Source organism: Ascaphus truei, chromosome 6, assembly GCF_040206685.1.
Source record: "Ascaphus truei isolate aAscTru1 chromosome 6, aAscTru1.hap1, whole genome shotgun sequence".
NCBI lineage: Eukaryota > Metazoa > Chordata > Amphibia > Anura > Ascaphidae > Ascaphus > Ascaphus truei.
Genome location: NC_134488.1, coordinates 108459469 through 108531557, shown reverse-complemented (window position 1 = coordinate 108531557; position 72089 = coordinate 108459469). Strand labels below are relative to the sequence as shown.

At 42.4% G+C, this 72089-nt stretch overlaps 2 protein-coding genes across 3 annotated transcripts; one reads left to right on the top strand and one right to left on the bottom strand.

Annotated features, from left to right (window-relative positions):
- Positions 1-7158: 7158 nt before the first annotated feature.
- Positions 7159-8170, bottom strand: LOC142496542 (galactoside alpha-(1,2)-fucosyltransferase 2-like). The gene has a single exon (XM_075603209.1). It carries the CDS (start codon positions 8164-8166, stop codon positions 7159-7161), a length of 1008 nt encoding a protein of 335 aa, XP_075459324.1. The 5' UTR covers positions 8167-8170.
- A 16594-nt stretch (positions 8171-24764) lies between these two features.
- FUZ (fuzzy planar cell polarity protein) lies at positions 24765-50008 on the top strand. Of its 2 annotated transcripts, XM_075605700.1 has the most exons (11): positions 24765-24938; positions 29506-29627; positions 34542-34626; positions 35846-35914; positions 37090-37194; positions 38533-38730; positions 39299-39394; positions 39654-39760; positions 42190-42269; positions 43909-44010; positions 49034-50008. In XM_075605700.1, exons 1-11 carry the CDS (start codon positions 24852-24854, stop codon positions 49234-49236), a joined length of 1254 nt encoding a protein of 417 aa, XP_075461815.1. In that variant the 5' UTR covers positions 24765-24851; the 3' UTR covers positions 49237-50008. The 2 variants fall into 2 exon arrangements, with proteins under 2 accessions (XP_075461815.1, XP_075461816.1); XM_075605701.1 differs by lacking the exon at positions 39299-39394.
- The last annotated feature ends 22081 nt before the right edge of the window (positions 50009-72089 follow it).

Here is a 72089-nt window from a genome sequence, read left to right as displayed (position 1 = left end):
CGGGATTTGATAGGAAGCCAGGAGAGTGATTTCAGCAGGGGAGACGCTGAGACAGACTTAGGAAAGAGTAGAGTGATTCTGGCAGCAGCGTTTAGGATAGATTGTAGGGGAGACAGGTGAGAGGAAGGAAGGCTGGACAGCAGGAGGTTACAGTAGTCGAGACGGGAGAGAATGAGGACCCGAGTCTGAGTTTTAGCAGTCGAGCAACAGAGGAAATGGCGTATCTTTGTAATATTGCGGTGGAAAAAGCGACAGGTTTTACTGTAGATACATTTTTAATGTGAGAGGAGAATGTGAGAGAGGAGTCAAGTGTGATCCTTAGGCAGCGTGCTTGGGCTACTTGGTGAATGATGGTACTTCCAACAGTAATGTGGAAGTAAGGCCAGATTTGGGAGGAAGTATGAGGAGCTCTGTTTTTGTCATGTTAAGTTTAAGTTGGCGGAGGGCCATCTAGGATATCGCAGAGAGACATTCTGAGACTTTGGTCTGTACAGCAGGTGTAAGGTCAGGGGTTGAACAGTACATTTGTGTGTCGTCAGCATAGAGGTGATATTTAAACCCAAGGGATGTGATTAGGTCACCTAGAGAAAGTGTGTACAGAGAAAAGAGAAGAGGTCCCAGGACAGAACCCTGCGGCACCCCCACATAGAGATCTATGGAGGAGGAGGTGTTAGCAGAAGAGACACTGAAAGTACGATGGGAGAGGTAAGAGGAGATCCAGGATAGAGCTTTGTTACGAATACCAAGAGTATGGAGAATGTGGAGGAGAAGAGGGTGGTCCACGGTGTCAAATGCTGCAGAGAGATCGAGTAATATGAGCAGAGTGTAATGACCTCTGTCTTTGGCAGCATGGAGGTCATTAGTTATTTTAGTGAGGGCTCTTTCAGTCGAGTGAGCAGTGAGGAAGCCAGATTGTAGAGGGTCTAGGAGAGAATGGGTGTTGAGAAGGTGGAGCAAGCGAAAGAATACAAGCGTTCAAGGAGTTTGGAGGCAAAAGGCAGGAGGGAGACAGGTCGATAGTTAGAAAGACAGGTAGGGTCAAGCTTGCTGTTTTTGAGTAATGGTATAACGGTTGCATGTTTGAAGGAGGAAGAAAAGGTACCAGAATAGAGGGAGGTGTTAAATATGTGTGTGAGCATAGGGGTTATAGTAGGAACAAGATGTTTTAGGAGATGGGAGGGAATGGGGTCAAGAGGGCAAGTGGTAGAGAGAGAAGAGGACATCAGTAGTGATACATCCTCCTCTGTGATAGCGGAAAAAGTCAAGAAAAGCAGGAGGAGAGTTAGGAAGCAGTGTAGGATGGGAGGAGGAAACAGAGGGGATGTTCTGACGAATGGAGTCCACCTTTTCCTTGAAATAGTCAGCAAAGTCCTGAGGTGAAATGGAGGAAGAAGAGACAACTGGGGGTAGTTTGAGTAGAGAGTCAAAGACAGAGAAGAGTCAGCGTGGGTTAGTCTTGTGTGTGTTGATTAGTGACGAAAAGTAGGTTTGTTTAGCCTGGGAGAGGGCAAAGTTGAAACAGTTCAGAGGAACGAGTGGATGAACGCAGCATGCGCGTGTGGGAATTTAGCCAGGGTCTGGGGTTAGAAAGGTGAGGGCGACAGACAGAGAGAAAGCGGGGCATGTATATCAAGAGAGGAGGATAAGGCAGAGTTGTAGTTCCAGACCAGGTTGTCAGGGTCTGTAGCAGAACTGAGAGAAAAGAAGGAGGAGCGTAAAGCGGAAACAAAGGCTGGTAGGTTAATAAAGCGCAGGTTTCTGCAGAAGAGAGGGGTAGAATGGAGATGGAGAAGGGGACAAACGAGAGAGAGAAAATGAGATGAGGTGATGTCAGAGAGAGGAAAGGGGGAAATGGAGAAATCAGAGAGAGAAAAGTTTTTTGTGAAAACTAGGTCTAGGTAGTGGCCATCCTTGTGGGTGTTAGCTGCAGTCCACTGTTGAAGGCCAAAGGAAGAGGTTAGAGAGAGAAAGCCAGAAGCCCAAGGGAGAAAGCAGTCATCAATGTGGCAGTTGAGTCCCCAAGGAGGAGAACAGGGGAGTCTGAGGAGAGAAAGAAAGAGAGCCAGGATTCAAAGTGAGAGAGAAAGGCAGAAGGGGGATGAGTAGAGGTAGGTGGGCGATAGATGACCGCCACATGGACAGGAAGAAGAGAGAAGATCTGGACAGTGTGAACCTCAAAGGAGGGAAAAGCAAGCAAGGGAGGAATAGGAAGGATTCGGTAATGTCAGAGAGAGGAGAGGAGTAGCCCCACGCCTCCACCCCTGCCATCAGGTCGCGGAGTGTGGGAGAAGGAAAAGCCACCATAGGAGAGGGCAGCTTCCAGAGCAGAGTCAGACTGAGTGAGCCCGGTCTCAGTTACAGGCATACCCCGCATTAACATACGCAATGGGACCGGAGCATGTATGTAAAGCGAAAATGTACTTAAAATGAAGCAGTACCTTTTTTCCACTTATTGATGCATGTACTGTACTGCAATCGTCATATACGTGCATAACTGATGTAAATAACACATTTGTAACATGCTCTATAGTCTCCTCGCTTGCGCACAGCTTCGGTACAGGTAGGGAGCCGGTATTCCTGTTCAGGACGTGCTGACAGGCGCATGCGTGAGCTGCCGTTTGCCTATTGGGCGACATGTACTTACTCGCGAGTGTACTTAAAGTGAGTATCCTTAAAGCGGGGTATGCCTGTATAGCAAAGAGAAGCAGGGAGTGAGAGCGAAAGAAGTCATGCACAGAGGCACTTGTTAGAAAGGGAGCTAGCAATCCAAAGGGCACAGGAGAATGGGAGAGAGGAGGGTGGCAGGGGATGGGTATGAGTTTGGAGGGGATGACACCAGAGGGAGTAGAAGTTGCATTTGACAGGCGAGGGCGAGAGCAAGTAGAAATAAGGCAGGGACCAGGATTGGGAGAGATATCCCCAGAAGCGAGGAGGAGAAGCATGGAAAGAAAGAGAATGTGTGAGGATGATTTGTAGGGTTGTGTTTTAGTGCAGGGGGTATAGCTGTGTGGTGTCAGAGGGCGCAGGTAAGAAAGGAGTTCATGTGAACTGAGAAGCGGTGAAGAAAGGAGAGATGGCGAAATATGAATAGAGATAGAGACATGGGGCTGGTAGAAAGAAGTGCGTATTTTGAAAAGAAGCGAGGTCAGAGCAAATATAAATAGTAGCAGCGGCATGGCAGCAATAGTTTAGTGCTGAGATGTTTGGTCTGCGATAGAAAATGTCCACCTTTCCAGCGTATCTTTTGTGTTTACCATAATTATTATGGTTGTTATGGTTATTATCAGGGTGTGTTTGGTGACTTTGTCACAGCTATACGTAAGTAGATTAAAAAGAAAACTCCACCCACCCTATGAAAAGAAAATTACATTTATATGAAAAATACCATTTATTCTCAGTGCCATACCAATTACAGGCAGTCCTCGGTTATCCGACACAATGCGTTACTCAAAATGGCGTTGTAAAGCGAAACGTTGTAAAGCGAAACACGTTTTCCCATAGGAACACTGTTTAAATGAAAGGTTCCGTTCCTGAAGGCATTTTTAACACTAAAATACACCAAATATTTTATGCAGGCAATAAGATATGCAGCACACACATAAATTATATAGTGTATATACTGTATTATATATATAATATAACATAATAAATAATATATTATATAGTATAATATAATATTATATAGTACAATATTATATATATACGCTCTTACGACGTTTTGCAACATTGTTTATGTGAATGTGTATATACATATACACACATACACAACGTTGCAAAGCGTCGTAAGAGCGTTGGATAAGCCATTTTGGCGTTGTAAAATTGAACATAGGTATGCATTGCATAGCGTTGGATAAGCCATTCGTTGTAAAGCGAAGCGTTGTAAAACGAGGACTGCCTGTACTGTAAAATGAAGTATAATCACAAACCTAAATATGCAGCAGGAGTTTCAATAAGTTTCTTCTGTTACCATGACAACAGATGCTGTAGAAGGCCGCTCCGCATAAGTTATAACCTCCTCCCTCACCTGCTACACACACCTTCCCCCTCCAGCAGCTGCCCCCACCTCCCCCTCCTGTAGCTACACACACCTCCCCCTCCCGCAACTGCACACACCTCCCCCTCCCACAGCTGCACACACCTCCCCCAGCTGCACACACGTCCCCCTCCCCCAGCTGCACACACCTCCCTCCTCCCCCAGCTGCACACACCTCCCCTCTCCCACAGCTGCACACACCTCCCACAGCTGCACACACCTCCCCCTTCCCGCAGCTGCACACACCTCCCCCCTCCCGCAGCTGCACACACATCCCCCTCCCACAGCTGCACACACCTCCCCCCTCCCACAGCTACACACACCTCCCACCTCCCGCAGCTGCACACACCTCCCCCTCCTGCACACACCTCTCCCCTCCCACAGCTGCACACACCTCCCCCTCCTGCACACACCTCTCCCCTCCCACAGCTGCACACACCTCCCCCCTCCCGCAGCTACACACACCTCCCCCCTCCCACAGCTGCAAACACCTCCCCCTCTCGCAGCTGCACACACCTCCCCCCTCCCGCAGCTGCACACACATCCCCCTCCCACAGCTGCACACACCTCCGCCCTCCCACAGCTACACACACCTCCCACCTCCCGCAGCTGCACACACCTCCCCCTCCTGCACACACCTCTCCCCTCCCACAGCTGCACACACCTCCCCCCTCCCGCAGCTACACACACCTCCCCCCTCCCACAGCTGCAAACACCTCCCCCTCTCGCAGCTGCACACACCTCCCCCCTCTCGCAGCTGCACACACCTCTCCCCTCCCATAGCTGCACACACCTCCCCCCTCCCGCAGCTGCGCACACCTCCCCCTCTCGCAGCTGCACACACCTCCCCCCTCTCGCAGCTGCACACACCTCCCCCCTCCCCCAGCTACACACACATCCCGCAGCTGCACACACTTCTCCCTCCTGCAGCTGCACACACCTCCCCCCTCCCCCAGCTACACACATCCCGCAGCTGCACACACCTCCCCCTCCCCCAGCTGCACACACCTCCCACCCTATGTCCTTGCTACCTTGGGCTGAGCAGCGGTGCGGTCTTGCACCATTCTGGCACACCCCAGCTCCCCCTTCTTACAGCTCTCCCCTCTCCTGTTGAGCGGAATTTTTGATCCCGGTGTCACGGGAGACAGTACTTTTAACACCTTTAAACCTTCTGGGATCAATTCACTAGGCAAAAAAACAAGGTAGTGGAATAAAATGAGGTTTATTCGGGTAAACCTGCGTACACACAAATGAAATACACAATACAGTTGAAATACACACTTACTGGGGGTGAAAACTAGCCTCAAATAGGTGCAGGCGCCTGCTTCAGGAAGGCTTACCCTGTCCACTCCACGTCCAGGAACATACGGTACTCTTTTCGGGAGAGCCACCACACTCTCCCCGCTGGTCTCTGCTCCGTACAATTCTCAGAACTTGGACGCGAGAACGTGCTCCCAGCGCTTATCCTCCGCTTGGCCAGGCTACCCCGGCGCCTCTAAGCCGAGCACCCGACGGTCGTTTCACTGGACTAAGCCTGGAGCAAGTCACTTTATTTATAAATTCTCAGACCCGTTACGTAATGTTTTTTCTAAATTTCACTCCACAAATGCACTAATTTACACTATTTCATGTTCTATTTCGTAAAAAAAAAATCTGAGTGGTTCGGGGATTGAGCGCCCTCCCAGCATTTTTTACGAAGTAGAATATGAAAGGGTGCAAATTGGTGCATACGTGGAGGGAAATTTAGAAAAAAAATTACATAACGGTCACATGATTTATAAGGTCTGTTACGTTCTGCAGCATTGCGGTGTCACATGGCAACGCTGTGTTATGGAAACGCGTCGGAACATTGCAAGAGGAAGAGGCCCGGGCGGCAAAAAGGTAAGTGTCTATGGGCGGTAAATTTGTACTGTAAATCTGCCACTGCTCATAAAGCACTGTTTTTACCTCACCCCAGACCAACAAATGTTTTCACCCTATAAGTACACAATACACCTCTATTTTCAGACAAGAACAAAAAAAGTTGAAGCTACTGTAGAGGGAGATGGACGTACAGATGTCGCAGATGTTGTTAACCCCTGTTAAAACAAAATAATGAGTTAGATAACGTGTGCCTTATCCCTTTAACCAATAGTGTTAATGTTAAATAACGTGCCAGCATCAACACAATAATCCTTCGTGAAGATTTGCTTCATTAGATGGGTACAAATAAATGTCCCACCTTTCAGTGATATACAGTATCCAATAGTCCACGGTTCCGGTTCTTTTTTCAAGTTCTTCAGAGACAAATAGAACACATATTTACCAGCACCATATCAGTCCGTTACATCAGGTTTTCAGGCATATAGAATTTGGTTATAGAGTGGATAATCTTCAGTTTGGTTGATGTTAAATGATTCAACTTGGTGTTAATATAATTTCTGACGCTCGCTTATATGCCATTTTACTGGCTTTAGGCTACATATGTCTTCCGTCAACCGTTAATGTTTAAACCAAAAGTCCTTCACGTCCTTGTCTATCCACTGATCTTTAAAGACTATTTCTCAAGATACCTATCTTTACTTTGTTTACCAAACTCCCTTGTTCTGTCACTGAGTAACTATAGTATTAACTGTGTTCCTAATCTTTAAACCCGATCTCTATCATATTGTTTTACTAACTAACAATTTCTAACTACCCCAATATAATTTCTATTGTAATACTATATTCCTTATTTTAACTAGTTACATGCTGAATATATATATGTGTAATTACAGTATTATTCAGGCTTGAAATCGTCCTATCATCATTCCCCCCCTTAGTTGAACTATTACTAGCGGGTGGCTTTCAAAACAAGAGATCCGTGGGTCTCTTGAGCCTCGGCGATTAAACTTGACTTCACAAGGTAATGGTAATGTCTGCCACATATGTAAGGCAGGGAAATTGTACCTCTAGAGAAAACATGATAAGGGATTAAGTAGTGTTTGTTGTATTATAGTATATACTGTATGAACAATACATTGATTAGGAAGATCAAGTGGTTTCCATATGGTGTCACTTCTTACAACTCGTCCCATTGACTTGTAGACAACTATGCATGATACCGTATGTGTCCTAAAGATGAACTCTAAAGGGCCCTCTGACCATTAATGCGGATTCTCCTTTTTCAGAAGAGGAGAGAGGTCAGCAGGGATACCAATCCATTCAGGTAGAAAAGCTGCTTCATACTTGAAAACTCTGAGGAATGGAGACTCGGGCAAAGTGAAATTTGTGAGGTATATGGTCTCACCTCTCACCATGTATCCAGCCCAGAACCCAAATGTCCCTATGGTCATGATTGTATGGTTACAGTGGGCCAAGAGGGCAAAGTCTCGACCAGGAGAACCTTCCTTTCCATCTCCAGCAAAGTGAATATCCCCCAATGAGTTGTTCATATTCTCCTTGCACCAATCCATGCCATTGCTGGACACCACAAAGAGAGGGTTTTCATACTTGTCTCTGAAGTAGTCCATGGCTTTGCGCATGTATTTCTTGTCAGCTATCACCCCTTTCCATGCATTAGGCATAACATGGACATAGTCCCCCCTGCGGACATGCACCCCAACAAAGGTGACATTTTTCCGGTCACCCCGTATTCTGGTGAGGTAGGCATTGGTCTCCTCTTTAATAAAGTCATGGAAGGTAAACTCCTGGAGAATCTCCTCCCTTATGTGGTGATAAAAAGTCCATGAGCAGGGGGTACTTCCAAGTTTAACATACTCTCCTTGGATGTTATTGTATTCTGGAGACATCCAGTCATGAAGTGCATAGTTCCTCCACTTTATGCGATCAACAACCTCCTGGTGAATCACAGGCAATTTAATCTTAAAGATCTTGGCCAGTTGATTGTGGGTTCCTGGCAAGACATAGGCTTGGTGGCCATTCAGCTTTGCAAGGGAATACAGGGTGGCGTACTCCCCCATTAGGTTGCCCATACGTCCAGTAGTATCTATGGTCCACATACCCGTGGGAGCTTGGGTGGCGATCGGTAGTTTCGCCTCAATTAATTTTGTATTAAATGAGTCCTCTGAGTTACTGTTTCCATGGAATGTTGTAGAAGGTCTTCGTTTCATTTTGCAATAGTAACAGTAGGACATACTCATGACAAAGAGCATTACTATGCAGGTAATGAGAGTCCAAATCACACGGCCGTTCATTTTCCGAGACGCTCCTACCTAATTAACAAAACAGGGAAAATAAATTTTAAAAAAGACTTCTAAAGAAAATTACAAAAAAATGGACTGAATGTCCCATCTAGATGTGCAAACTTTTTGCACACTTAACTGAACTTTGTGAATTTAATCATACAAGTTTGTTTAACGCTAAACATCAAAGGGCATTGCGTTTTTAAAAAATGTATTTCAATTGCTTTTATTTTTGAACTTCTATAAAATGTAAAGCATTTTAAAAAGTGGCAGTGTTGCTATTTTACACAATAAAATCGCACATTTTGAACAATTTGGGCCATTTCTCTAGACATTTTGGCGCCAAAAAGTTAAATCAACATTGTCTCTTTTTTTTTTAACCTTTTGGAAAGTTTGATAGAAACACTGACAAAGCAAATCTCCTCTAGTCCCATGTCCATTTTTTGTGAAAGCTTTTTTACTTAAAGTTCAGTAAGGTGACTCTTTGGGAGAGATGCAAATTACAGGGGCAACTACTTGCATCCCCCCCCCTCCTTCTTCAAACAAAACAACCCCTACCATAGTAATGAGCAATAGCCCTATAAGCTAAATGGGACTAATAGGGATATTCCCAATAGAAAAGCACTAAACAATACATTTAACAAAGTATACATTACAATAAAATAGAACATAATAAAACCCTAGCCTTTTAATCCATTGAATGTCGCTCACCGGGGGCCTAGATACCCACCAATCATTAATGCTCCCCTGAGCAGCCTTTACTTACACTAACCTTGCTCCTAAGGACACCTTTCATTCAAGATTTCATGCTGATCACAATATAATGTAATAAAATAATATTGAGCTGTGCATGCTAACAAGACCTATTAAAGTGTGTTTAATCTTACCTTATTAATATGTCTTTTTTTCTACTTAATTGAGGTTTTCTGCCTTCTGAGATTTAACTTTTCCTGCTTCACAAATCTCTAACTTCAATGCAGCACCTGTACCATGGACATCTCTTTACCTGTTCACTGCTTGTTTAAACCAAGGAAAAGAAGTGAAGAAGTGACAGGTAGGAGGGGCCAGGTGAAGCAGGGAGGGAAGCATATAGGGAATGGTTACTGTACACTGCTGTTCTTCCAGATGATGAACAAGAACAAGGAAATTGGCTGCATGTATATTTATTCGTGGATAACTTTTAAATAGCCCCCTTATTTAATGCATCCATACCTGTAACGCAAATCCGCAAGGGTGATTTGCATTACGATGCCCTTGCATTAACACAAAATATATTACAGTGCGTCAACAAATTGTAACAGCCGTTAGGCTTACAATTGTATGCTAATGAGCCATGTAGCCAACATGGCATATCCTCAAACCTCCGTTCATGCTAGCGTATGGAAATAATGCTACGATAATTAGCTCAAACCGAACACCTGCCGTTACTGCCACTGGGACCATGATTATCATTGCGTTACTTCGGAGAAAACAAAAACAGCCAACAGCACTAATATGTTCAACAATAGGAAAAACTCACATTTATTCCGCCAGAAGGGCAGCAGGAAACACAATGTAAAACAAGCAACGTTTCAGGTCACAATGACCCTTTAGCAAGCTCTAAATAGAGCTGTGGCCTGTTTTCTATGTTATTATATTGGAGAATGGATGGCACTTCCTAGTCTAATGCTCACCTAGATGCTGCTTCTATCAGTTATTCTTTTTGAACATTCCTGTGTGTTTTATATAGCATGTGAGTGTGTACTATGTAACTATGGAAATCCATATATATATACATATGAAACTCACTGACGTCACCGAATTCTCGCGAGATTTGGATCAGAGAACTCACTGTGTGACGCCGGAGCAAGGGGAAGGCAGCGTCCCTCGTGCATTTCGGTCCCTGCAAGGACACAGAGGGGCTACTGCAGTAGGACATACCACGGACATCACAGCGAAGTCCTCCCTACCGGGTTCCTGCGTCTGACGGGCTGAGTTTTACTCAAAAATGCTTTATATTCAGCTATGTTTGTGAGTGTGTATTTTTAAATCCTTCATTCCATAAACTTTATTGTTATACTATTTTATGCTATGAGTGCGCCTGTTTTTTCTGTGTTTTTATATATATATATATATATATATATATATATATATATATATATATATATATATATATATATATATATAGAACACACAAATGAAAAGGACAAAGACAACCCCCTTGTTAGCACTCTAAATTACACCTAAAGAAAATCTACTAATAAAGATTATATTGCAAGAACCAGATGCACTGCAGAGTCAGAAAAATGAACACGATTTTATTGGAATAACAGCAAGACACACTAACTTAAAAACATGAATATACTAAAGACAGCCTAACAAAATATATGTATCAAAAATATATTGGATAAAAGGGGGACTGTTAATCTAGTGAATGAATTCTATTTTGCCTCAAAAAAACTAAAATGTGTCTAAGTGAATATACATTGTAACACAAAAGTAGTTTAATATAACCCTTGAAGGTAATACAAAATATTATAAATCCCTACTGGCATGAATGCCTAATAGAGAGATATATGATGGTTTGTGGCATGGAGGAAAAGTATATAATCAATGACCCAGTATACAGCCTGGAAAAATAATATATTACCAAAAATAAAGGGGGGAGAGAAAGGCAAACAGGGAAAAAAATGATATGAAAATAATAATCATACCCTGCCTAGCAATTCCCCCAAAAAAGAAAACAATGAGAACTGATGCAGCAAACAAAAACAAAAAAAAAATATACCTATTAATGACATGCTAACAAACAGAGTCATACAAATGGAAAATACAGCAGTGCATAGCACTGCAAGGACAAGTAATGCCCAGACAGCAAAGAGAGTTAATACTCAGCTGTAGCAGGGTTGCGTGAGGCATGTGTCCATCAGATTGTAGAAGGTTTGTTCCAATGTTTGTGCATAGCAGAAATAAAGAGAATCAAAAAATGCTGCAACAGATCCTTCACAAGTCCATCCAAATAAAGATTACATGGGGGCTGTCAGAGAGTAAACACTGAGTGTTTTTTTTTTTTTCCATATATCTCTCTATTAGGCATTCATGCCAGTAGGGATTTATAATATTTTGTATTACCTTCAAGGGTTATATTAAACTACTTTTGTGTTACAATTTATATTCACTTAGACACATTTTAGTTTTTTTGAGGCAAAATAGAATTCATTCACTAGATTAACAGTCCCCCTTTTATCCGATATATTTTTGATACATATATTTTGTTAGGCTGTCTTTAGTATATTCATGTTTTTAAGTTAGTGTGTCTTGCTGTTATTCCAATAAAATCTTGTTCATTTTTCTGACTCTGCAGTGCATCTGGTTCTTGCAATATAATCTTTATTAGTAGATTTTCTTTAGGTGTAATTTAGAGTGCTAACAAGGGGGTTGTCTTTGTCCTTTTCATTTGTGTGTTCTATATAGTTGTTATTATCCCCTAGCACCAACAAGCTCTATAACTTTTCTAACTGATTTAATTTGGGGTTTATATTTTATTTTACCCCTATAGTCAGTATTAATCTGGGGGCTTGATTTAACCTTTAATATTAGGTGTTGAGCAACTTTCCTTTTTTGTGTGTTTTATATATATATATATATATATATATATATAAATATTTAAATATATACAGTATATATATATATATATATATATATATATATATATATATATATATATATATATATATATATATATATATATATATATATATACTGTACACACACACAGTCATGTGAAAAAGAAAGTACACCCTCTTTTAATTCCATAGTTTCAGTACATAATAACAATCATCTGTTCCTTAGCAGGTCTTAAAATTAGGTAAATACAACCTCAGATGAACAACACCACATGACATATTACACCGTCTCATGATTTATTTAACAAAAATGAAGCCAAAATGGAGAAGCCATGTGTGAGAAACTAAGTATACCTTATGATTCAATAGCTTGTAGAACCACCTTTAGCAGCAATAACTTGAAGTAATCGTTTTCTGTATGACTTTATCAGTCTCTTACATCGTTGTGGAGGAATTTTGGCCCACTCTTCTTTACAACATAGCTTCAGTTCATTGAGGTTTGTGGGCATTTGTTTATGCACAGCTCCCATAAAGGTCCTGCCACAGCATTTCAATCGGGTTGAGGTCTGGACTTTGACTGGGCCATTGCAACACCTTGATTCTTTTCTTTTTCAGCCATTCTGTTGTAGATTTGTTGGTGTGCTTGGGATCATTGTCCTGTTGCATGACCCAATTTCGGCCAAGCTTTAGCTGGTCGGACAGATGGCCTCACATTTAACTCTAGAATACGTTGGTATACAGAGGAGTTCATGGTCGACTCAGTGACTGCAAGGTTCCCAGGTCCTGTGCTGCAAAATAAGCCCAAATCATCACCTCTCCACCACCGTGCTTGACAGTTGGTATGAGGTGTTTGTGCGGATATGCTATGTTTGGTTTTCGCCAAACGTGGTGTTGTGCATTATGGCCAAACATCCCCACTTTGGTCTCGTCTGTCCAAAGGACATTGTTCCAGAAGTCTTGTGGTTTGTTCAGATGCAACTTTGCAAACTTAAGCAGTGCTGCCAAGTTCTTTATAGAGAGAAGAGGCTTTCTCCTCGCAACCCTTCCAAAAAAAACATACTTGTTCAGTCTTTTTCTAATTGTACCGTCATGAACTTTAACATTTAACATGCTAACTGAGGCCTGTAGAGTCTGAGATGTAACTCAGGTCTGACCTTGGGGGGAATTTGCTGGGACGTCCACTCATGGGAAGATTGGTAACTGGCTTGAATGTTTTCCACTTTTGAATAATCTTTCTCACTGTAGAATGATGGACTTTACATTGTTTGGAAATTGCCTTATAACCCTTCCCAGATTGATGGGCAGCAACAATTGCTTCTCTAAGATCATTGCTGATATCTTTCCTCCTTGGCATTGTGTTAACACACCTGAATGCTCCAGACCAGCAAGCTCCTAAAACTTCGGCTTTTATAGAGGTGGTCACACTTGCTGATGATCTATTAATCAAGGGCATTTGATTAGCAGCACCTGTCTGCTACTTAGCATCTTAATTCCTATGGAAGCAGTAAGGGTGTACTTAGTTTTTCACACATAGCTTCTCCATTTTGTCTTTATTTTTGTTAAATAAATCATGACACGGTGTAATATGTCATGTGTTGTTGTTCATCTGAGGTTGTATTTACCTAATTTTAAAAGCTGCTAAGGAACCTTATTATGCTGCTAAGCTAAGCTGCTAAGGATTGTTATTATGTCCTGATATTTGAAACCATGGAATTCAAAGACGGTGTACTTTCTTTTTCACATGACTGTTAGTGTGTGTGTGTGTGTGTGTGTGTGTGTGTGTGTGTGTGTGTGTGTGTGTGTGTGTGTGTGTGTGTGTGTGTGTGTGTGTGTGTGTGTGTGTGTATGAGAAGGGGGAGAGGGGGGGCTCCTGCACAGCTGTGAATAATTACTACATAGAGAGGTGCTATCAGGGATAACAACGTATGTATATAAATCGGAGGGGAGAGATCCCTTAATGATGCACTCTACTCTACTAATCAAAACAATACATTTTTATTAAAAAAATGGGTAAACATTAGATATAATTAAAACCTAAAGGAATGCGCTATGAGAAACCAGATATATAGGCTTCCCTGTTGTCAAATGGCCTGGGTATATTAACCCCAGAAAGCCAAGTATGCTGGGTGTGACTTGCAATAAATGCAAGGTATAATCATTACACCCAAACGTTAGTGCAGTGTATGTTATGTCGCTGAGATAAACCCCATTAGGGGCTGAGGTATGGTAGAGGATAATCCTGCCTAATGTGGCATTTAGAACTTGATTGTGCTGTGTGATATCATATGCCTAATGTTCAGGTATATCACTGCACAAATTATGGTCCAGAGGTTAACTAGTTGGCAGGGATACAGTAAATGACACCCTAGCATAAATTCATGAGCTATCAGTGATGTCCCTACAGTAGAGCATAGTAGTCATATATCAATTAATCCTTGGGTAGGATATAAAATGTGGGATCTACTCACAGAGCCATGTTGTGTAATCAGACCTGGGTTCACTCGATGTTGCTAACACTCATAGCAGGACAAATGCAACCCTCATACACCTCTCTCTAGCTAGTGGGATCCACGTTTGTGGCCCACATCAAGGTTAAATCTATGCAGACAACTGTACTATGGCAGACAAAGATCAAACACCTATGTGTTTGTCGCGCAACAGACATCACTGTGACGCCATCCCAACCCACGTTTCGTTCCTAAGGGACGGAACTTCTTCGGGGAACCCGAGACTGAGTGAAACCTATAAGTGAGAAAGATAGCTAAATATGGTGAAGTATGTTTTAGTGACACACAGCGCAAGAACAGATTTTACTTACAAAGTGGAAGATAAAAATGGGCATGTCGGGATAAAATCCTAGTCTTTAACTGCAATAGAGGAACAGGTAACCGCAGGATCCATTGCACAATCGCGAAGAAACGCCGTCTGCTATCCGACGCTTGTGCACCAGGTCTCTTCCACTTCGGTAGCAAAGTCTTGAGGTATTTGCGCGATTATGGTCTACTCCCACCTATAGTATCCGGAGGTGCCTCCGTTGGTGAAGTCGGCCCGAGAGTGCGGATTAGAGTCCCAATTGCCTTGAATAAAGCATGCAGTCAAAGAAGGCTAGTAAAATTTTGGCGACAAGACTACCGTAGCCCTACGCGTTTCGTCTAAACAGACTTTGTTTGAAGTTACACCTGTATGGGGGATCTTAAGTAGATTGAAATCCGCTGTGATGCTGTAGGTCACAATCTGGGCCATCTATATACCAACCAGGTGAGAGCCTCTTACAGGGGACAAGTGCAGACAATATGAGATTAAGAACCCATAACATATACAATTAAAAATATCAGAACATTTAAAAAAATAACATATGTAAAAATAATTAATTATATAGAAAATATACTTCTTCATAGAACACAGCAGAGAAACAATATAAAAGTAGCAAAATGAGATGAACGAACAGGAATCATGGAAATAGATACAAAATGGATACTGTGTCAAAAATGCACCCAGATCTATATCCACATTGAGACCCAGTGGAACAAGTGTTTTGACAGCATGTACACTTTGTCTCTAATCTGGAAATAGCATTTGTAGTATCCCCCCTTTCTAATTGTGGGGTAATTTATCTATTCCCACACAGAGAATACCTGCAGGATTACAATTATGAAATTCGGAAAAATGTTTGGACAAATTATGCTGTGGAAACCCTTTTGTATATTATTAATTTGTTCAGCAAAACGGAGTTTTCATTTCCTTTGTAGTGCGCCCTATATATAGCCCCTTGCAGGGGCACTGAACAAAGTATATAATGTTTGTAGACTCGCAAGTAATGAAATGACATATATTATAAATATTACCCGTATGTTGGGATTTGAAAGATTTAACATTTTTAGCCCCTTATAAATCTATTTTACACGTTTTACATTTTAGGCGTCTATAAAAGCCCTTAGTATCCAAAAATTTGGTATTGGAGACTTTTTGATGTGTCGGTTCAAGACAACTTGGTGCCAATTTATTTTTATTTTTTTATTACTTTAATTTTTAATGAGCATTTTCAAACATACAAAATGAGGTGAACATAACATACTACACAAAAAAAGGGGGATACAGTAATACAGATAAACTGGTTGTGGAACAGTGGAGAAGAGGGAAATCGGGGAGGGGGGGAAGGGGTACCATTTGTACCAATATCGTACTGTATTCAACAAATTAAATACCACATGTATCACTCTGTTCAAAGTATTCTAGTCTATATATGGGGATATACCTGAATGGCGGAACCAAGGAGCCCAAATATCAGAGAATTGCGAGGTAGAGCCGTTCAGATAGGCTGAGAGTTTTTCCATATAGACTATATGCCAAATTTTGTTGTTTATTTGATTTAAGGATGGGGGGGCCGGTTGTTTCCAGTTTTTGGCAATTGTACACCGTGTAGCGTTTAAAATTTGGGATATTACTCTAGCTTTTTTTTTGGAGATATTAGCCATTGGTTTTCCTAGTAATATAGATACTGGGTCGTGTGGGACAGAGATTTCTAGTATCTTGTGTATTAAGGTGAACACTTCCGTCCATGTTTGTTGGATTTTGGGGCATGACCAGAATATGTGCAGTATATTCCCCACTTCACCACAACCGCGCCAGCACAGAGGGGAAACGCCTGGGAGAAAAGTGTGCAGCCTGGCAGGAGTCATATACAGTACCATCTGAATATTAACTTGTAAATATTCTCCTTAATTACAACGCATGATGAATTTTTGGAAACAGATTCCCAGATGTCTGTCCAGGTATCGAGATCTATACAGATGTTAAGATCCTTTTCCCAGGAAACCATATATTTATCGAGGGTTTGGTTGTTCTTGATAGAGGATAAACTGTGATATATTCTGGAGATGATGCCCTTTGTGTGGGGTTGGTGTAGACACCAGTCCTCATACAAAGTTAAAGCATGGGGTTGACTTGGCTTATATACTGATTGGATATAGTGCCTAACCTGGAGAAATCTGAAGAATTCAGAGGAGGGGATATCATGGTTTGTTTGTAGCAAAGCGAATGGGGAGACTTTCCCTTGGGTGAGGATATCCTTGACTCTTGTGAGTCCTTTTTGAATCCAGGTATGGGAGTGCGGGTTTCCTGTGTAAAAAGGAAGGGAGGGGTCCGAGAATAGTGGTTGCATAAGGGAAGGGGAATCGGTTAGTTGGAACTTGGTTTTGAGGGAGTCCCAGAGATTACAGGCAAAGGATATCACAGGGTTCTTGTAGATCTCAGGTGGTCTAGACTTTTTGTTGAGCAGAGAAGATTTTTTATTTTACATGGGGAACAAACTAGGTCCTCTATCTCAACCCACCTCCTCTCGGTTGGGTTTGAGTGCCAGCTAATGAGTTGGGTGCCAATTTATTATTAAGTGTATCAGATTTTGTAAATAAAACATGTGGGTTCTTAGGAAGGTGTGATTGCAGAATGGTATCTTTTAAAACTAAGTGCCAATGTTTATGAATGACTTTTTTAATGTCTTTAGCTAAGGGATTAAACTGTGTAATAAACGGAATATCAATTTTACCATCAATATTTGTTGTATTTTGAATTTTATTAGAATTATATTTGAGAAGGTCTTTTCTATCAATATTATGAATTTTGAAATAGGCTTGTTCCAATGTGGCTTTTTTTTTATAGTTCTTAGATTCAAATTTGGACAACATAAATGATGTTACTAGAGCAGTTTCTTTTGACTCTTCTTAGCTCTCCTTGTGGATTATTTTCAATCCAGGGTTTCTGATGATTGCTATCAGCCTCAATATAATTAAGACAACTGACAGGTTTGTGATCAGTTTTGTCTGAATTTGACCTACATCAATATAGATAAGGAGGTCAAGAAACTCCAAATCAGTAGTGCTATAATTGAGTAAATTTAGGATTAATATGATTTTGATTTAAATAATCAAAAAATAATAGAGTTTCGTGATCACCATCCCAAATAAAAAAAATATCATCCACAAATCTGGTCCAGAGCACTAGGTATGCACCGAATTCATGCTGAGACCAGATTTTTATGGTCTTCCCACATCCCCATAAAGGGATTATCATAACTCGGTGAAAACCTGGTGCCCATTGCCGTGCCCTTAATTTATAAAAAAAAATTCTGCATTAAACCAAAAAAAATTATGTGTTAAAGTAAATTGTATTAATGTAATAATAAAATCAATATGTGTTGTTGAGTAAGTGCATTCTAATATGTGTGTGTGTGTGTGTGTATATGTGTGTGTGTGTGTGTGTGTGTATTGTGACATGGTCCCAGGATAATGGGCAGCTTTCTGTATATAGAGACATAGTAAGTGTATGTATATATATATATATATATATATATATATATATATATATATATATATATATATATATATATATATATATATATATATATTGTGACAGAGTCACTGACTCAGTAGGCTGTGACAGTGAATGGAGAGATGCTGCAGCCAGTTCACAGAGTGTTAATTTCCTCAGACAGAGAAAGCACAGCTGAAGACTAATTAAACAGGGGCTGAACTCATCAGTGAAACAAGTGCTTTAAAAAGCAGGAAGTTGCTCACAGAAGGTGAGCTTGTTTTTTCCACGTGAGGGTGGAGAGACTTCTCCCGGCTGGGAAGCCGTAGCTGTTGCTCTGGTTCCCCAGTCTTGCGAGGAGCTTTGCTGCTGGGACCAGCTGGGACCCCAAGCCAGGATAAAGATACAGATTGCTGCGAGGCTGGACACAGCCTGCTCCCCGGAACCGTGTTCCTGTTTGCTGTTGGAGCTACATTACAGATAAGACTTTGTTATGATACTTATTGGTTATACTTTGTTGAGCACATGTTTTGGGCATAACCAGATTCTCTGGCTGCCCTGTTAGTAAGGGCTCAAGAAGTGAGTTAGTTTCCCTAACGGGAACAGGCTTTATTTTCTAGAAAGTAGTTTCTTAAAGGGACAGTGCACCCATACTTTATTTTGGTTGTGGCTAATAAACCACTATAGTTTAAAGTTTCCCACCGTGTCTAGCGTCTTACTGACCCCGCCGCTAGGCAGTCCTGCCACAATATATATATGTTTCCCTTGTACCCAAATGGTGAGATTGGGGTCATCTGTTTATCTAGCTAATTCATTTATGTGATGTGCTGTACCTGTTTGGCAACAGGAGGGCTGAGTGCTCCGCGGTGTTGTGGGGAGAACAGGACAGGTTTACAGGTTACCTTAGTTCTTTGGTGCAGCGCCTCCAGTCAGCATGGATCCTCTGGATAGCAGCAGGATGGCTCATACTGACACCTTTCTTTCAGCAGCAAGACATTGAAACACACTGGGGATGGTTCCATGGTATTTATTGCAACCAGAGCAGATGTACAAAGCAGGTGCATTCTTCTTCCAGCTTCCCCTATTGAAGGCACTCTGGTTAAGGCTTGAGGCCCAGACCAGGCCTTCCGGACTCCTTTTCACATCTCCTAGTGAGATGGAGGGTAGATGGTGCTCTCTCCACAAGGGGAGGAAAGAGAGACCACCACTTTAGGAAAGTGCCAGTATTTATAGCCTAGGGCTTGACTGTAGCTCTGACTCATAAACTAGATCTGGATACTGATTGGACCACACACTGGATGTGGGGGCCTATCAGTACCCACCCCTCAGGCTGGCACTCTCTGGCTGTTGCTAAGGCCTGCCCTTGGATACATCGAATGAATCCAAGGCTGCAAAAGCACACAGGACCTTTAAGAAGGAATTATCCCATCCACTGCCTGCACCTAACAGGTCTTACACTGGTAGTTCCCAGGAAAAGAAGTAGCGGCCGGAGGCTAGGCTACGTGTGTGTGTGTAAAAATAGAGAAAAGAGTCCCTAGAGTTTCTAGTGACACTTTTCTCTATTTTTACACATATTTCTCTTGCCCAGGAGCACTGCCGGCAATTAGTATTTTACTGGTATCAGCTGGCTTAATTGGGGTACCTTTATGGGGATACGGTATCAAACTTAATTTTTTCCAAGTATATGTGTGTGTGTGTGTGTGTATATGTGTGTGTGTGTGTGTGTGTGTGTGTGTGTGTGTGTGTGTGTGTGTGTGTGTGTGTGTGTGTGTGTGTGTGTGTGTGTGTGTGTGTGTGTGTGTGTGTGTGTGTGTGTGTATTGTGACATAGTACCAGGAGAATGGGCAGCTTTCTGTCTAATTTATAGAAGAAAGTGCAGACTTAGTTTGGAAGTGATCTACTCCACAGATTCACAGTCACAAAGGCTGGAGGATAGGACATCCATACCAGACTTTACAATGGTGCTGGTTTTCACTCACCTGCTCACCTAATTACTAGAACAGGTATTTAGAGCAGAGAGGGTTGCTTTTTCAGTCTCTCTCTTAGAGAAAACTGCTGCTCCCCAGTATCCAGTTCGGAGTAGACCCCCCCCACACACACACACACACACACGTTGCAGCATCTGAGGATCTAATGGGATGCTGTCCCTATCTCACAGTTAAGGACTCAATATTATCTCTGTGTGTTATTTTAAGTTGGTAACTGGCTTAGCCAGCCAGTATTGCAGATAGGGATATGCATGTGAGTTAGACTCCTGACAGGAGTAGATGTTTCATTTTATGATTTCTTTTGTTCTTAAAGTGACAGTGTTTAAAATGTTTCGTGTCACTAATGGAGAAATAAACTGCTGAAGGTTGAGGGCTGAGTACCCCTTGTGTGTATACAAGTGTTTGTCCCCCTTTTATACAAACCAAACCTTAGGAGACTGTGTCGGGAAGAGCCTGAGCAAGCGGCAGGCTACCTAAAGGGAGGCATTGCGCATATATATATATATATATATATATATATATATATATTTAGGGATGTACAGGGAGATACAGAGATAGAGAGATAGATATACACACGCATGAGCAGCGGCCGTTATTCGAACATTTCACGGAGCCGATTTTGTGAACTCTGCTGTATTACAGAGATTAAACTGTGAATATATTTGTTTATAGTAAGAATCAATATAATTATGACTTATCAGGATTTTTAAGTTCTTAAAAGCAGTCACATACATTATATTATAATATGATGCGCTATATACAATTGAACACATCGTATCCAACATCTATTACCAGTTATGATTTATGAATTAAGTTAGACAAGAATCTTGTTTCTTTTTTATATATATTTTTTTTTAATTAGTTTTTATTGGTTAGTGTTGTTGTATTTTCATTATATCTTTCTCAACAGCTGATTTAGTTTAAACCTGTCGGTTACATATATACCTTTTTGGGCTGATCACTTATGATCCAACAATCACTACCTTCAATATGTTATATTTTACATATTTTCGTTCATTGTGTGGAGTATATATGCTCTTGTTTATTATTGTATTCGTTGGTGCCTTCTATTATTGGCTGGCTGTTGCCGGTTGAACTGTCACTCAGGCTGCATTTTCCACCATAGGCTCCTGTCCTTCTGGACGGGGACCTATTGCGGGTCTGGGGGGCGGGACTTCCAGTAACGGCTTGCATAAAGAGCCGGCACCTTGAAGGGAACATTACTCTTTGACAAAGTGCATATACTGTACTGCATGAAACGCAGCAGAGGTTCCCTTCAAGACTCTTGTTTTTACCCAGTATGTTGCTAAACATTCAATAAACTCTTTTTGATATCGTGAACCAGCATCCAACGCACTTCTTTCATTTTTGTAACGCGTAGCTCACCACAAACGAAGCGCGACCATGGTGCTGAGGTAGGGAATTGGTTAACGCCAATCCACAGCCACACGGGCGCGCCTAGGATGTAAAGTAGTCGTTCATGTCAGGTCAGGGTTATAGATTTGAGAGAAGTGTAAGTACTTGCCAGGTCTGGAGTGGAGAGTTGCGGATCGTCGGAGTGCGTAGCCAAGTTCGGGATTGGAGAGTAGCGGATAGTCGGGGTATGTAGCCAGGTTCAGGATCGGAGAGTATTGGATCATTGGAGTACTTAGCCAAGGTCAGGACTGGAGACAGGAGAATAGTCGTTCGTAGCCGGATCAGGAGAGGAGAGGTGCGGAATACAAGAGACAAGCAAGGTAGGCACCAAGAGGTTAATCAGCAAGGCAAGGTTACAGGAACTGTAATGCAGCAAGGCACGGCATCACACTAGACTATGCTCAACAAGGAATGAGAGCAGACTAAAGGTATATAAAGGCAGAGCCTCCAATAGCCAGCCAGGGCGGAACCAGGAAGTAAGCACCGATAGGCTGCTGGTGCACACAGATGTGCCCTATAATGCAGCCTACTCGGGGATGGGGGCAGAACCACTCGCGCACTGACCCGCACACGTCACGGAGGTCAGGGGGCAGAGCCTAGAGCGCGCGTCACTCCCACGCTGGTTCTGAATGTCCTTGGAGCAATAGAGGGCGGGAACAATTGTGCGCTGACCCGTACGTGTCACGGAGGTCAGGGGGCGGAGCCTGGAGCGCGCGTCAGTCCCACGCTGGTTCTGAATGTCCTTGGAGCAAGAGAGGGCGGGAACAATTGTGCGCTGACCCGCACGTATCACGGAGGTCAGGGGACGGAGCCCAATGTGCGTGTCACTCCCACGCCGGTCCTGTCCATCACCAGAGCGGGGGCGGGGCTTGGACCGCGCGTCAGTAGGGAGGCTGGACAAGCGCACCCGTCGTGCATCAGAGAGGGAGGCGGGGACTGAATCCGCGGACAGGGAATCAGGCTGCGCAAGATGTGCACGTGTACTGGGTCCATGAGACCGCGCATCCTGAGTGTCCGTCACGGAAGGTTTGTTGAGGTGAGAAGACGGTCTGCGGCCGCCAGGATGGCGAATCCTCACAATTTGTAACGCATTACCCATCGTTTGACACGCTGTGCACCGCCATTACCCTTCCCACGCTGGGAGGAATCTCTCTACACCTGTGTTTACCGCTGTTGATTTCTTTGAATTATCTGGATTCTGATTTCTTTGGGTGCAATTTTTGGTGTATCCACCAGGTGGCAGAAATGAATGAATTGTAATGTGTATAGTAATGTAGTACTGTACAGTACTGTGTGTACGCACTGTGCTACTGTGTCAATTTGCAGGTGTTTAAAAACCAAGTCTTCCAGAGTGGTCCATTGTGAATCGACCTTGATCCTTGAAGACGCTGAAGACATTATCAAATTTAGGGGTTTCATAATAAAAAACCTCTAAAACACAATGCTGTGGGCTTTTTTCTACATTGTTATCCCTGCACAATTGCTGAATGGACACCATGTCAACTCCATACATGTATACAAAACCTGACTGTAGTTATGCAATTTTAATATTTTCTGCAATTAATGCTGGAACAGATAAGAAGGGGACTGTATCAGAAATATATCAATATTTCATTTCGAATTATGATTTTTTTCAAAATTTCACCTGACTCTCGTGGGTGGAAGCGTTCAGTAAGGCAAACCTGTAACGCTCGCGCTGCCCACAAACAAGACAAGACCCCGGCACTGAGGTGGGAACGTATGACACCACACACCCGCAGCAGCGGAGGCGTGCCTGGAAGGCAGATAGTTTAGTGTAGCCGGGTCTGGGTTGGAGAGTGTAGAAGATGCAGTATACTTGTCGAGTTCCGGGATTGGAGAAGACAGGATAGTAGGGGTTCGTAAGCCGTGATCTGGGATTGGAGAGAGCAGCGTAGTCCGAATGCCGTGTTCAAGGGCAGGAGAGATTGCCGAAGTCGAGAGTATGCCAAAGTCCAAAATCCAGAAGGGTCAACAAACAAGCTGAGTCGGTACACAAGAGGTTAACTGCAAAGGAGAGAGCACTACACAAACGGCGTGGGCTACATAGGGTTATGCTGAGCAAAGCATATCAGACTTGCCACGCAGCTGGGGTCATCGCACATCATCGCATGTGCTCGCGCTCTCTGTAATGAGAGCGGGAAGCGCGCTTGGGTAGGAACAGTGGCCGTGGCGGCAGCGTCAGGTAAGGAGGTAACACGCCGCAAAGGACGTGTTCCCCGATTCCTTAGAGGCCGTAAACCCTGGTACAATCAGGTTGCCAGTAGTTGGTATGGTTTTCCCCCTCCCATTTGGTACTGCACTTAAGTGACAGCAGGGGGTGGTACATCCTGTTGTAGCTGGGACAATGGGGTGTCCGCCTTCTGGCTGTACTTAAGGGCAGGACCGCCCTAAAGTTAGTAGTGTCCTTCCCCTCTGAGGAAGGCAGATCACACAACTGGGAGCCTGAGATTGGAGCCTTCCCATGTGCTCTTCCCATGTGCTCTTCCCTCCGGGGGGAGAGTGAGTGTGCCTCTGATAGGGAGGTGGGGAAGAGCTAGGAAGGTTGCGGGTGCCCTTGGCCTGTAGTGACGGTCCAAGGACCATCATTCAGTGAGAGCTGAGAGTACTGCATAGGGCAGAAGCCTGCCGTGTAACTGTGCTGTACAGAGTGAATAAACCGTTCCTGTTGTTATATACCTCCTGCCTTGTGCGTGACCTTACTGGGGGGGAGAATTAATAAGTTCTACCGTGGGAGATCACCTCCAGGTCCTGGAGCCTACGGCAGATGGAGGCGCTGCAGTGCTAAGGAGATATGTGGGGTATGAACCCCAGAAGCCTGTTCCTGTGTCCCCACTACCATCTGCGGACGACTCAGCCCTCCTGTTGCCAGCAGGTATATGCACCATACACCCTGTAATGGCCCCTATCTGCAACAGGTTAAGAAAAAAAAAAGTCATATACATCCATTCTTCTTACAGGTTTATTGCAGGCAGGTTTTATACCTCTCACTACAATACTTTGTATTTTCCATATTGAAAATAGAAATCCCAAGATGTATAGTAGTGGGACCAATTATCAACTGCAACATAAATGATTCTTATGATTGTAATTAACTCCCTCACAGCCAGAGAGCTTTGTAACCCGAGAATCCCCTGCTCTAAATGGGCTGATCGCTAGCTCAGTGTGACATCATCAAGCAGCAAATCCCATCGGTAACCTAGCAACGGCGTCTTGTTACGTTGGCTTCCTTTCCCATCATGCCTCAGGAGCGCAAGATGGCAGCTGCCAGCTGGTTTGTTGTCTAAGAGGAAAGTGCTGTTTCTCTGTGCCTGTGAGAGGAATGGAAGAGTCGTCTGTGTTCCTCCTGTGTCTGACGGCCAGCAGCGGGGTGCCCCTGTACTGCAGGAGCAAGGGCAGTACCAGGCAGGTGAGGGGAAGCAGACAGAGCACAGTGGAATATATATATTAATATATATATTAATCCTTTCCTGAAAAGATATGTATTTTAAAGTTATATAATCAACAGAGATATGCAGGTGGGTATAAAATTAGGGGAAATATGTATTAAGTGTTGTCTGGTGCAAATTGTTTACTGTGTATCAGGGTGTTTTGCACCATTTTTTAGCCCAATTTGCTGCACGGGCATTGTGAGCGTTTTGGGGAGTGATTTATAGGCGGAGGAGAGAGCAATATTATAATGAGATGGATGAAACGTTCCGCCTGTAAGTGGTGCAGCTTTCCTCTGTCTATGCACCGAATCAATCCACCAGGTTTAGGTGACGTTACTTCTGTACCAAATGTAAGAAGAAAGATTCCTACATATGTTGCTGCTCCCAAATTAATGAAGATTCTCCGTTTTTGGTACATGTTTGTTGCAAATTACTAAAGTTTGATACTTATCCTCTTATATGTCTTTGCTTTTTGAAACACAGTAATTGATTTGTGTGTGGGTTTAAGCTTTTATATTAGCTTTTCCCCAATTATTAATTGTGATATGCTAATTTAATTTTATCAGTTTTGATTTTATGCAGTCATTACTTACATTGTTATTATCTTCTTGGTTTTGTTGATGCCTGCAACATCAATAATAATCCAAATTTAAAAAAAATGGCATAATAATTGTAATTTAAATATAAATTTCATCAATCAGTAATACAGTATACATATTCTAAAACAAAAATCCAAGTGGATTCGTTTGTATTTTAGGAGGGGAATTTTATACATTAATAAATTATGATTGTAAAAGCTTTAGAAAATGATTGAAAACGTCTGTTGCAAATACAGCATGTACTGTATTAGTCATGTTGTGTATGCATACATTGCTCCACCTAATCTGTTACTCTGTGCTGTCAAGGACACATTTGTGTATGTCCCATGTCTTTGTCGGCTGCACACCACAAACACTCAGCCAAGGGTGATCTTGACCCAAAATGTTGGCAACGAACAAACGTTAGTCCTATGCCCAACTTCTTTAAAATACTTAAGAAGAGAGTCTGGTTTCTGGGGAAAGAAATGGTAATGCACATCCATGGAGAATCTGCTTTATTAGCGGAGCACAGTCTAAATCACTGTTAATTGTCCTTCTAGGGATTAACTTTTAAGTTTTGTTTCTATTCGCCTCATAATGTAGGCATAAATAGATTAAAGTAAATAAGCCTACAGAACAATGCAGTGACTGCCACTTCAGGAAAATCCATCTATGTCTGGACTTGTTTCTCCCGTCTATTAATAGAATAAGAATTAGATCTAAACTGCACAGTTATGCATATTTCACCTGGAACATTATCATAATACTTCACTCCCTTTTTCCAAATATATACAAATATAGATATAAAACCTGGCGCATATGTGAATGGTGTATATAGTCCAAAATGAAGGATATAGTGAACAATTGTCCTAGTTCTGCAACCTTGAACAGCCGGTGAGAATTGAACTCAGTTCAAAGTTCATAAGGACAAAGACCAGTTCTCTTCACGGGGTAAAAATTATCAGAAAAGGCTCCTGTGTGCTTCCTCCAGCACTTTATTTCTTCGTGAATGCGCCAGGTTTTATATCTATATTTGTATATATTTGTTATGTTTTGAGACATATGAGATGTCTCAGTAGGTTACCAGGCTGCTTAGTTATTTGTGCACTGCACTGTATTATTCAGGTTAAGCGCTTGTCACAGTATATTTGTATTTATCACCCTTTTTCCAAATGTTGCTCTGGAATTGATTCTTTCTCTCTAAGATACTTTGTTGGCTTCTTCAAGGCCGTGTTTATACTGAAACCGCACCCAAACAAGTATCATACATACAATTAAAGTGCTCATGGCGATGGTCGCAGGGCGCCGTACTGCAATGCGAACGGCTGGGGAAGAGACTTAAAAACAAATTTTTATCTGCCGACGGCCATGTCACATGAGCGGTTCAGTCAATGATGGCGAACCACTCATGGCCACGCCTCCGCAACGCCTCTAAACCTCCTCTGCTTTGTCTCCCCGGTATAATCAAGATGCCGCTCGGCGGCAGCACAGGGTGACGTCACAGAATAGCGCTACCGCCCTGCAGCTCTTGGTATAATCTCACCCTTAGGCCTCGTCCAGGGCGGCGCTGAGCGGGCTGGCCGCGATGAAACACATTGTGGCAATGTGTGTGGCCAGCGTGAGCGGGCACGCCTGCTCGGTGTTTAACTGCTGTCCGAGCATGCAAATTTGAATTTGCTGCTCGCAAGTGCGTCACGTGAGCGGTTCGCCCAAGAACCAGCTCCGTTAAGTCGCGACCGGGCCACGAATCGCCCGGCCAAGCAGGGCGCAGCGCACGAGCGCCAGCGTGCCCGTTCCCTGCCTGGCCGAGGCCTTACTGTAAAAAGGAAGGCACATTTGTTTAAATACCATAACATACATTCTCCAGCAGATGTCGCTGTTGAGATTCACAGGCTTTTTCTCTGTTACTTCTCTACTTGAGCATTCGTTAATGATTTTATATCGTTTTAAAATGAACATTATATAAAAATAAAAAGTAATATCTGGTGTATGATCTAAAAGTACCAGTGCAGCTACACCCACATAGCTGAGTAATTAGTAGTGCTTGGTACAGCACATCATTTTGTACCTGAGATTCGTGGTAAAGTTTGTTAACTGCCCAGAACTAGTGTCATCTACTATAGGTCTTTGTGAGCGATTTCTGTTACAGGCGTGCTAGCAAGAGAGAGGTTTGCTGAGAAGTAGACAAGAAATGCACTCCATAAAAAGGAAAAAATCCAAAACGACGTTAGGTGCTGCCAACTGTGGGTTGTCCACTCCACTAATGATCAATAAACAAAGGTCTCTGAAACGTGGAACAAGGATAATAATTATTGAATATTAATAAGGAGTCGCCCAGCACTTTTCATGTTTTATTAAAGCAGCAGTCCAAGCTGCCGTTTAAAAAAAAAAAAATCCCTTTAATATGTGCAACAATACAATTCATACAATAAGTCATTAGCTACGTTGCCAATCGATACGTTCTCCTGTGATCAATAGGCGAATGATTTGGGGTTCAGTTAATGGTTCAGTAAATGGCCGTCAGTGCAGTAGAAGAGGACCAAAGATGTAAAGTTCTGTGTGGAAGATCGTGTGAACAGGCAGTCACTAGATACGATTGGTGCACTGCTAGAGCGAAGGCAGGTGTGCCAGAGCCTGTTTCAGAAGAGGATGGGGATGTGACTTTGTAAATGGTTGCTATAGAAACAAATGCTTGTTAATTTATAATACATTTAAAATGGCAGTTGTTGTAGCATTTAAAAAAAAAAAAAAAAAAGAGAACTGATTTATTTTTAAAAAGCACACACGTAGGATATTGTTTGGTCTGCTGCCTTAAGAGAGAATTTTGTAACATGCAATTAGGGGTTCCGGTTTTCTGTGTTTATTTTTTTGTGTCTTTCATTTTATTTAAAAAAAAAAAAAATCTGTAACAATGCATTTGAATTTGATGCTTTGATGAATTTGATTGGTGCACTTTTTTATTTTATTTTTTTTAAAAACTTTTTATGATCCCCGTGATGCACAAGAGGTGGAATTTAATATGAAAAGATTTCTGGTGTTTTATTGTTTTTAACCGAAAGAGCAAGATAGTCCGCTGTATTCAGTTAAAATCGGAATCCATTCATATAATCCACACAATTTAAAGAGCTTTACCTATTAATCCTCAAAGTAGTGAAACTGGTCTGATGGGGCTGAGGTGACCCGGGCTGTTACTACTTAACTAGAAACCTATTTTAAGTTGTTTTTTTTTTCCAGGTGGTTTTGCCACTTAAATATATATAGAAGTTCACCCAAAAAATGAAAATGGGATAACTGAAAGTAATTGGCTAACCATTAGTTTGTGGTGCACAGATCTACTTCTTGTGGGTGGGGTTTTGTTTTTTGTTTTTTCCCTACATCTCTATTTTTTGCTGAGGTTTCACTTGGTTAATATTTCACTGCCAACATCTAGTGTGTGTGTGAGATGCGTGTGTGTGTGTGAGATGCGTGTGTGTGTGTGAGAGATGTGAGATGCGTGTGTGCGTGTGTGCGTGTGTGTGCGTGTGTGTGCGTGTGCGCGTGTGTGTGTGTGTGTGTGATGCCAGTGGCCGTATTAACTTCCCCAGGAGTCACATTTTTAGCAATTAATGCAGCTGCAGAAAGTAAAAAAGGCAGAATTGGTCAACACTTCAACAAAAGCACTAATGGTAAAGAGAGAGGAAATATTTATTATGGTTAGTAGCAGGGATTGCTGCTTAAAACTTACATGTTGAAATATCTGTTCTCTGCACTCTGATTTGAATGAAATCAAGAATTAATATATGTACAAAGACAAGCAATCACTATGAAGTGTTGTATAACTTTTCCAGCCGTTACAGTAAATGCATCGTATTCTGGCTAAGCAGAACAAATACACTTTCAGCAGCTAGGTCTAATCCTCCCCTCTGCAGGCCATGGCAGAGCACTGTATTGCAGGCTCTACAGTGACATTTCCTTCTGTTTATTCCAGCTAACATTTTCTGTTATTGGATCGCTAAATGGCGTGCACATGTTCGCTAGTAACCAGGGTGTGCTCCTGACATCCACCTGCACTGAAAACACCAGAGTGGTGTGGAGAGCATTTCATGACAGGTGAGTGAAAAATGCGACCGTCACTGATGATGTACTGTAGGGCGCTTTCCTGGCCTTCCCTTTATTTCCCAGTATTAAGCCCTGTACTCACCGCAGTCCCCCAAAGTGAGCAAAATTTCATGGTTTAGAGTCCAGAGTCAAAAATGGTGCTCAGCTAAAGGGTAGTAATAAGCATAAAATGCAGATAATAATAAGAGCTTATATATGCAATCTGGGCAGCTTTTAATTGGGTTGTGAGGCTTATGTAGAGAAACTTTCATGCGTTGACTCAATGAAAGAGATTTCTTAGCCTAGTGAGACAACCACAGTACTCGCAATAATGGCTTTCATAAAGTAGTTCAAGATTTGGAATAGAGCGGGACAAGATGATATTAAATGCCGAAAGCCAGTACCTTTTTCCTTCCTTGGTTAAGCCTTCCGTCCTCCATGAGTCTCAGCCCGTCCCAGGTGTGCTGGTCTGTAGCAAAGAAGAACCAGAATAAAGGGTGAAAAACGGGGCACTATCCAAAACAAAACATCACCACCTTGTGATGTTTTGCTTTGGATAGTGCTCCGTTTTTTACCCTTTATTCTGGATCATCGCGGTTTAGACCTTGAAATAAATGGTGCATGGACTCAGTATGTTTCACCCCCCGTTAGGGGGGGGCGATAGGTTAAACATGCTCAACAGACGTGAGATGTTCTGGATATATAGCATGGATTCATTATTTCCTGCTGGAATCAATCAAGATTGGGAGCTCATTCATTTTTTGTAAAGTGGTTGTATTTTTGCAATTATTACAATATTTCATATATTGAGCTTCTTTATTGCTTTGATTTTCTTTGTATTGATTTTCTTTTCCTTATTTGTCATATACCATCATTTCTCTATATTATTAAGCATTTATTAGTGTATTTATATGTTATATTATATCTCATAGAGTTTTGCACAGTGTGGTTAAATATCTTTTCATAATATCCATGTTTGCACATTATTTATTCTTATCTTTATCTTTATATTTGTTTATGCATATATATATATTTTCATACAACTATTTAGAATTAGTTATGGTTTAGATATACATGTGCATATCTCCATACAGTAGGAGTTTCTCTATAGCAGCGTTTCCCAAAAGGTGGGTCGGGACCCGGCACCGGGCCACGGCACCAAAATTGCCGGGTCGCGGCGAGGCTGGCCGCGCGGTGTCTCCCGTCCCCCCTGCTCAATTTAAAAAAAATGGCGGCGATTTCCCCCTGCGGTCCCGCGCGCTTGCGCAGGGCAAGCAGGGCCTGCTCCGTTCCTCCCCCCCGCTCCCAACGTGGGACGGAGGAGGAAGTACCAGCTCCTCTGCGGCCCGCACGTTACGTGGGACGGAGGGGGAAGTTCAAGCTCCTACTGCGGCGTGCTTCCCCCCGCAGCCAGCTTCCCCCCGCAGCCAGCTTCCCCCCGCAGCCAGCTTCCCGAGCTCACCTCCCATGGCACCCCCTCCCGAGCCCACCTCCCGTCCCGGGCAGCAGGGGATATCGGGGGCAGCAGGGGAAAGCGTCCGGCGGCAAGGTAAGTCACCCCACCCAGTCACTGCCTCCCACCCAAGTGCCCCTGGTCCCCCTCCCACCCACCCAAGTGCCCCTGGTCCCCCTCCCACCCACCCAAGTGCCCCATGTCCCCCTCCCACCCACCCAAGTGCCCCAGGTCCCCCTCCCACCCACCCAAGTGCCCCTGGTCCCCCTCCCACCCACCCAAGTGCCCCTGGTTCCCCTCCCACCCACCCAAGTGCCCCAGGTCCCCCTCCCACCCACCCAAGTGCCACTGGTCCCCCTCCCACCCACCCAAGTGCCCCTGGTCCCCCTCCCACCCACCCAAGTGCCCCTGGTCCAAAAGTGACCCTGGTCCCCTCCCACCAACCCACCCACCCAAGTGCCCCTGGTCCCCTCCCACCCACCCACCCAAGTGCCCCTGGTCCCCCTCCCACCCAACCAAGTGCCCCTGGTCCCCCTCCCACCCACCCAAGTGCCCCTGGTCCCCAAAGTGCCCCTGGTCCCCTCCCACCCACCCAAGTGCCCCTGGTCCCCCTCCCACCCACCCAAGTGCCCCTGGTCCAAAAGTGCCCCTGGTCCCCCTCCCACCCACCAAAGTGCCCCTGGTCCCCAAGTGCCCCTGGTCCCCAAGTGCCCCATGTCCCCTCCCTCCCTCCCACCCACCCACCCACCCACCCAAGTGCCCCTGGTCCCCTCCCACCCACCCACTCAAGTGCCCCTGGTCCCCTCCCTCCCACCCACCCACCCAAGTGCCCCATGTCCCAACCCACCCAAGTGCCCCTGGTCTCCTCCCTCCCACCCACCCACCCAAGTGCCCCATGTCTCCTCCCTAAAAGTGCCCCTGGTCTCCTCCGACCCACCCACCCAAGTGCCCCTGGTCCCCTCCCTCCCACCCACCCAAGTGCCCCTGGTCACCTCCCTCCCACCCAAGTGCCCCTGGCCCCCTCTCCAGTCACTCACATCCGTCGTTGCCTGTAATTCACTGTTTGTGTCTGTGTGGGTATAGGGGAGAGCGGGTGTGTGTGGGTATAGGGGAGAGCGAGTGTGTGTGTGTGTGTGTGTGTGTATCTGTATCAGTGTGTGTGTGTATCTGTGTGGCTGCGTGTGTGTGTGTCAGTGGCTGCGTGTGTGTGTGTCAGTGGCTGCGTGTGTGTGTGTCAGTGGCTGCGTGTGTGTGTGTCAGTGGCTGCGTGTGTGTGTCAGTGGCTGCGTGTGTGTGTGTGTGTCAGTGGCTGCGTGTGTGTGTGTGTGTGTCAGTGGCTGCGTGTGTGTGTATCAGTGGCTGCGTGTGTGTGTGTATCAGTGGCTGCGTGTGTGTGTATCAGAGGCTGTGTGTATGTATCAGTGTGTGTGTCAGTGGCTGCGTGTCTGTCAGTGGCTGCGTGTCTGTCAGTGGCTGTGTGTGTGTGTATCAGTGGCTGTGTGTGTGTGTGTGTGTGTGTGTGTGTGTGTGTGTGTGTGTGTGTGTGTGTGTGTGTGTGTGTGTCTGTGCAGGCCCTATAGGCCAGTATAGGCGATAAAAATTTTAGTGGGTCACGAAGGAGAAGTTCAAAAATAACCGGGTCACGGAAAAAAAAGTTTGGGAAACCCTGCTCTATAGGATAAACTTTATTTGTTATGTCTGCATAAAGTTGTTGTTTTAACCTTTTTTTATTTGTGTACTATTGGTCACCATGGTAACTAGAGGTTCCGTTTTTTTATGTTTTTTTTTTTTTTGTAAACTTATTCTTTATTTGTTTTTTTTTGTTTTGTTAAGAAAAGTGGGGAGTGGGGTACAAAACACAAAAAGGGGAACATGTTACTTGCGAGTCACATACAGTTGTATCATATGGATAACACATTCAATGGGGAGACAATAATGACATCACTGTTATTACAGTGTTTAAAGTAGTGAATACAGAAAATTAACTCAAAAGACTTAAAAGGGGAAAAAGAAAAAGAAGGAATTGTCATTGCTTTTATAATATTCATTTCTTTTGTTGTCATACCAGCTTAACCTCCATGCATTTGTAGAGTATCCGACACTGGATACTGGATACTGGATACTGGATACCCTCCAGGCCCACCACTGCAATTTATACCATTACGATTCCCATCACACCAAGGTTGTCTCAGTAGCGAAGCTCTTGATTCTTTTTTTTTTTTTTTTTAATTTCCCTAGCTAGTGTGTTTTTGCCTCACCCATTTCTTGATTTTCAGGACTGGAGAGTAGCCCTTGAAAGATATCTATTTCCTATATAGGTTCTCCACGGTTCCCAGACATCTATGTATTTCTGTACTGTGTCGTTTTGTATCCCCGTCAGTTTTTCCATAAGACAGATCCTCCATAATCTTGCTTTTACAGCGTGTATTTTTTTGTTTCACATTATTCTTGTTTAGGATCTTTTATTATTTTTTTGTTTGATCATTCTTTCTTTTTCTTGTTTTAACATATGATGTTTTGCTCCTTTAGATTATTTTATAGCCAACTGTATTGGGTATGTTTATGACTTCCTTGTTTTGCACTCGAACATGGAAGTATTTTTACCCTTTAGAGCTTCCATAGCTCCTCCACCATAGTCTCCTACCATCTGACGTCATGATGGTTTTGGCGCGAATTTACTTCCGTGTTCGAGTGGCTACATAAGGTGAGCACTTACTAACGGATAATACCTTTTGATAAAGCGCCCCTATGGTGTGAAACGCGTTAGGGATACCTTTTTCTTTTTTGTTCTCCTTAGCTTAGGCTATCATGCATCTTAATTAAAGCATTTTTATATTTTTCTACTTTTTGCCTCCAGTCCCTCATTATTTTGCAGTGCGCTATCTTTTTTCTCCCATTTGAATTCACTAATGACTGAACAATTACAGCTCAACCCCCTTGTAACGCTTTGCTTGAGGTCCAAAAAATCACATCGCATTATAAGCGGATCGCGTTAGAAATAATGCACAATTGTATGCATTGTACAATAAAGTATTTAAGATACCAATAATCGTGTTGTAAAGTATTCATAAATACGAAAATTGGGAGCCACACTTGCATCGCGCTATAAGCGGATTCGCGTTGTAACGGGGTTGAGCTGTATTAAGTGTTTTTATTGTTCATCACTCATTAATTTTCAAATAGTTTCTCACTTCGTTCAGCATGTGGGCTGCAAGCAACAGTGGTGAAGGTATGAAAAATCACAGAAAACGTCTTTCATAAGAGTTTATTATACAGTAAGGTATTTCATTTATAGGTTGCCAGAGCATAAATTACTGAGGCGCTGGTACTTTGATGCTGTGGAACATGTGCATTTAAATTTTAAATTTCAAGTTGCCGGTGGCTTTAAATGAATCAATTCCCAGGCTTGGTTTAATCAGCAATGCCGCACCTTTCTCTGACCCTCCTTCATATACTATTCCTTTTTTCTTAAGCATCAACTTAATTGTGATGTCATCTGAAAGCAGTGCCAGTGACTTCTCGTTAAACAGACTTCTGGAAAATGTTTTCAGTGCCATGGTAAGTCTCTTCCTGCATTACCCTGCATCCCCAATCAGTGAGGATTTGAAAGCAGTAACAAAACTGCAGTCATCTTACTGTATCACTAATGCTTTGGCACCTCTGGTTGAGGCTGCGCTTATAGTGCTGGCGACAGCGACGCGATAAACCAAATGCATTTCCGCCTACGCGTGAGCTTATAGTAAGCGCGACGGAGCGACAGATTGGTCGCGATCGCTGGAAGTCATCTCTATTTGATTTTCCAGCGACCGTAGCCTGTCCGTCGCCGGCACTATAAGCGTAGCCTTAGAAGTACTCAGTTACAATCTCAATTCTCTTTACTCACCAGCCAGGATTCCCTGTTGGTAGTTGGGTTGCCTTCCTTTCTATTTTATGTGATTTCCAGTAACTATCGTTTTCAGTGTTTATAATGAAATCAATCTACTTAGGGAACATAGCTCTTAAATTCAGTGACTGTACAACTTTAAATCAAAGTGGAAAAATAAAAGCAATATCTTAACCTTAAATAGTGTTCATTTTAAAATACTCCAATTTACGCTGTATTTTTGTAAAACATTTGCACGTAGCAGGAATAGAGTCTAACGATACTTGCATTGTAAACTCTCATACGAGTGCATTTCTTGAACATTCATTTAGGAATCTTGTTAGGGAGCCTCTCCACTACCTCTTTATTGACTTTCAAATATTGGATTGGGGAGATAATGCAACACTAATAATAATAATGGACTAGGAGAAGCAGACATTACACATTCCAATGTGACGATGAATATATTATTATTTAGTATGGTTTAGCGCAGCAATACCCCCTCCCCCCCCCCCCGACTGCTGAGATATTATTTATTTAAACTTTTGCCAGCACATACCATGTAAGAAAAAAGCAAAGGTGGATGCCAGGCCACCTAATCAAATGCTGCGATACCATCTCCCGATGATGTCACAGCGCTTTTATTGGCCGCCAGAGTGAGTCTGACCCCAGTGGGGTGGGGGGGGGGAGGGGGGGAGAGGTTGTTTCCCATTGCTTGGAGTGCAGTGATTCAGTTCAAATAACATATTTTACTGAATAGTGCTATGCAATAAGACACCTGGTCTCCACAAGTGAACAGAAGTCAATATATTGTTCACTGCACGTTATCTGGTTCTCGCCATATAAATTTGGTTGGATAGTGATTTTGTTTGCCAGTCACATTTATAAACCCTTTTTTGTGTATGGCTGTTACAGGTTCTTGTGATTGGTTTGGAGGACCTAGTTAATATTAAAAATGTGGAGCGACTGAAGAAGGATCTGAGGGTAAGTGTTACTGAAGAACTATTCATCCCAAGGGCAGTACAAACGACACAGGGTCACCCCTTAAGGTTGGGGGAAAGGAGATTTCACCAGCAACAAAGGAATGGGTTCTTTACAGTAAGGGCAGTTAAAATGTGGAATTCATTACCCATGGAGACTGTGATGGCAGATACAGTAGGTATCTTCAAAAAAAATGGTTGGACATTTTTATTTTTTTTAAAGGAAAGATATACAAGGATATACCAAATAAGTAAACATAGGAAGGATGTTGATCCAGAGAGAAATTTGATTGTCATTATTGGAGTCACGAAGGAATTTTTTTTTTTTTTCCCCTTATGAGACATCTTTGAATAATGTTTCACTGGGGTTTTTAGTTTGCCTTCCTCTGGATCAAAATACTGTAAATACAAATATAGGATAAGTATCTGTCGTCTAAATTTAACATAGGTTGAATTTGATGGACATCTCTTATTTATTTATTTTTCAACCTGATCTATGTAACCAATTTGTCCTTGAAGTTAAAAGATGTAACTAATTAAAATTTTGTTTGTGCTAGGGGGGGGAGAAAAAGAAACATTTTAAGTCAATATGCTGTACAGAAACGTTGTTATTTCATTGATGTAACTTAACTGCTTCGATTTGGAGTCAAAGCACTGATGCCGCTTAGATGGAAAGATGCCTGTGTATTTTTTACAGTGCTGTATTGCTCTGCATGATGAACACTTGCATTTTAACATCATTGGTCCTTTTCTTGTGTAATTGTGAAAATAAATGCTCACCAGGCATGAGAAGCGGAGAGAGAAGAATTACTGTTCATTTGAATTGGCAGTAAGGTGTTTTCTGACATCGGAAGGCGTGTTATAGAATACCATACTATGGGGCTATAAGTCATTGGGACTGTCCATGTGTTTACTCTTGGTTTTCATTTTTAGTGCTGGGAACATTTGAGTGTTATTTATATATTTATATATGTTCCTCAGTGCCTTATTTTCATAAAGTATGGAATAGACATTTTTGTGACATAAAAACGATACGTAAAGGATTATAGTATAGTGATTTTGAGTACAGAAAACGGCATTGCATATTTAACAGTAGTGAAGCTCAAACGTGTACAAAGTGGAGAACATGGGACATACTGACGACCCGCACACCTGTACTTACTCTGCTGCTTTCCCCAGGCATGCTACAGGTTGATCGACAGTTTCTTAATGGAGAATGAGAAGATGGGAGACTTAACTCAATGTGTTGACTGTATTATTGCTCAGGATGGGGCCATTCTGCAGGTCAGTGTGTGGATTTAGTTTAATAATAATAATCATAATAGCTTCATTTCATATAGCGCTTTGCTCCCAATGGGACCCAAAGCGCTTCACAATTACAGTATAGTGCGTGATATGCAGCACACAGGAATGTTACAGACACAGTCCCTGCCCTGTAGAGATGACAATCTATGATGTTGGTGCCTGAAGCACAGCGAGATAAGGTCAGTGTGTTTTACTCATTGTTGGTGTGAAAAACCGTGATCAGTGTAACAGACTTTCTTAGAAAGATTCATTTGCCCTTAAAGTGACCTTTTTTACATGGTTGTCTTGTGAAAAACAAACTTGTTCAGCCTCCCCTCAGGAACATTAGATTCAAGTATATCAGATTATATGTATGTTTGTCTGTGTGATTAAGCAAGGCACCATAATTATTGTGTAAACAAAAGACATGGGGAAGCTAATAATTTACATTGGATAAAAACATCCAAATCATTTGTTTACAATGGCAATGCTAAAAAGTAAAACAATATTAATAATTTGAACTAGTTTTATACCAAAAACAAATAAATAAATGTGTCAATCCACTCCCGTCTTGCGTTCAGTTTCATCACAAGCAGGCAATACCCTTTTATTCCAATTTAAATCCAGCTGTCATGAAGGAGACGGACTTCCTGATCCCCTTTTTCTGGCAAAACATTGCAGTACAATTTATTCTATACTTGGGCAACTGTTGCTGTTGACAACTTGGTAAATCGTTATTAATAACTGTCTCTGGCTATTACTGGATCTCTACTTATTGCCTTAAAAACTTATTTGCTAAAACAGTATAAATTATAGTGCTCTAAAGCAGGGGTGTGCAAACTGGGGGGGGGGTCGTGGGATTTTCTAGGGGGGCGCGGCAGTTACAGAGGCCCGCGCTCCTTTTCCAAGGCATTTAAATTAAATGCCGGGGGAGGCATGAGGCCTCTGTAACTTCTCTTACCTGCTCTCAGCCGGCTCTTCGGCAACGCGTCGTCAAATGGCGACACGGCGTGACATCATATGATGCCGCTGAGGGGGGAGAGCAGACGGGGGCGTGAACAGAAAAGTTTGCGCATCCTTGTTCTAAAGCTTTCTTCTTCTTTTAGTCAATATTAGTGTTCTCAAATTTTAACAAAGGAGTCCCTGTAGCTGCCTTCCACACACCTCTGCCTGCATAGCTTAATCTCTGGCAAAAAGGTTGGCTCCATTGGTATGGTTTGCACCAACGAGGTAAAGCTATTAACTCACTCATAACTGCCAGAAATTGTACCATTTAAAAAAAAAAATCTATTTGGTCCATAAGAACGAGTGTATCCTCCACTCTGTTTTTGATTACAGGAATGTCTTGACAGCTTCACCCAGGCAGCAGAGAGCAACTTTGGGTGCCTTATGGCAGGAGGGAAAGTAGTGGTGGCCACAGAGAAATGGTGGAGGCTGGCACCCCAGGAGGTGATGTTGCTGGGCTGGTTGGTGGCCTCTCTGGCACCTCACTCATCACGGGACTACCCAGTGTATCTGCCTCAAGGTAGCCCCACGGTAAGGAGTTGGCCAAGGCATGTGGGAGCATTAACATGTGGGAGCCTTAAAAATATACTGTTTATTGCTATTGAATGATGTATGTCTGTGATTTGTGCTTTGTCTTTCTTGTGGTATTTATAAAGATGGAATTCTTTTGGTTATCTTTCTGCTCTACCCCTAATATGAAAAGCATTGGATAATCCTCTGTTTGCTAAATTGATCACTTAAGCATCTGTTAATTCCGTTCCCAACCAGCTCACTAATGCGAACGTCTCCTGTCCAACGAATATAATGAAACTTTTTGCGCGTTTTAACAAACAGAGAATTTTACCCTTTTTGGTTATGGCGAAAAGGTATGCTTTGAAATTTGAACAATTTGGCCTGTTTTGATCCAACTTTTGGCACCAAAAGTTGGATCAAAATTGAGTCCAAGCAAATCTCGGCAGGTTTGCAAATCTCGGCAGGTTTGCAAATCTCGGCAGGTTTGCAAATCTCGGCAGGTTTGCAAATCTCGGCAGGTTTGCAAATCTCGGCAGGTTCGCACAACTTAAGATATGATTATGGTGCAATTTCTTGTCTTTTTAAGGTTCCCCACAGACTGCTCACCTTTCAGCTGGTGCCTGGGGTTGATGTATGTGTTCTTTGCGGGCCAAATCCTTCCCTGCAGAAAGTTGAGACTGAGGTAGATGTACAACTTCAACTGAGAGATTTATTCCTAGCTTTCCATGCCCTTCTGGAGTCTTGTTGCTAGATTGAAATCAGGAAATATTTACAAATAGTAATACAGTATTCTGAAATCAGAGTAGAAGGACTTCCTTTGAATTTCATAATAATTTTTGGTTGTGAATCTCTAGATGTGCTGCTACTGTACATGGTATGAGTTCTCATGCCTCCATTGGAACTTGGGAAACCCCATATTTGTTTTTTTGCTTTCTATGCAGCTAGTGGAAAGGTTTTGGAAGCCTGTTCTGGATCCAATCAAGTCCTGCTTAAGGGTACAGCTGAGATCATTCCCAGCTTCTGTCCCTCTGCATCATGGAATTCTGGGGTAAGCACCATACCATTATATACAAAACAAGTTATGTACCCCTTGTAGCCATAACAGCATGTCAGTCTTTCATAATGAAGCACTGCAATCTCTTCAAAGATCTAATAGCCCTGTTTAAAAAAAAAAAAAAAAAAGCTTTGACTCTCTTGTATTGATGCACCAACATACAAGCCTTTGCAACAGCAATACCACCTGTTCTGCCTTGGCAGATAATTGACTGAGAATGTAGCTTATAGATTTCATTGACAACTTATCGGTAGATATGTGGCTGGTCATAATCCTTTTGTTTTTTCTATCTTTTTATGGGATGGTTACCTACCAGTTTTGACACACTTTGTTCTCTCTTTCAAATGTCTTAGTTTAGTATAATTTTGTCATCCAGCACAACTTTCATTCTGATCCTTTTTTTTACCTTATCAGTCCTTGTGAGTACATTTGCTTGGGAACCAGATTTCTGTGGCATCTACATTCTCCATGTTCTACAGTGCGACTGTTGGTAGATTCCAAGTGGATTGTTTAGTAAGGTTTAAGTACAGAAGTGGCTACAGTTGTGCCAGTTTGGATGCATATTACTTTAATGTAAGTAAGATTCAGTGGTGTAGACTCACAAGTTTCACTAAAAATCACTTTTAAATGTTAATCAATGAAATCTGCTGGAAATTATTCAAAACTGCGTCACTCCCTAAATCTTAAAAAAAGAAAAATAATTTTATTAAGCACAGCATGAGCCTCTTATAAAATGTCGCCCTCTCTTCAATGTCTTGGTACAATCCTAGACTCAGACTTGCCTTTGGGCAGTTATCCCAAACAAGATTCTCCTGGGAAGACTAAAGTCAGATGAGCAGAGCGATGCCTGTAAAGAGCCTGCAAACTGCAAATCTACTATCTATTGTAGAAAATTGTTTGTCTGCTCGCTATGCATTTGGACACTTCTTTAAGGCCGCGAGTATAGTGCCCGGGACCGGCGACGCGACGCCACTAGCGAAAGTTATATTTCTCTTTGCGGTGGCGTCACGGGCTTCCGGGCATTTGATTTGTTCAGGGGCTGTCACATGAGGCGACAGCCCTTGAAAAATCAAATATTCCCAGCTTCCAAAGTCCGCTACACAACGTCGCTCCTTCGCATTGTCGCCGTCGCGCTTACATTGCCGCCGCCGCGTTTGCTTATAGTATTTGTTTTTGGGCGGCGGTGCCGCCGTCGCCCGTCGCGGGCACTATACGCACGGCCTAAGATATCGTGACCAAATTTAGCATGATGTTTACATTCTAGTTTTAATTCTATGACTTAAAGAAAGAGGAAGTCAGTTGACACGTGAGAAGAATATAAGAATACTTGGAAAAGGAGGGAGAGGCGGAAAGTATTGGGGACTTCATAATGTATTAAAAGAAGGTGGGATGAAGGGGAATGGGGGTCGGGCGGTGAGAGGAGGGGAGCGAAGGTTGGTTTCTTAGAATTCCTGAACAACACCGGGTATTTTGAGCTAGTAAATAAATAAATGATTGGATATATATATATATTTATCCGAATAAATTAATTAAACTGTTTGAATGAAGGAAGGTACTTTATTATTATTGCTACTTTTATAGAGTTCTTTTAAGGTGTTTTCACTGAGATAGTAGATTATTGCACCTTGTATTGCAGAATTTAGTTTTTTGTTTTAATGATTTGTGTTTTATTTAATATTTCTAAAGACAGACAATGCTCCTTTAGTGTGTGTGTGTGTGTGTGTGTGTGTGTGTGTGTGTGTCTTGGGAACCCTATATAACAGGGCTGTCTAAACAGCATGCCTCAAGCCACATGCAACCCCATGCGGCTCAGGGGAGAACATCACAAGAACAATGTGCAGTAAAGAGAGAAATTGTAAAGTAGGGTTCAGAACAAATGCAAAACAGAATGAGAGGTGCACTAGTAAGGCGAAGGAACAAGCTAAATACCGTATACAGTACACTTGCTTTGAACGCCCACACCATATCCTGTGTAAATAATACTGCTAAATAGTTTGGGTTGTGTTCACTGAATGTCCCCCAATGTAGTTTGTTCTTGTTCACTGGGTCTGCAGTTGATATGAAGAATAGGGAAGCTATATATGGCCCACGTAATTTGTGACCCACATGTTTTCATTTGAATCACATTTTTTTGCACTTGAAGGCACTTAGTTTTCTTCTTTATTCATACAATTCAGTTTACTTGCAACTACAAGACAGGTGTAAAGTAAGTTTTAAATTATTTCAGAAGATTGTGGCGGTTAGCTGCTCATGCAATTCACAAAGTCGTGGATTTGCCTTATTTTGTCATGAATACATATTTTTAGAAACTTGCCATATGTTTATGAACAATAGCGGGTATAGCAAAGTGTAAACCCTGGTGTGCAATATTTGGGTGCGCGCACTTTCATTCCCCTCTCTAATGTATTTGTGTTTCTTTGTAGTATCTTATTGATAAATCGGGATCTGAGCAAAAGTTTATACACCGTGCAGGCTCACCCAGTGCAGGATATGCAGAAATCAGGTGAACATACATTTTCCCTTCCCTTTATTGTTTTTACTTTTCACACAGCAAGCTGTCTCATAAAGTGAAAGGTAGGGCACACTTTGGGCTGTATTTCAGACACTGTCTGGGGTAGTGATTGTAAAAAGTGGTGAGTGTATGTGCTTTTATATAAATATATCCAATTTAAAGGGCAAATCCATCCTGGGACAGAAGTGAACTAATTCCAGTCACCTGTTTAAGGGGTTTCATCTGGATAATTAATAACATTTTTTTTACTCATTGATATATATATATATCTATCTATATATATATATATCTATCTATCTATCTATCTATCTATCTATCTATCTATCTCGATCGACAGTGGAGGGGTTTGATTTCCCCTTTTGTGTAATGTCATTTTCAGCAAGTTCTTGTACAGCCTGAGTTCCTCCTCCCCACCTTAACATTGGGGACTCTGATAAGGACAGCGTGAAATATAGGAAAATAAAACACATGGCTGATCAACACCACCCCATTCATCAGCCCCTAAGAAATTCAACTTTGTGGGATTGCATCTTTAAGCAGATGCACAGATTTTTAAATTGAAAGGGAGTGGAATTATCCTATTGTTAAAATTTATTCAGGAATAAATGTACGTTTAATTATTTTTTTTGTAAGATCTTATAAACAATATACAAGTAATGATGTGCTCTGATGTGGCGGGTGCATGCATCTTATAGTGACAAACAAGAATGTGAGAGGCGCTCCTAAATAGATCCGGGGTCTATTGGTCCCGGGTTAACCGGGGCGTCTGGTTACCTTATCCAAGGTTTCTTTTCCATCGCTTATAACCGCTCATTTCATCTACAGTATATACTGACACTTCAACACCTTTTGGTGATGAAACTACCTCACCCTGGTTCATAGTCATTCTGGAAAGACCTGCTTTATAGCTCCATATCCCAGAATGCCAGTAATCACGGAGCTCTCCCTCCCGTCTTGCTTTCTGTATCTCCATAATTCTAAAAATCTCTTAAGAAAAAGTGAAGAAAAAAAAAGAATCTGCAAAGGTTATTCAGGTCTATTTGTACCATCCAAATGAATTAATTGCAAGTTCTCGTTAACACTTTCTAAGTGGAGTGGAGTAGTTGTGGCAAAGGGGCACTGCACATTACAGGCCACCAACAGTGATTGAAGCATTTCATTTCTTACGTGATGCCCTTCTGTTTATTGACCCAAGACATGCGGGGGTGGGTTGGCCATTTTTACAGCTTTCACTCACTTTACCTTTAGAAATGGAAGGTGGGGTATAGCGGCCAACAATTTGGAATTGAAAATGAAAGGTTTGTGGTCAAATACCTGATCATGTAGATATTGTGGGTCATATTGAGTAAGTGGTGCTAAGACGTAAGACATGTAATGGCCCATTCATTTAAATGGCCTGTAAGGAGTTTATGGCTTAGCACCATTTACTAAACCTGTGTTGTTGGTCATTTTGTGACTTGGGTGACGAGACCTCTGCAATCTCTGAAGCTTAGGCACAAGACATCCTTGTACACTTCATATGTTGGTATAAAAAAAAGGTATCTCAGCCACAAAGTTTCGTGTTATTCTCATTATTATATGCATGTCTGAATCTGCAGTAATGCTGATGGCTGTTTATCTTTCTTGCTAGATGTGAAATTTAGCTTGGAGCAGAGAAGGTCAGCTCTACGCTCCTTCTACACACTTGCCATCTCCCGCTATTTACCAACAGAGCGCAGTGACGGAAAGAATGGTAAGCTCTATTCTCAAGCCCTAGCCAGAAAGATAGATGTTTGAGTCTATACCTCTGTAACCTACAGAACAGCACCACAGGGACATACAGGATCACAAAGATTATAGAACTATAGGAGCTTGTTCAATAAAGGGGTGATAATGCCAGATCAATGTTGGCACACTTTATTGAATAAGTCCAATAGGGTGTAAAACAATTTAATGCTGAAAACCAAGCGGCTAATCTGCATCGAAAATTTGACAAGCTATCTCACAATGATCTTTTTTAGATCTCTCTTTCCTTTGTTTTGCTGGAATATGCTATTCTTTTTAACATTTAGCTCCTTAAATTGACAATAATAAAAGGACTAACACTCATCCACACAAATCCAGAAAAATCTCTCGTACACGAGCCCGGATGAGTATAAGCCCAAAAAGATTTGTGTTACAAGGTATCACACCAATGCCATGATAATGTAATTATATGAATGTCTAAATCACCATTTAAAAAGTATATATAGTTTAAAATGTATGTACAGTATGTGGCAATACAACTCTAAATCAGTGTACAGATATAAAGCTTCATACAAAAAATATTGTAGATCTAAAAAAAACAGAAGTGAAAAAGGCTAATAAAGAAAGTTCTGAAATGAGAAATTCCATAGTGCTACTAATTCAAGCAGAAGGCCCAGTCAGACCCTCTAATCCTAATGCACAATATAAAAATCTACAAAAATAACAACGGCAACCTTCATAGTGCATTATTTATTAAACAATAGAGATACAAATGTAAAAATGCACTCACAGAAATCATGGGTAAAAAGGCTTCTATGAATACAGGTGTGTAGCTCCAAACCGTGTCTCTGGGCTGAATGTGGCTAAATGCCGAGTGTGCTCAATAGTTGCCCACACATTCTCGTATATCAGGCAGCTTATGGTGACCGTGTCTACGTTGCACTTCTGGTTTGATCTTCCGCGTCTCACTCATGTCTAGTGCCTGCGTCTGTGTACCAATAAACTGTAACTGTGATCTTGGTCTGCGTTTCACCGGGTAACAGCATTTGATTTCCACTTTATGTGGTACAGGTCGCATCTGTCTGTCAGCATTTCAGTGAGGCTTTAGATGCCCTGACTGTGTGTAATGACTCCATGCGTTTCACTGATGGGAAGTGCAGGCAGCCTCAGCAGCAGCTGTGGGATGTCACTGTAATGGGTGCACAGTGCAGAGAAACGCTGACCAGGGGCAGGTGTGTGTCCTCAAGGACTATTTAAACCTCCTTGGATGGACATTATGATAAAGTCTGACGAAGGGGCCAGGGGGCCTGGAAACGTTGCTCTATTGTGCACATATAACAGTGTTTCTCTGCTAACTTTTCCTCTCCCTGTGTGTGCTGATTTATGTATTGCTGCTTTTCTTTGGTACATTATAGAAGAAACTTGTTGAGACCAAAAGCAAAACGTAAGTCTTTTATTTTATTTGATTTATTTTTTGAGTGCTGACCCAGTATGGCTTTTGTACACATAGTGGTAGAACACACATGCAGACACTACACGTGAGTGAGACATGGTCGCAGAAGATCATACCAGCAGTGGAGCACAGATTATGTCACCGTAAGTGATGTACAAGAACATGTGGGTAACTACGGAGCACCCAATGGATTGAGCCAGATTCAGCCCAAGACAGTTTGGAGGAACACTTCAGCATTTACAGAAACCTTTTCACCCATTCTTTTTGTGAGTGCATTTTTACATGTTATTATCTCTGTGTAATAAATACTGCACTATGAAGGTTGCACTTTTTCTTTTTAGTTTTGTAGATTTTGACTCCTGGAGATGCAAATACAATTTCCAGTTAGAAAGTAGTATGTAAATGGTAGTCTGCACTATTTGTATTACTGAAGACGATTGCCAAGAATGGAAAGGGAATGCGAATTTGACATACACAGGATCAGAAGTTGCTGGCAAGGTGAACATTTTTCCAGCATGGCGACTATCCCTTTACAGGAAAGACAAACTCATCCTATCATTTCATTAAAAAAAAAAAATGGCTGCTCTTCACATACACATACTAAGCAAACAGAGGCTACCGTAATAACCCCTATGAGCTGCAATACCCATTTATTCTAGAAATAAGCAACCAAGCGATCAGTACAGTTTTCCATTAAGGGCAAGTCAAAGGAATTTTTCGACCATGTTGATAACTTCGACTGATATAGAATAAGCCCCTAATGGTTAACCCATTAAACACGCCAATACCATTTATTCATTTTGTGGGGATAACGGAAGCTTCAATAAACATTTTTTAAACATCCAAATACTATGAAGACAGTGGGCTTTATTCATTCAAGTCGAGATGCCAACAGTTTCGGCACAATCGGCAATATTGTAGCTTAATGAAGAAGACCCTGCATCATTTGTTGAAGCACAATGGTGCAAGATGACCTTAGCATGTACTTAGGTACTTACAAGTACTCTGTGTAGTTAGACCTGTTCTGTAACTTTATATGGCAGTCATTATAAAAAAAATAAAATAAATATGGAAATGTGTTCAGGATTGTATACACCCTATATCTTTAATGACTAAATGACTAAACCCATAGAGTTTCACTCCCAGGATTGTGGGTGTGACCAGCATGCTGAAACTGCAACCCTAAACCTCTATTTAGTAAAAGTATGTCACTTAGACTCTTCTAGTGAGAAAAAATAAATTTTCTGTTACCTGTATTAAGTATTGCTAAAAATAGTACAAAGCGATTTTGAAGGCTAAAGTTCAGGCTTCTATTTGCCCTGCTGCTGTAGAAGACTAGTCAATTTTAGCTGAATGACGGCCTTTGATTCATAGGTGTTCCTCCTGTCTGATAGTCGCTAACACAGAAACCACTATCCACCCCTCCTTCTCTGGCACCATGCTTTCCTCAGTATGGGCCTTCATAATTACAGCCCAGCGTGCTATGGTGGGCAAGAGAAAGTCCAAAGATAGAAAATACAGCTAAAAGAGACACCACAACAATCCATTAAACAGGTGTTAAAGGATTTCTACAAATATTTATTTGTTTAACATACTAAGCACCAAATAAGGTTTTCTCACTGAAGGTAATGGATGTTGTCCATTTTATGGCTAATGAAGTGTGGGTGTCACTGTCCTGTTTTGGTTTATTTTATATGCTGCCTTAAAACTGTATTGTTTTAAGATACGGGTTAAATAAAAGCCAATGTTTAATTTCCCCAATCTATGTCTCCCTGGTTGTACCTCTGCACTCGTCTCCTACAAACTGTTAGATTACATCAATATGCAAGCCAGATACAGATCAACAAGGGAGTGGGACAGGGAGACACCATTTCTCCAAAGCTTTTCACAGCAACACTTGAATTGTTCAAGGCATTGCATTTGGAAGAAAACGGAATCAAAATGAACGGCGAATACTTCAGTCACCTAAGGTTTGCAGATGACGCTTATTTTTGCTATACGTCCACAAGATCTCCAGCAACAAATCTGAGAACTCACCGAAGGCCTCCATATAAATCTAAGCAAGACCAGTGATGTTCAACAAATATCAACTCTGCAAAGATATAAAATAAATGGAATAGAACTAGAAGAAATCAGGGAATTTCTACCTTGGCCAGCAAGTAACAATGAGTGGGAACCTTTTGAATTATATCAACAGGAGAATAAAAATAGTATGGAGCGCATTTAGAATTAACAATACAATCTTTCAAGGGAACCTTTCACTGTGCTTCAAAAAAAAGTTTGACCTATGTATTTTGCCCAATCTCGCATATTTATGTGAAAATTGGACCCTAAATGCGAAGATAATACCGAAGATTCAGACAGCTCAAAGTAGTATGGAGAGATCTACAGTATGCTGTGTAACCAAACAAGGGTCTTTGACATAACCCTTATGATCAAGAAATCATGACATTTTGTGTTTCTTGACCCTTTCAGGGGAGAGGGGGGAACCAAGAGCCAAACCACGTTTCTGTGACCTTCAAGTCCTTCAGATCAAAATATATTCAAATTTAAACACCCAAAGACGAATATTTGCTATCTGGCCACCAGGGACAGCCTTGCTGTGGCGACCAGTAGAAATCTTCTATATCAATGGTTTGCCCTCATTATATATAATTATTTTTTAATAAGTCACAGGAATGTAAATTACTCTTAAAATATTTTACGATCAATCTTTTTTTTTTTTATTCTACATTTCTCCTCAACAAATTTGTAGTATATGAATTTAACTATTGCTCAGCAAATTAATTGTTTTCTACATCGAGATGGCAGCCATTTTTGCTCTATTCACTAAAGTTTGAAAGTTACAAAGAGCTCTATCTAGAATAGTACATCAAGGGAAAGATAATCACTGTGCACAGCATAAGAGTTTTTACTATGGCTGCGTCCACGCTAGCACTGAGCGCGCGGCGCTTGCCGAGTTTAGTTCCTGCTATTTAAATCGTCCCATCCCCGCTCACGCGGTGTGCGTGGGAACGCACGCTCTCCCAAGCTTGGTGCTTGGGGAGACAAAAAAAGAGTTTGAATCGCGCTCAACAAGCCCCCAATGCCCCCACTCGCACGCTTGCAAAATAGACGGGACACCCGGCACTCATGCTTGGAGATCTGGTGACGTCACTGCTCAAGCATGAGCACAGTCAGCACCAGCGGGGCCGCAGCCTTAGGCCAGTGGGGCGCTCATGCTCGGCAGCGCAAGCAGCAAATTCAAATTTGCTTGCTTGGCAAGCAGCTAAGCGCCGTGCATGCTCAGGCGCTTGGTCACGCTGGCCACACACATTGCCGCAATGTGTTTCATCGCGGCCAGCATGAGCGCGCCCGCCTGCTCAGCGGCACCCTGGCCGCAGCCTTAGAGACATTTACAGAAAATGTGTTTGTAACACCTTGAGTGCCAGAAAAGCCATTGCTTTGCTGGCCCCTCTGGCTTTCAAGGGGTTAAAATTAAGTTAACAGCCTGCTGCTGCAGCCAAATGGTTGTTTGATGTTTTCACTTTTCATATAACTAAGATATTTTTTATATTCTCTTGTTTTTGGTTCTTAGCTTTTCCGTGTGAGACCTTTCAGGCTGGTTTTACACACACTGCCCACCAGTGCTATACAGTATCCAGCTCCCACAAGTGCTATGGAATGAAGTCTGAACTGCATCTGCTCTTCCTGTTATTCAAGCAAGAAGTCCCCACCTTTAGCATGCGGGCCATCGCTAATAAAACAATGCAGGTGTTTATTAAGGACTTCACTTTCTGAATTCAGATCGGCGTTTGGCTGCTCTTTCATCTGAGTTAAACTGTAGGTGTATAATGACCATCTGAGTAAATTATGGCACCTAAATTAAATTCAAGCCGTCCTGCAAATAGCTTGGCACACAATGGCTACACCTCAGAAAAACATGCAGGAGCAATAAAACTGAAGGCGTTACGACAGCTTCAGAGCCGCAAATCAGGATGTGCATCCTTGTGTAGAGGAAACATCCAGGCAATTTCACCCTTGTATTTGATAAAGCACATTGCGTTTCTCTTTCCTTGAGAGAGGAAGATCACTGCATCAGACAAAGCTCTGCTTTCGTTCTTCAAAGCCACCTGTTCTTTATCTATCACCAATCTAGTACTCATGTTCCTTATTTATCCAACGCTGTTATGTTGAAAGCTACACGTGTGGCAGTAACATGATGAAACTTTTCTCCGTAACCTGTTATGGAAATGGACCTAATATATTCATGCCATTTGGAAATTAGACTTAAAAGCCAACCTGTGAGTTTTATATTAATGTATCCACCAATAATATATTTTGATCCTACAGACTGATTTCAAGCAAATTTAACATGGGCACCTAACAGAATAGGGCACCAATTATATGCTAAATATATACATGTAGAGGGAAGATTGGGTTCCCCTGCTTGTGGCTGTAAAATGAACTTGTACTGAACAATGAGCATTGGAGCATAGTGTGAAATCCTTTGTAATCTATACTTTGTCAGCAATAAACGACATGGAATTTATCCATGCAAAACCGGGCTTAATTAATTCTCCAAGTTGCTTGGATAATTAAAGTACCCATTTAACCAGCTGGCAGGTGAACACTACACGTCATCGTCTTAACGAATTGGTACCTGGCTCCTTTGCCAACATTCTCGTTGGACGAGTCACTCACCTCCCCTCTTCTTGACACCACTCTGAAACGAGAGTACTTGGGGAATCAGTGGCAGAGAAGAAATCCTGAGAGCAAAACAATGTATTGCAAACCTCTACGCCAGCACTGAAGGGATTAAAGCTGCAGTGCCACCTGCTCAGGCTCCTTTCTATAAACTGGGGCCCCTTACCCTCTCTGCACAATTTCTATCAGGAGGATTCTTGAGCGTCTGAGCCAACTATAGGTAGTGCCCTTGAATATCGACAACATGGCGTGCGTAAAATGGGTGAATTAGAAAGTTAAATTAGTATAAATCATTAGTAATTAATATAATTATCAAAAAGTGACCAACACAAAAAGCAATATACTGTATTATATATGTTAGATGTGATAACAGATCATCAACACAAATTTATCAAAGGTAACAAGTCCACATTAGTCCAGAAAAAAGGGGTGTCCCAGGAAAAACTATTCTTAAGATAGGATTGATAATAAAAATATGAGCCAATGGTACTCACTTGTGTTTTGTCACAGAAATTGTATTTGTGATGGTTTTTAATTAAAATGAAAACAATTTCAGTGCCAAAATGCAAAGAAGTTTGACTTAGAACGTGCGAGCGTGACACACACCCCTTGTTTTACCTATTTGCACTTCTATATGTATAGTAATTGAATTCCTCGTGTGTGTCTGAGTGCGCATGTGCAGCAACTGCTCGTGCCGGGTGTTACTGCGCTGGTACGCCCAGCCGGTACTTATTGCAGAGGCGCGCCTAGCCGGCAGCAACGGCTCCTGCGCATGCACTCTGAGCGTGAGGCCTCCGCATGCGCGCCAAGCTAACGTCACTTCCCTGAGTGCATTTCCGTCACCATGAAGGTGATTTACTCCAAGGGAAATTTTCATTTGGTAGGTGTCAGTATAGAAGTTTCACTTCAAAAAGGTCCCAAATCTCAAAAGTTCCAGGTTTAGTAATAGGTTATCCTTTTATTTGTTTCTAAATCCCAATGGGAACACAACTCTCAAACAAAAGAAGTAAAGGCAGCTTTTGAATGGCCTGACCAAATCCAACTTCCCACTATGAAGGACTGTAGATTCTCCCTAAGAACTATATTAAAAAAATTATACAAATGATATTTCTGGTATCCAAGCATTAATTAAAGCTGCACTCCTGGAGACACTTTTTTTGTGTGTTTAAAAATAAAAAATGTAGGTTTGAAGCATGGGGTCTTTGACGCTGAATCGCTTTGATTTCAGCTCCTTTTGATCCCCTACTTCCCAAGATACCTCTGTAGGTGCTGCTGATAGGAGCCCCGGCTGGGTTCATAATATGGCGGTTTAGAAGTCCCGAATCCTGCGGGCGATTGGGAAGCCGTAATGTCATCCCTCGTGTCTTCCTATTTGCTCACGTGGTGTGGGAGCTTTAAACTGCGCAGCGATATCGACAGCACCTACGGAGGTAAGGATCTCTGGAAGCAGGGTGTCCCAGTAGCTGAAATTAATGCAGTCCAGTTCCGGAGACGCCCTGCTTCAAACCTATCAATAAAATACAAATCCAGAAGGATTCTTGTCTACACATGGTCGCCTCCTAATAAAAGTGAGTGGATTCATTCAAGACGTATAATTTTGATACCACTAGGATCCCTATTATGGCACTTGGAAAAATGTTTTGACACCATGATTCTAAATTCCATTATTAATATTCCTCCTATGCTCAAGAACTCTTATTTTAAGGGGCCGTGTTGTGCGCACAATATATTGTAACCCACAGTCACAAGAGAGAGAGTGTGTGTGTGTGTGTGTGTGTGTGTGTGTGTGTGTGTGTGTGTGTGTGTGTGTGTGTGTGTGTGTGTGTGTGTGTGTGTGTGTGTGTGTGTGTGTGTGTGTGTGTGTGTTATGGTGGGTAAAAAAAGTGACAAAAACCCTCCACTGCAAAGCATATAGCAAATGGAAATATTACTGTATGCTCATTTGCATGTCTTAGACAGGTCTGCAACCCCACCTTTCACCATTATCACCCAGCACTTCCACTGTAGCAAGGGATTCTGGGAAATGACATGCAAATGAGCACACAGTGCCACCTTTTGCTTCAAAACCATTTTTAACATGGTTCCCTATAGGCTTAAGCTTGCTGCATGGTCACAGCTTTGAGCACAGCCAGGGTTAAGATGCATAGCCAGTAAACCCACCCACAGACAGCCGTTTCGACCTTGATGGGTCTCATCAGTGTGGGGTTGGTTATACTGGCTATGCAAAAATGAAGCAATGAGGGTGGGGTTTACCATATTTAGTTAAGTTATGGTGGGTAAAAACTTAACTAAGTATGGTAAACCCCATCCTCATTGCTTCATTTTTGCATAGCCGGTATAACCAACCCCACACTGATGAGACCCATCAAGGTCGAAACGGCTGTCTGTGGGTGGGTTTACTGGCTATGCATCTTAACCCTGGCTGTGCTCAAAGCTGTGACCATGCAGCAAGCATAAGCCTATAGGGAACCATGTTAAAAATGGTTTTGAAGCAAAAGGTGGCACTGTGCTCATTTGCATGTCATTTCCCAGAATCCCTTGCTGCAGTGGAAGTGCTGTGTGCTGGGTATTAATGGGGAAAGGCGGTGTTGCAGACCTGCCTAAGACATGCAAATGAGCATACAGCTATATTTCCATTTGATAGAGATATATCTATAGATATATATCTCTATCGTGGTTTTACATTTAATAGAGGCTTTGGAGTACAAACTTATTACCATACACATTAGAAATAAAATAATTCTGATTGTCCTCCACACATCGACACATAGTAGACCTACTACAATTACATCTAAAATTCCTAGAAAACATATTAGAGAGTTAAAAACAGGAAGCTTATGGTTTCAGTTTACTTGATGCTACAATATTCTTAACACTACTTGCCTCACGGTAAATAACATTTGGTGTTTGAGAGATTCATTCCTTAAGAATATGGTCACAGGCAAGAATGCCCCAATGTCTGTTAAATAGCCTCTTAACATTCTGTGCAGACTGATTAAACGTAATAATAATAATAAACATAGTTGGCTTGTCTTGTTTCTCTGTTCAACCTTAAGAAAGCAAGCTGTCATTTTGTTTAACTCTTCTTTTTGTAATTGGCGAACAAAAGAAGTTCTATCAAGCGATATTGCTTTTTATATATGAATTATTAACACGTTTGTATTTTCTGTGTCCCCATGAATTGAAGAGGCAAAGGACGAACAGGGCACTATTACAGGAAGAATGAATGTATGTTACACTGCCTGACCAAAATAGATTTGTTCAATCTGCGCTGGTGATTTGGGCTCAAACGGGCAGATAAGAACCACATGGCCCACCAAATCTACCCATTTTCCTATCTTTTTTTGATCCTTTGAAATTACCAGTCTGTGAGCAGCACGTAATACACAAGTTATGACGACAGGCCTGGCAAAGCTAACATCCTTGAAGATAATAAAATATGGTCACTTTGACCCGGAGGCTTGTGTCTAGAGGAGCGTGTTGCCTTCCACTTACAATGACAAGGGACAGGAGGGGGAGGGCAGACTGGGTAGTAAGACGTTCAAATGCGGGCTGACAACAATAGAGCTTTAACCACTTCTTTGTAGAGATTGACAAAAATGTTCTGGGAACTGGTTGTTTTGTGTTACTTCCAACTCAAGGAAATAGAGCTACTTGGAATTACTGATGTGTACTCTGGTTATGCAGTAGCCTCCAAAGACCGGTTAGGGGAGCGCAGATTTCACCATATGTGTAAAAATATATATAAAAATATATAGTGTAGTTTGTTTTTTAGATAAGAGACATCATTGTAACAGCAGAAATGGGGACTCACACTTTCCCAGTGATTAAATAGCAGTGGATTTCAATGTCAATCTCAGCTCAGGAAGATCCAACGTAATAATCCTCGGTGCAAGACAGAAAAGTACATGCTTTGTGCAACTTTGTTTGTTCAATTATGTAATATATTTAAATGAATAGTATCACACTTACATTTTATCAGTGTGGCATGTACACATAAAAATTAAAGGTGGCACAGATCCTCTGGTCTCTACGACTGCGTCGCGTCACTTCCGGCAATAGTCCGCGTCACTTCCGGTCATGGATGATCGCGTTATTCGGAGCTGCGTGTGCCGACGGTGCAGGGCAGTTTCGGGAGCCTGTTTAGCCTACTTGCTCTTGACTTAATGCGTTTTGCTCATAAAGAGCTTCCTCAGGAGTCGTACGTTTAATATAAGAGAACACAAAAAAAATTTGTTTTATATAAGTAAAATTATTTTTATTTAATATTCACATTAATTTGCCTTGTAGAGGAGCACCTTAATCACACTTTTTTGATGCAGTAGCCTGGCTGAGGTTGACCACCACAATGGTAGACCGCAGGCTCAGATTTCCCCCTGTTTTCACTAAGGTATAATCTTTTTATAAATTAACTGGTCTATCCTCTTTCCTTTCTTTATCTGCAGTCAATAATGGCACTCTACTCCTCATTCAAAAGCATAACAAGCAAGATTTGTTGAGCACTGCTAAGCAGCAAGGCACATTTTAGCAATGCTTTGTACAGTAAATGTCTCTTAATTCAAGCCATTTTGTAGTCCTTTACCAAAGTCTGAACACAACATCCCCATACACATTTGGAACTGTTGGCAACTTTTATTGGGATGTGAATGGATAAATGGTTTTGGTACCTATAAATTACAATGGAAGTCCTTATACTCTATCCTTCAGAGATATTGGAATGTGGTATAGATTGTAATCTTAACAAAATCCTGTGGGACTAGAGTATTAATGTTGTTAAGTTGTTGTAGGTAATTTAATATGAGGGAGAACCTTATTCATAGCCACTTTCAACAAGAGGAATGGTAGTAAGTCATTTAATACATGGATCATTGCCCTGTGGTGGAAAGATTGAACCCGTCTCGTAGGGACAGTGCAGAGCCAGCCACAGACACCATCACCATGACTCCTGACGAAGCCGATAGAGCGAAACGCGTAAAGTCTGTTGCTGGCTCTGACTGTCCCTACGAGACGGGTTCTATCTCTCCTCCACCTTTCCACCCAACGAACGGAAGTCGCAAAACCGTAAGTATTGGAGGCGGAGAAATGCTGGAGTAAGAGCAGCGGGGAGAACGCTGTGATCCCACACAACTTGCTTTTATTTATGCGTATTTTGAATAGACATTTTGTACAGCAAGTGTACATTTTTATGTGCTTTTATACATAAATTCCTTTTTTGTATGGTTCTTTTTCTCTTTATGCTGAGATTACCACATACTTGACGGTGAGAAGTAAGGAGCTTTAAAATCCCTGTCCTGTGTTCTACGATTGGATCTGGGATCCCTTTAACCCCTTTGTGTATTTGCCATGGTTTTGGAAGTGCCAGCTTGATTTGAAAGAATGTGAGTGCCCCTTTCATATATTTGTTCCCTGATGAAGTTCCTGGTGGAATGAAACGCGCATCGGGCGTTGATGACGTCACAGTCATCAAGTCTATAGCGCGAGTGCAACGAAGGTTGCATCTCATGATTATACTGCTGCTAATTCCTGGTACTATTTAGATAGCTAACTATGATGTGGGTTGAAACAAGCATCCACTAGCTTTTAGTTTGGGTGTTTGTATTGTTTGGCTCACGTTTTGGAGACAATCCACACTAATAGGTGCACAGTGACTACACCAGGCTGTAAAATCTCACACAGCCCAGATGTATTTGTCGCATTGATCAGCGTCGACCACGCTGGGTTACAACACAAGCCCAGCATCCATACATGTTGTAATATGGCATTCTAGCGGTAATTTCTTAGCTAATCACAACCTGTCTCCACAACACAGACTTACTGATATATTAAGTCTGTATTAGCGGTATGCAATCATAGCAAGATGGTAATACATTTGTGTTAACAACCTATGTGCAATGCTACATGTAATGCTATGGGCAGTTTGGTTACATCAATTAATTATCACTGATAACGATCAGTGGAGTTAACCTGTCCTAGTAATTGCTTTATTTAGTAACTATAGTTGCTAAATAGACAACAATTAAAGCATAAGCAACAAATGTCTAAATGGAGACATCTGCGAGTTGATACACCAACTAGGCATTTGTAAGAGAGACGATCATGTGTCACATCAGCATTACCATAGAATAGCACACCAAACCGTGAGCTATATATATACATCTGCAGTATTCTCTTGTTTAGTGTAGGGTCAGCACCATCATAGTATATGTAGAAGACCTCTTCTCAAACACCAAGAGGCCACTATTTCAAGACTGATGATTATTCTTACATCGTTATACTTATAATTACACGTACTGCAGAATCTGTATTTTGTATCTGCAGTCACTTTAGACCCCATTGGATATAGGGTTTCTTTATTAATAGGTATTTATTTTGTATATACACTATCACTTTATGTATAGCGGTCTAGATATTTGTATGTCTATGAGTACACGACCCTCCACCACCACCTCCTAGTAGCTACCGTACAAGATCCCAGCAGCATAAACAAATATCGCTAGATTTATTTGCATACTTGTTAAGTAGCGCTAATGTGAATTACTGTAGGTTTTAAACAGCATTTTTCTTGTTAATAAATATTTGATGTGTTAATGGGGATGGTAAACCATCTCTTTCCAGTGAATTATATATTGAGTTTCCTTGTTAACTAGAGGTTGAGTGCACGCTTTCAAAGGGAATACTTTTAGTTCTTCAATTTAGTCCTTATTTCCATGTGCACCACTCACATTTACTAGCAGAGCGGGAACTGCTTTCTTTATCTGACATGGTTTTGGAAGTGCCAGCTTGATTTGAAAGAATGCGAGTGCCCCCTTCATAGATTAGTACTATTAGTCAACACCCAGTTGAGAATATTTTGCACTATATTGTGTTTTTCTACTTTTTGGTGATATCTGGGCACCCAATTCCTGAAGTGCTCACATACCTGCTACCAACCAGTAAATGGGAATGAGCGAAATCCTTGGACAGCCCTGGTCTGGGGACTGCATCTGACTTGTTGTGGGACTCGGGCGACCACTTGACTGTTTACGTTATCGACGGAATGCTAAACACCATAGAATACCACATAGACATTCATATGAGATCATCCGTTTCAGTTGCTATTTATCCCCAGTTTGTTTGTCTGCTTGAGCCTTAGCTATGTCTTTATGTACATATCTATTTTTGGATTTTGCATTGTTAGGATTATATATAGTGGGGCCTTTTTCTTTCCTACCAGGTACATATGTGGGGGACACCGTTGCTTCCTTGAATAGTATGGATATAGATACTGCCACCCCCACTCCCTCCCCACCCCTCCCGTGATTAGTATCACTGAGCTCAAGTTTTACTTCAATTTGCATTTATCAAATAGATCTGGCAATAGGTTTAATAAAGGTTAAGATTTACTTCCGTGGTCTTAAATGTGTTTACTGTGACACTATATTTATGCAGGTTGGAGCAGGGATTGTTTTGAATGAAAATCTAATATTTAAGATTTGTTGATAAAGAAAAAATACTTTTCTTTAATTGATTATTCAGTTAACTTATTAGGATCCTGATGTGCTGTGTCCTGTGCTTTTTTTTTTTTTTCTCTCTCTCTTTGGAAATTGCTAGGGTAAGAATGTGGGTAGACCTCGGAGAATGCGCTAAATAGTTTTTGAAGAGTTGCAAGGGCAGGAGTGGGTAAGGATGTGAAGGTGATTTCATGGTTGAAGCCAAAAACTGATTTCGCTATGTAGTGGTTAATTTTTTTTCTTAACGGGCAAATTTACAATAGCACATTCACTCACATGACTGCAATTGCATTACAGAAATGCTTAAGCATCTTAGTAAACATATACAGTACATTTCAGTATCAGGGTGGGATGCCTTGATACTTTGGGGGTTATTCTTTAAAGTGCGATAGTGCCGATCAGACACTTCCTCATGGAAACGCCCATTGACATGAATGATTAATTTTAGGTCACGGTCTTCCGTCCCTTATTGTTCAGTGATGTGGAATAAGTGATGGCAGTAATAATTACAATTATTTCACTACACTTTATTGCAAAATGTATTTTGCTGCCAGAATGGAGTGTGGAATATTGCTTTGCAATGGTTGAAGAAATTGGAAGTTGAGCCTCTTATTTACTAAACTGTAATCGGCATGCTCCCACTATATTAGGTAACCACATTAGCATCGTAAATTCGGTTACTGTAAACTGTGTTCATTTGCAGGTCATTACCCAGAATCCTTGGCTGCAGTGGAAACACTGTTTGCGAAGCGATAATGGTGAAAGACAGGGTTGCAGATCTGTGAGACAAGTGGTATTTTTATTTGGTATTGTAAACGAAGTCCCGCCGGTTAATGATGCGTCTGATTAATTTACAAGAAACAGGTTTTAAAAATTTCAGTCTTCAAACTTTGTGCATAAAAGAAGATTTAGATATCTTTACACTGACCTTTATGTTTCAGAAAACGCCTTTCATGATTACTTCACACACTATCTCTCCTGGAAAAACTTGTTTTACAACTCAATTACAGGTTTCTTTTTCTTCCCATGTTAAATACAACAAGGAACAAAATTATCTAGCAGAGTAAACCATTTACTAGAAAACAGGAGCATAAAAAAATAAAAGCATAATTTTAGTGTACTGCAAAATTTTCATATTGTTAATTCAAGGTTCTTCACACATCATGTGATTGTATATCTAATCAGTTATCTATTGTCGACTAAAGATAACTCCACTGTCCTCCCGATACCACAAGTTACATGCCTAGGTGTCATACAGTATTGGACTTTCCCCTCTTTATACCACACATCTAGCACCTCAACAATTCCTGCTGCTTCCATCTCAAGCGTTGCTAAAATGCACTCTCTTCTCACCACGCAATCCACCACAATTTAAATGTATGCACTTTTAGTTTCGTGACTGGACTACTGTGACTTGCTCCTAGTCCGTCTCTTGCTCTTCTAACTGTCCCCCCTCCAGTCCATCCTAAATGCTACAGCAGGCTCATTTACCTCACCAACCAGTCTACGTCTGCCGCTTGTGTGCACGTTCGAACACTTATTAGCCATACCCTGTAGAATCAAATTAAAGGATCTCGTAATCACCTACAAAGCTCCCCCATGATTCAGTCACTCTCCACATTTCCAATCTAATCCCAAAGTACTGTACTCTCCAACAGGCCATCTTTACTTGTCTCATGACCTATGGCTCTGTTCCTCCGTCATTACTTCCTCTAGTTCCTGCCTCCAAGACTTCTCCAGGGCTGTACCCCCTACTGTAAAACTCCTTACCCTGTAACACTGGACTCTCCCCCACCATTCACACTTTGAAAAGTTCACTCAAAGCCCACCTCTTTAAAGAGGCCTTCCCAGAACCCTCCAATGATTAATACCACGCTAAGTTGCCTTATACCCCCCACTAACACCCACCGATCCTTGTCATCACTCTCCTATTCTTTTTTTGGTTGCAAGCTTCTCAGAGCAGGGACCTGGTTTCCTATTGTTTCATCATATTTTAAGTTGTATATATTTTGTTTTGTTCTTGCCCTTGCCCCCACATTGTACAGTCCTGCTGAAATACTGTACGTTGGTGCCGCAAAAATAAAAGATAATAATAAATCAGTCCGGTTCAAATCAATGCCAGGGACCGATGACTTTAAAGCATATTAAATAGGGGTCAAAGTGGCCGAAATAGTACCAATGCCTTTCCCTCACCACCTACAGTGCCTACCCTGTGGCATCTTTTTCTACAAGCATTGTTATAGATGTGCTTAAAGTAGCTGTGCCACCTTCTTATCCACATTTCATACCACGTACGTGACCCTAAAGAAGACATTGTATTAGTCAAATGTTGGTATTTTAGATAAAGGGGCTGATTCTATATACCAAAGCAGCCAATTGGGCTGTTTTCAGCCCAAATTTTGGCTGAAAATGGCCCAATTAGCTACTTTAGCACATCTACAATTAACCTCAAAGTTTGCAGGAATTATGCAGAGCTGTGCTGGTCTCCCAACACGTTTTGACACCTGAAGTGATCAATGATTTGTTCTCTTCAAATGACATCGTATTGCGAAGTTGCAAAGAAGAAAACAGATTAATTAGAATGCAAAACAATCGACATCAAGAACAGTAGATCATTTCAACTAGAGATGAAAAATTTCTTCACCCCATAACGGGGCCTGTATCTCATGAAGATGGGGGTCCCCGAGGCTGAAACCAATGCGGTTCAGCTCAGGAGACCCCCTACACATGTACACTAGTATCAAAACACACATAACAATAAAAAATAATTTATTACCGTAGCGTCTAGCCGCAATGGTAATGAAGCTGCTTTAATTTAATTATTATTAATATTGTGCGGGAGCAGGGGGTCTCCTGAGATAAACCGCATGGATTTCAGCCTCGGGGACCCCTGCTTCTCGAGTTACAGGCCCATGTATGGGGTGCCGTATCTCCATTATTTAAATGTCCCGCGTCATTTGACACGGACGCTTTCAAAATGGCGGCGACACTGGCACCTGGTGCCCCATACCGTGGCCTGTAACTCGGGAAGCAGGGGATCCCTGAGCCAGAAATCAAAGCGGTTCAGCTCTGGAGAACCCCTGCTCCCGCACACTATTAATTTTTTTTTACATTAAAGCAGCTTCATTACCTTAGCGGCTATCCGCTAAGGCAATGAAGGGGTTAAGGCATAATAGCAGCTTTATTGGGGGCAATTGCCACCAATAAACATTGCAATATGTACTATCCACCCACCCCATGTGCCCCCGACAAACCCTATACCCCCAAGCATACTTTTAAAAAAATGTAATTACAGGAATGATACTATAGGCCGGCGGGGTCCCTCGGGTGTTCCCCGCAGGTGTCCGGGTGTCCCCGCTGGCCTGCGGTACCAATTTGATTGGTTGTAGTAGACCATGTGACTCCCTTTTGGATGACGTCACATCCTTTCCTAAATATGACTGTCACATGGTCTACTACAACCAATCAGATTGGGGATATACATCTCCCAATCGGATTGGCTGAAGTACTATGTGACGGCAACCATGTTGCTTTTTGTGATGTCATGTTAAAGGGAAAGGAAGCACAGCCATTCTGATTGGCTGGCTTCACTCCATTTACATGACGTCACAAAAAAAAGGCACATGGTTTTCACAGGCCAATCAGATGGCGTGTGAACCATAAGCACTCAAATGTGACGTCACAGGCCTATAAAAGCCTGTGCAGCCTCATTTGACGGCAAGAAGCCGAGGAAGGAGGACCTCATCAACCAATAGGATTACAATGTGTTCCAGATGAAGAAGATACAGAAGAAGAAGCTAGAAGACCCCAAAATGGATTACAGTTAACAGATGAAGATAAAGAAAGAAGAAAAGGACTTTGGACTTTACCTGTTGCCCATTGCTGTTTGAGATCATGGATTTGTTTGAGAGCTTGCTGATACCCCAGGAATTGGAGGATGAGGACATCTAAAGCTAAGGAAAAAAATTGAATGTACAGTTGTGTGAAAAAGAAAGTACACCCTCTTTGAATTCTATGGTTTTACATATCAGGACATAATAACAATCATCTGTTCCTAAGCAGGTCTAAAAATTAGGTAAATACAACCTCAGATGAACAACACATGCCATATTACACCGTGTCATGATTTATTTAACAAAAATAAAGCCAAAACTAAGTACACCTTATGATTCAATAGCTTGTAGAACCACCTTTAGCAGCAATAACTTGAAGTAATCGTTTTCTGTATGACTTTATCAGTCTCTCACATCGTTGTGGAGGAATTTTGTCCCACTCTTCTTTACAACGTTGCTTCAGTTCATTGAGGTTTGTGGACATTTGTTTATGCACAGTTCTCTTAAGGTCCGGCCACAGCATTTCAATCGGGTTGAGGTCTGGACTTTTGACTGAGCCATTGCAACACCTTGATTCTTTTCTTTTTCAGCCATTCTGTTGTAGATTTTCTGGTGTGCTTGGGATCATTGTCCTGTTGCATGACCCAATTTCGGCCAAGCTTTAGCTGTCGGACAGATAGCCTCCCATTTGACTCTAGAATACTTTGGTATACAAAGGAGTTCATGGTCGACTCAATGACGGAAAGGTTCCCAGGTCCTGTGGCTGCAAAACAAACCCAAATCATCACCCCTCCACCTCCGTGCTTGAAAGTTGGTATGAGGTGTTTGTGCTGATATGCAGTGTTTGGTTTTCGCCAATTGTGGTGCTGTGCATTATGGCCAAACATCTCCACTTTGGTCTCGTCTGTCCAAAGGACATTGTTCCTGAAGTCTTGTGGTTTGTTCAGTTGCAACTTTGCAAACCTAAGCCGTGATGGCATGTTCTTTTTAGAGAGAATAGGCTTTCTCCTGGCAACCCTTCCAAACAAACAATACTTGTTCAGTCTTTTTCTAATTGTACTGTCATGAACTCTAACATTTAACATGCTGAGGCCTGTTTTGGGGAAGATTGTCAACTGTCTTGAATGTTTTCCACTTTTGAATAATCTTTCTCACTGTAGAATGATGGACTTTAAATTGTTTGGAAATGGCCTTATTCCCAGATTGATGGGCAGCAACAATTGCTTCTGTAAGATCATTGCTGATGTCTTTCCTCCTTGGCATTGTGTTTACACACACCTGAATGCTCCAGACCAGCAAACTGCTAAAACTTTGGCTTTTATAGAGGTGGTCACACTTGCTGATGATCAAGGGCATTTGATTAGCAGCACCTGTCTGCTACTTAGCATCTTAATTCCTATGGAAGCAGTAATAGTGTACTTAGTTTTTCACACACAGCTTCTCCATTTTGGCTTTATTTTTGTTAAATAAATCATGAAACCGTGTAATATGTCATGTGTTGTTGTTCATCTGAAGTTGTATTTACCTAATTTTTAGACCTGATAAAGAGCAGATTGTTATTATGTCCTGATATGTTAAACCATAGAATTCAAAGAGGGTGTACTTTTTTTTTCACACAACTGTATGTTATTTTTCTTTTACAGGGATTTTCATTGGATTTTTATTGGTATTGGATTTTTATTGGTATTGGATTTTGTTTAATGCCCATTCATTGCCACTGTATTTATGTATGTCTCTTTATGGATATTCATACATATAGGGACAAGCAATGGTTATTTTGCCAAATGCTTGCTATAATGTATTTTAAATGTATTTTGGTACTTTGTTTTTTTATTTTGTGTTTGGATTTTGTGTGCTGGCATTTTTGGTGGTATTTTCAATGGATTATTTCAAGGGGGTGGTGTTTGCTTTTTAATAGTGGCTTATTTTTTGTGTTTTGAATTTGACTGATGGTGTTTATTTGGAGATTTCTTTTATTGATTGATGGTTTTGTTTTGGTTTTTTTAATTGTTAATCCTGGTGTTTAATTGGTATTTGCTTAATTGAATGGTGGTAATGTTGTGTTTACTTGCTTATTGTTTTTTATTTGGTGATTGTTTGCATTGCATTAGATATTGTTTGTGGGTTTTTTAGATTGACCATTGACTGGCATAGTGTTAAATCATGCCCATATTATATGGGCATAGTGTACCCACTGTGCCAATCAATTGTTTTATTGGCCTTTGTTATGTGTTTAGTTGGCAATGTAATGGTAAATCAGGCCTATATTATATGGGCATGATGTACCCACTCTACCAATGAATGGGTGGAGGGTGGGGGTAGTTGCTTGGGGACGGTCGGTGGGTAGTGGGGGAGGGTGGGTTAACCCCTTAATTACTATAGCGGTTACTAACCGTTAAGGGGTTAGGGGACATTAGATTGTATTTTTGATTGCATTGTTTATGGCAATGGAGAACATGGGCGGTTATGAGGATGATGACAGCCTTCATCGTGGCAGCCTGGCAGGGGTGAGTGCAAGTTTTATTTACTTTATTTCTGCTTCTTAATGTTGTATATTAAATGGGCAAATGCACTATTTTCCATATTTATTGTACTGTATGTGTTAGGGGGTGGGGGGGGTAGTGGGGGTGTATTTATTTCAAAGTATTGGCTGTTGTGTTTTTTTGCGGTACAGGATTGGTACCGCAGGCCAGCGGGGACCACCCAAGGGCCCTGGACACTCGCAGGGACCACCAGGGAACCCCCGTTGGCCTATTGTATTAAAGCTGTGCTGAAAAAAATGTAAACAATGCTTTTCTGACTGTCTTCATCTCTTTTGCGCCAGCCTTTAGCTGGTGAAAAGAAATGCTGAGCTTTTAAAGTACGATTCACTTATCACTGCTTTGTGAATCACGCAGACTGACAAACAAACTGCGCATTTGCCGTTTTTTGGCTGATCGTACGAGGTTTTTTTTCAGTGAGCTTTTTTTTCTGAAAAAAAATGCCCTTTAAGAATGATACTGCAGTGTTATCACTGCTTTGTGAATCGCGCGGCAGGCCTTATCGCACTTAAAGGGCATTTATCTCACTTAAAAGCAGTTATCACTGCATAGTGAATCGGCCCCTATGTGTCTTCAAATCTTTCTTCATATTGTAAATGTGCTCAGCTAAACTTCTTTTTATTTGCCTACTGGTCCTACCTGTGTAATGAAGTCCACAGGGGCACTCGAGCATGTAGATTACAAAACTGCTACTGCAGTTCATAAAGATTTTATTTTGTATTCTACATTAGTTACATTTGATCTGAACTTGTCACTGTTTGTACTGTATTTACAGCCATTACAATTGGAACATGTGTGGTATCCATTCAGACCCCTCAGCCAACTGGTTTTACTGTTGTTTTTCCTGAGATAATTTGGTGCTAGGACCTGTTTGAGATTAGTATCTTTTCTGACTATCTCCTGAGGATGACTGGAGAGAATGCTCCTCAGATTGTCATCCCTTAGCAATATGCTCCAGTGCTTTTTTATAATTCTCCTAGTCATTAGCCATTAGGCTATAGTCCGTTATAAAAGGTATATGTGACTTTTGAATCTCGTCATCCTCTAAATTAGCCTTTCCAGATAGAATATCTATGAAAAAATATATGTACCCATTTCCTATGAAATAATTATATTATTTAATTACATTTCCATGGTGACTACTATATATATTTCTACATTTTTAATGACTAAATTATGCATTAATACCTTAATCAAATGAGGGCATGTGATTATTACCATATGCAGACTAAATTTTCTAATTAAAATATTCTCCTGTGATTGGTCTAAGGGGGTATTTAAAACCTCAGTAGTTCAGTCAAACACATCCCCTAATGAAATCAGCTTTAGACTGATGAAACGCGTAGGGTCACGTGTCTAGGTTATTAGCAGTTGCTTTTAATCTGTGTGAAAGCCGGAGAGAGGAACCGCTGTTGATCGAGAGTGCCTGGGAACCCCTGCATATAGAAACTCTCGTTCAGATCCACGAGTTTCCGGAGTACAACCTATGCAGCAATACCATCTGAAAGGAACAGAGAGGAGGACACTTGAGAGAGCTCGGAACGGAACAGCACTTGCAAAGCAGATGCCGGAGCATGAGTTTTACTCATAGAATGCCTCTTTTATTCAGATGTTTGTGAGTTTAAATTTGTTACAAGTCCAAGTTTTATTAAATTATCACTATCACACTAGGATCGGGCGCTTTTGTGTATATATATATATATATATAAAGCAGAAAATAGCCGTGTTAGTCCAGTTGCGATAGTGCAGAATAAATGAGTTCTTCAGTATTAGGTGATACCTTTTTTATTGGACTAACAATTTATGTCTCGAAAGCTTGTCCTATGACATAAATTGTTAGTCCAATAAAAAAGGTATCACCTAATACTGAAGAACATATATATTTATATATATATATATATATATATATATATATATATATATATATAAAAACACCTACAAGCTCATATTGAACCCCCAATATAACCACAACATATATATATAAGCATATAAGTGTCACAGAGGAGTGCTACTGAGCATGGCAATATATATTTAAAACCAGAGACAGAACATGAAACACAGACAGAGCTCAGTGCACATCCAATTAAACTTATACACGGTAAAGTGCCTAAATATATATGTATTGATACCTTTTGAATAAAATGGTCTTTTAGTTTAACATTTTGACCAAAGTGTTGTAAGCCCCTGAGCCACAACACGGCAGACCACATCTCAAGGGTCCCTAACACTAATATAAATTCTTAATAACCTGTGCATTACCAGGAAGAATGATTTATAATAAATCTGTCAAAATTAGTTGCATAGTTCTAAGTCTGATTGAAGCTTTTATTAACCTGTACATTACCAGGAAAAGCACTCTGTATTAGATTTGTCACAATCATACTGCAAGCAAGCAAGTTCCCCTGAGAGTGGGAAATGTTAAACTAAAAGACCATTTTATTCCAAAGATATCTATACATATATATTTAGGCACTGTACATAAGTTTAATTGGATGTGCACTGAGCTCTGTCTGTGTTTCATGTTCTGTCTCTGGTTTTAAATATATGTATGTGTATACGTATATATATACGGGTATATATATATATATATCTGGGTATGCACCTTAACCCTGGCTGTGCTCAAAGCTGTGACCATGCAGCAAGCTTAAGCCTATAGGGAACCATGTTAAAAATGGTTTTTGAAGCAAAAAGTGGCACTGCGTGCTCATTTGCATGTCATTTCCCAGAATCCCTTGCTGCAGTTGAAGTGCTGTATGCTGGGTGATAATGGTGAAAGGTGGGGTTGCAGACCTGCCTAAGACCTGCAGATGAGCATACAGTTGTATTTGCATATTTGCTTTCCTGTGGAGGGTTTTTGTCACTTTTTTACTCACCATAACTTAACTCAGTATTATGGTACACACACACACACACACACACACACACACACGTCGACAAATCACCAAAAAATCTACTCGCCACCTAGTACCAAACGTGTGCTGCTTGGGCCAATAGGAGCTCGCCACGATGTTAAATCCACTCGCCCGGGGCATGCAAATGTATAGGTTTGTCGAACACTGTAATATATATATACTGAGTTAAGTTATGGTGAGTAAAAAAAGTGACAAAAACCCTCCACAGGAAAGCAAATATGCAAATACAACTGTATGCTCATCTGCATGTCTTAGGCAGGTCTGCAACCCCACCTTTCACCATTATCACCCAGCATACAGCACTTCCACTGCAGCAAGGGATTCTGGGAAATGACATGCAAATGAGCACTCAGTGCCACTTTTTGCTTCAAAAAACATTTTTAACATGGTTCCCTATAGGCTTAAGCTTGCTGAATGGTCACAGCTTTGAGCACAGCCAGGGTTAAGGTGCATACCCAGAAAACCACCCACAGACAGCTGTTTCGACCTTAATGGGTCTCATCAGTGTGGGGTTGATTAACTGGGTATGCAAAGAAGCTATGAGTGCTCATTTGCATGTCATTTCCCAGAATCCCTTGCTGCAGTGGAAGTGCTGTATGCTGGGTGATAATGGTGAAAGGTGGGGTTGCAGACCTGCCTAAGACATGCAGATGAGCATACAGTTGTATTTGCATATATATATATATACAGTGTTCGACAATCCTATACATTTACAAGCCCGGGGCGGGTGGATTTAACCCCCGGGCGAGTAACTATTGGCCCAAGCAGCACACGTGTTTTTTTTTAAAATTCCCCTGTTCGCGCTGAAATTTTTCCTGCTCGCGCTAAAAAAAAAAACTCCCCCTACCTGACAGCTGATTGGCGCGCGCTGCCAGGCTTTGTGGGCGCGCGGCCAGGCTCTATATGAGCCTGCCCCAACGAGCGGCCATTCTTTCTCTGCCAGGGGATCTGTTGGAGGGTAAGTACTCTCCATGCTGCGGCCCCTCTGCTCCTTCCCTGCGATCCCCCTGGTCCCCACATGGCTCCCTACTCCCCACCGCGGCAGCTCTCCTGTCCCCTGCTCTTGTCCCCTGCTCTTGTCCCCTGCTCTTGTCCCCTGCTCCTGTCACCTGCTCCTGTCCCCTCCTCCTGCTCCTGTCCCCTTCCCCTCCTCCTGCTACTGTCCCCTTCCCCTCCTCCTGTCCCCTTCCCCTCGATCCACCGATCGATGCCCGGGGCGGAGGTCCCCGCTGCTGCAGCCCGGTTGGCTTGCGGGGGGGGCCTCGGCCCTCACCACGTGCGTCCCATGCGCCAGCTACCTTCATGACGGTGCAGCCGCTGCATGAGGTGGGGGGGATGTCGGCTTGAGCCCCCCGCCCTCCCCACGAGCTTCATGCCGCCGCAGGCTGGGGAGGAAGAAGCAGCCTGCAAAGCTGCTTGGCCGTGCACTGTGACATGCCGGTGAGGGGAGCAGGGCAGTGGCGGCCACGGCGGGGCTGACTGTCCCCTGGGACGCCCGGTGGGGGATACCTCACCACGTGCCTCCTACCCACCCTGCTGATTGGGGGGGGTGTCGGCCTTGCCCCCCCCCCCCCACACACGAGCGGGAGATGGGCGCGGGTGGGTGGGGCAGGAGCGTGGTGCTGGTCAAGGCCTTTCCCCGTGTGTGTGTGTGTGTGTGTATGTGTGTGACACCAGAGGTACCCCCCCAATCAGTAACCTCCCCCCCAGTCAGTAACCCCCCCCCAGTCAGTCACCCCCCCCCTGTCAGTGTCAGTCACCCCCCACCCCCAGTCAGTGTCAGTCACCCCCCACCCCCAGTCAGTGTCAGTCACCCCCCCACCCCCAGTCAGTGTCAGTCACCCCCCACCCCCTGTCAGTGTCAGTCACCCCCCACCCCCAGTCAGTGTCAGTCACCCCCCCACCCCCAGTCAGTGTCAGTCACCCCCCCACCCCCAGTCAGTGTCAGTCACCCCCCCACCCCCAGTCAGTGTCAGTCACCCCCCCACCCCCAGTCAGTGTCAGTCACTCACCCACCCACCCAGTCACCCCTGCCCCAATCAGTCACTCACCCTGCCAGCCACTCACCCAGCCAGTCACTCACCCAGCCTCTCTCTCTCTGTGTATCACCCACCCTCTGTGTGTGTCACCCACCGTTTCTCTCCTCTGTCTCCCCCACACTCTCTCTCTCCCCCCACCCTCTCTCCCCCCACACTCTCTCCCCCCACACTCTCTCCCCCCACCCTCTCTCTCCCCCCCACACTCTCTCTCTCCTCCCACACTCTCTCTCTCTCCCCCACACACTCTCTCTCTCTCTCCCCCACACTCTCTCCCCCCACACTCTCTCCCCCCACACTCTCTCCCCCCACACTCTCTCTCCCCCCCACACTCTCTCTCTCTCCCCCACACACTCTCTCTCTCCCCCACACACTCTCTCTCTCCCCCACACACTCTCTCTCTCCCCCACACACTCTCTCTCTCCCCCACACACTCTCTCTCTCTCCCCCCCACACTCTCTCTCTCCCCCCCACTCTCTCTCTCCCCCACACTCTCTCTCTCTCCACCACACTCTCTCTCTCTCTCTCCCCCACACTCTCTCTCTCCCCCACACTCTCTCTCTCTCCCCCACACTCTCTCTCTCCCCCACACTCTCTCTCTCTCCCCTACACACTCTCTCCCCCCTACACTCTCTCTCTCTCTCTCCCCTACACTCTCTCTCTCCCCCACACTCTCTCTCTCTCCACCACACTCTCTCTCTCTCTCTCCCCCACACTCTCTCTCTCCCCCACACTCTCTCTCTCTCCCCCACACTCTCTCTCTCTCTCCCCCCCACTCTCTCTCTCTGTCACTCACACTCTGGATCTGGATCTCTTATTTACCCTATATATCTTAACTGCCCTATACTACACCGAAATCTTAACTGCCCTATACTGCTTTCTTCCAGATCTGGCTCAAGCTTCACACGGAAGACATCGGAACCCCCCCCCCCCCTAACCCAGAAGACAGGTAGGGAACACCTCCCCTCCAATGTATAACATTGCGGGAATGAGGGTACCTGGACATTGAGGGACTGCGGATCAGGTAAGATCCCAGGTGGAATTGCTGCTTTAGATATTGTGAAGCGGGGGCATCCAGACACTGGTTAAGGGGTTCAGGAAACTAGTCATTCACACCTGGCTTTTAATTCTAGATCCGACATTTACACACACACACACGTAACAAGGACTAATTGTAGTATAATGTAATACAATAAATACATTTGTCAAAAACTAATGTTGTTCTGACTAAGAATTTATTAAATGTATTTTATTTATATATTTTATTTTAAAGCGGGGTTGGGGGCGGGACTAGGGGCGGGACTAGGGGCGGGGTTGGGGCGGGACTAGGTGGTGAGTAGATTTTTTGGTTGGGCGAGTAGATTTTTGGGTGATTTGTCGAACACTGTATATATATACACACATACACACCCCAGCGAAATGTGGCGCTCAAAGAGTTGTTGAAAAAAACAATATTAGGTATGTGATAAACTGCCTAATAATTACTTAAAGTGAGAAAATATTGGTGGATAATATAAGGTGAGTGAACAGACATTTGGTGTACAAAACAGTGAACCTAAATGTGAGAAGCCAAATATGCAAGTTCTGCATCAAGGTAACTGTAGGTGTGCTGCTCATCAATGGCGAGGGCTCCACATCACAGAGCTGTATACAAAAAAAGGAGACGAAAGAGTGTGCACAACCACTTATACTGTAGGAAGTATAAAAATATAATTGGCAGTTCATGTAAAAGCGGTAAGTATTACACGTACAAAAAGGGAGTAAAATCAAGCATATAGCAATCACACTTTTCCTGTCCTGCGTGGTGTCCAAATCGGTCGGAAGGCATCAGGTTTCCGGTCTGTGAGGGAGAATAAAAAGTGCCGGCAACCAGTGTACTAAAGCCGCAGTCTTAGTCGCTTTAGTGTCCTCACAAACAGCTACAATGTAGCGAAGTAAAAGACGCGCATGCGCCTAAGTGACAGGTGGATTTGCTTATAAATCAGGTGCTAGTCGGCTAAAGGGTTCCTCCGCTGAGCGGTAACTGAGATAATACACTCAGTGAGCTCAATGAGTCACAGGACTAGCCAGACAAAGTGTGTTATAGATATAGCAATATAGCAAATTAAAACAGTGAGGCAACAATCAATCCTACGCGTTTTGTGGCGTTCCTCATACCACCTCATCAGGGAAACACATGAAGACTGTTTGGTTTTTAAACGTGTTTGTTTGAATAAAGTCTTTATTTTTCAAGTTGGGTTCCTTAGTTCCAGTTTTTGGTTCGGCTGTAGTTCTTTTTTTTCCTGGGGCTCTGATGCAGTCTTTCAGGCTGATGGTAAGGTGTTCCTAAACCTCCGTTGCCGTTCAAGCCTACAGGCGTTACTGATGGTAAAAGCATTTGTGATGGTCTGCTCCAACTGCGTCCCTCTGTGTTGCACTGAGGGTCCCTCACTTTAAGGTGCTGGCATCCCACCATTTTGTCAGCTGAGGCAGAGTCTGATGATGTCGTTGTTCCGAAGCCTGCATGCAGGGAGAATGTAGTGGACTCTCAAATAGCCCTGGTATTGCACGTCTCAGCAGCTCTCACTCACAATGTACTCTATGCGTTTCGTAGCTATGATGCCACTTCATCAGGAGTAAATTCAAGTCTGTTATTTTAGGATTTATATATGCACTTCCATTAACCCTTCGTATAAGAATAAATATGTATAAACACATGAAGGTGATACACAGTGACTGGAAGTATATATACTTAGAAGCAATGATTACCAAAACAAATCAAATACATGTGATACAGATTGTATCTGGGGTTTAGTGGATTCTGTGTTCAGATTATTGGAACAGTTGCCAAATATTAATGGTATTGATGCCTTGTCCTTTGCTTTGAGGTGCCACAGGGGTTCCCTCTTACAAGAAGTAGCAACTAGACACCAGGATAAAAAAAGTAAAAATACTCTAGGCTGTCATCAAGTCTCAGAGCCACCTTCCCTGAGCCCCTGGGGTTTGGGGGGGAGGGGGGAGGAGTTACATGTGGGATAAAGCCCAAATGTTAAAGGGAGAATCCCATGTGGATCTAAGTCCTAAGGGAATGTGTATCCTATACAGGGTAGGGTCTAGGAATAGATGTACTGTATATGATACAGAGAATGGGGGATGT

Excerpts from the sequence above, each read along its gene's own strand:
- LOC142496542 (XM_075603209.1), bottom strand. The coding sequence starts at position 8,166 with ATGCTCTTTGTCATGAGTATGTCCTACTGTTACTATTGCAAAATGAAA.
- FUZ (XM_075605700.1), top strand. The coding sequence starts at position 24,852 with ATGGAAGAGTCGTCTGTGTTCCTCCTGTGTCTGACGGCCAGCAGCGGG. Across the intron at positions 34,627-35,845 it reads AAAATGTTTTCAGTGCCATG|GTTCTTGTGATTGGTTTGGA; the intron begins GTAAGTCTCTTC and ends TGGCTGTTACAG. Across the intron at positions 38,731-39,298 it reads TGCCTCAAGGTAGCCCCACG|GTTCCCCACAGACTGCTCAC; the intron begins GTAAGGAGTTGG and ends TGTCTTTTTAAG.